We start from the raw sequence: 72,089 nt of genomic DNA, 5'->3' as shown, positions 1-72,089 counted from the left end.
AGCCACACAATACTTGAATGTTGGCAGATATGGGAAGCAAATATGTGTGAAGGACGCAACTCATCCATCAATAATAATAATGCACACAATACCAAGTGTAGCGGTGATGTGCTGGATAAACCTCACTATACAGATCATAAACCTCTCCATCTGTACATATACTGCTGGTGCTTGTAGTGTTCTGCACAATAGACGCAACCATGTTACCTCAGGCAGTGGGGAAGATCTTGGACATGTAACTTTGTTGTCCTCCCCTGGAAGTGCAAGCGCAGTGGGCTGGTCCAACGTACGCCACTCCAGCGCAGGAGTATGAATAAATAAGCTGGGCTGTGGGCATGGTTCAATTGTGAACTGTGAAGACCAATAAGTCTACCAGAGCGGCGGGCCTCACCCTGCCACATGGCTGCCTCCATGACTGCGGGTCTCCTCGACACAGGCCCCTTGCGGCCCCAGCGACACAGCACTGCAGACTTATATCTGTACAGACTACTGCCTTCGATCTACACTGCGGACAGCAGGCTTCACAATTCAGATGGAGTAGCGATTGCAGATGACGCAGTCCAGTACGGAAGATACATTGCTCCCAGTGCAGCCCTCTCGGACCACGCATCATCGCTGGGTGCGCACACGCTGAGTGCTTCAGGTGCCACTAACTCAGTGTACCACAAGTCATCGCCACGTGGCCTTATTGAGGCAGAATTCAATAGACAAAAGACATTGCTCCGAGTGTGGCCCCCCTGGACCATGCATCATCGCAGGGTATATGCACGCTGAGCACCAAAGTTACTACTAACTCAGTGCACCATAAGTCATCGCCACGTGGCCTTATTGAGGCAGAATTCAATAGACAAAATACATTGGTGCGAGTGCGGCTGTCCCGGACCACGCATCATCACTGGGTACGTACACACTGAGCACCAAAGGTACTGCTAACTCAGTGCACCATAAGTCATCGCTACGTGGCCTTATTGAGGCGGAATTCAATAGACAAAAGACATTGGTCTGAGTGCGGCCCTACCGGACCACGCATCATCGCAGGGTATGTACACACTGAGTGCCTAAGGTACTACTAAATCAGTGCACCATAAGCCATCACCATGTGGCCTTATTAAGGCAGAATTCAGTAGGTAAAAGACATTTCTCCCAGTGCATCCCGCTCGGACGACGCATCATCGCAGGGTGCGCACATGCTGGTTGCTTCAGGTGCCACTAACTCAGTGCACCAATTATCATCGCTGGCTGCACACACGCTGAATTTCCAATAACTGTGCAGCTCTTCTGAATGCCACGTGGCTGTGGGCCCTTGCTGACCGCTGCCTCTGGCCTACACTGCGGTCAGCACGGCTCACAATTAAAATTGAGTGTTCATTCATTAATTACAGAGTCCAGTAGGCAACTAACTACAACTTCTTCGAAACCTAAATAATATCCTTTTAGTACCCTTGCTTCAAGAACTTTTTTGATATCAATTATAGCTTTAGTACAATCATGAAAATCATCTTGCAAGTCCAAAGGAACACTGAATGGCAGTCTACACTGCGGCCAGCAGAGCTCACAGTTCAAATTCAGTCTTGATTCATAAATTTCAGAGTCCAGTAGGCAACTAACTATGACATCCCCGAAACCTACACATTTCAACAATGTATTCCATACATATTTCACCTTTTGTTACCTACACTGCGGTCAGCAGAGCTCATAATTTACATTGAGACATGATTTATTAATTGCAGACAGAATTGTACTCTAAGTCCTCGGATTTTGTCAAGAGGAAGTGACAAATAGCATTTCTTGATGTCTGTGGTGACTACTGCCTTCCATCTACATTGCGGATACCAGGGCTAACAATTTACATTGAGGATACCAGGGATCACAATTTACATCGAGTAGCAATTGCAGATGATGCAGTCCAGTAGGTAAGAGACATTGCTCCCAGTGCGGCCCGCCCAGACCACGCATCATCGCTGGCTCCACAGATGCTAAATGCTTCTGATGCCCCTATCTCAGTGCAGCACAACTCATGCACCCTTTCTGATACAATATTTTGTGTATAATTTCACATCTGCTGTCCTACCTCAGTGTATCACAAGTCATGAACCATTTGCAATAGAATCCTTTCTGTATGATTTTATATCTGGTACCCGTATCTTAATGCAGCACAAATCATGGACCCTTTATGATTGAATCTCTGTGTCTGATCCAATGATTACTGTTGTACTTGTTGCCAGCACCAACCATTCCCAGAGGGTTGGCTTACAATCACCTAACACGTATCCACCACAGACGTCACTGGACATGTGACCCTGGTAATAAAAAGGAGTTGAGCGCACGTGCCCGTACCCAGTTCCACTATCTATCGGTGTCTGTGTGTTCATTATGTATGCAACATGCTGCCCCTAGGCCCTACCACATTACATAGTGCTCTGGACAGTGCATGCAACCATCTTACCTTTGACAGTGGGGGAAAACTTTAGTTATGTAACTTTGTCTCGGTCATTGTACAAGTACGTACGTAGAGACTGCATCATTAGAGTACTGCAAGCAGAGTGTATAGTGAATTTATAAGTGCGTGAGGATCGTCGCTGTGATTGTATAAGTACATATGTTGGCGCAGCCTGACTCTGACAACGAGCTTGTCTCTAATTGGCTGCCCTCCATGCGCCAAAAACTGAAACTTCAACTTTCCATGGCCCTGTATTGCTACAGCTGCAACACTCCACTAAATGTGCAATAAACATTCATATCCACACAGATGTCTCATGTCCACCACCTTTCTTGTGTGGAACTATGGATGAATATAGGGTCAGTAATTCCCCGTACCTTCCATGTTGGCCATATTGTTGGACTTGGCTCACAGAGTGAATGAATATGAATGTATGAATGAATGAATGAATTTTTATTTATATTGCACAGTTACTTAAAACCATTTGCAATATGACTTACATACAATTTAAAAGAGAGTTAGAACAACCATTGTTTAAAAAACATTCATAAAAAATGAGTTTACATACAGCATTATCAAAACATGATAAAAGGATGGGTTATATGCATTAGTAAAACGGCGAGAGATTGCCAGTGCAACATTTTTGATACGAGTTCTATGGTTTGGTAGTTAAAATAACGTCTTCACCAGCTGGTTACAGGAGACTAATTATTTAATAAACCAGATTGTCTTTCGTATTGCCTGGCCTCTCTTCTATGATAAGCCTAAGTGGGAGCTCGGCCATGTATCTCCCAAACCTGGCCAAGTCTGGTGGTAGAGTGCTGGAAAAGATTACCAAGGCGGCTTCTTTTACAGTCCGGACCCCGTTACGCAGCCATATTTGTTTTAGAAGGATCTGACGGGGCTGAAGCACACCGGCACAACAACAAATCAAGTGCAGCAAAGATTCATGTTTGAAGTTGCAGATTCTACATCTGATTTTGTGTTCAAGGGACTTCCACCCAGGGTTTAATTCGTTAATTGGGAGGGGCACTAATCTGGCCCATACAATGTTTTTGAGTGCTTTCCTTCCCAGAGCTTGATTAAGATAGGGCTGGATTTTGTGCCCTGCATATGATGTTAACAGCCCTGGAGGACCTCTTCCTGTAACATATTCTGCTAGGTCATTTATATGAGACAGTTGGTAACATTGTTTATTAATTGAGTTTTTAATGGCCAAAAAGTTTATCGACCCTTCGTCCCAATTTTAAATTGGCAAACTCAACATTTCCACTGCTTTCTCCATGTAGCATTGCCACGGGTTGATTGACCCTCTATAGATTTATAGCTTGGCTTCAGCATGCTTTCTAAGCTTCCGGCTGGGGCTGTCAATACTTGATAGTAATATTTTGCGTGAATTCCCAAGCATTCTTTACTTTGTTGATTCAGTCCGAATTCCAAACGAATTAGGCTGTGCGAGTGTATTTGGGCAGTTTGAAAATGCGTTTATAGGCCAGGCATTCTGCTTTGTCCAACATTGGTTCCATTTTGCCCGGAAATGCCTGCTGTGCATAACCTGCAGTTGCCCTAATTTTGGCTTGTATTACTTTACTGATAGGGGCTGTTGTTGGACTATGCATCAACTCATTTAGTTTGCATTAGGCATAAGTTGTTGACTGTGCTCTGGCCTTCATTTTGTGCAGATGTAGTGTTGCTTTACCTGTTTCACTTAGCCAGCACCCGAGTTAGTTGTAGGATTTCGCAGTAGCGATGATTTCTTTGCCCACATGCCATTTCAGTAAAGCTTTTTTGGAAAAATTACCGAAAATGACTACTTTCGTTTTTTGAGCATTTATGATAAGCTCTTTTCTTTCGTTATAATTATTGAGGGCGTCTAGGCCCCTTTGTAGCCCAATTTTTGTGTGGTCCATTACCACTAAGTCGTCTGCGTATTGTAATATTTGCAGTTTGTTAGTTCCAATTTTCGGAGTTACCAGACTGGCATTATGTAGCTTCTTCCCCAGGTCAGCGGTGCATAGGTTAAACAATGTGCTGGCAAGCACACATCCCTGTTTTAGTCCGCGATTTGTCAAGCACATCTTTGTTGTGGTGTTGTCTGCTAACTTCACTTTGATCCAGGTATTACTGTATAATGAAATAATGGCATTAAGGAGACCTACTGCGATATGCCAGTTACGCAATTTGTCGCAAAGCTTATGTCGGGGCACCCCAAAGGCAGCTGAATAGCCAACGAAGCATGCAAAGACTGGTTTATTATTTTTGCTGTTTGCTTGCTGGCCTAGATACAACATGGCCATGATGTTATCAGTTGTGGAGCAGCCTTTACGAAATCCGGTCTGATGGGGGGGAGGATTTCGTTCTCTTTAATCCATCTATTTAATTCATTCAGTAAGGTGCTGGAGTAGGCTTTTCCTTCAATGTCCAAGAGGGCGATTAATCTATAATTGTTTGGGTCTGTGTTGTCTCCTCTCTTGAAAATTGGGTGTAAAAATGACCCTCGCCATGAGTCAGGCACCTTTGCTTTCAGTCGACATTCGATGAAAAGTTTTGATACATTTTTTCCCCAATATACTGGATCTTCTCTAAAGATAGCTCTTGGAAGACTATTGGGCACGGGTGCCCCGTCTTTTCTTATCTTTTTTATTACTTGTTTGACTGCGGTACAATCTTGTTCTTTGCCCAAGAATTCCACTGGGGCCTCCTCGTCTATATTTGCACTGGACAAGGGACAAATCTCAGAGCTTTCAAGGTCTATGGAGCCTGCTTTTTCAATATAGATTGTCGCGATGCTCTCAGCCATGCATCTGCATGTACAGAGTTACACCTGTCTACTTTACCTTTCTCCAGGCTGGCTATGAATTGCCAAAGCTGACGTTGATTATGTGGTTTTGAGACCTCGTGTATTGTTACCCAGTCTTTCTCTATTTTATTTTGTTTAAGTGACCATAGGAGATGTCTGTGCTTTTTAGATAGGTCTTTACACATCTCCCTTGTTTCTTGGGTTCCTGCAATTCTTTGTGCTCTTTTTGCCCTCTTTAGTTTACGTATTATTGTGGTTAGTTTTATGTTGTTATGTCTAAGTTGTGAAGTGTACATAGTCATTCCATGTGGACTGACTTTATGGTTGTTGACAAGTATAGTTTTTAGAGCACCAATCCACCTCGTCCAATTATCCACACTGGGTTGGATTCCAGGATGCTTACCTTTACACTCTTGTTTTTCTTTCCATGCGTTAAATAGCCTGGCCTGATGCTTGTTCCATTTTAGCCTTCCAAGTAGTGTGTGTTCTTCAATCCCTGTTGAGTGGGATACTACAGCTGCTTGTTCCCTCTGTGTAATGCTGGAATTTAGTTCCACCTGCAGCAGTTTGTGATCACTAGTTTCGTGTGATTTTCCTTCAAAGTTAACTATTTTCAGTATGAGAAGGCTGCATAGAAAGATGTAATTAATTGTGGAACAGTTCTTAAATGTGGCAATACCAGAGTGTTTGGAATCCAAACTTTTCCAGGTTTCATTGGCGGACTTTAAGTCATAATTTTGCAGAAAGGAATTGAAAACTCTTTCAGAGCTGGTTAGACACGACCTTTCATTCTTATGTGTTCCCAGGTGGTGCAGATTAAAGTCTCCTACAATCACTTTAGCAGATTACGGTTTAGTATGTATAATTTCCTTTATTAAAGTTATTTGTAGCTTCCAATTTTTCCTGACCGTTTGCATTTAGGTACATGTTTATAACTAGGATTGAGGCACTATCATCTCTGTCCCTTTCTCCCTCTATTACAAGCGCCTGTAACACGTCTGACTCGATTTTTACCCTTTTTACTGTTATCTGTTTTAGATGTTATACGTAAATTGAGGTTCCCCCTGAAGGTCTACCAAACCAATCATGTTTGGTTGCTAGTTTATGAAAACCGGCATAGCCTTCAAGGTGTACATAATCTGTGGCCCAAGTCTCTTGTAGGCATACGATGTCTCCTTCCTGCAATATTTTTGTTGCTGTTTCGTGTTTAAGTGCTTTACGTATTCCTGCCACATTGCAAGAGATGATTTTGAGATTGGAAAGTGATTTATGATTAATTTAGGGTGTACTGGAAGTTTCTGATATTATCAGTTTTGCGGTGGGTGGCCCTTGTTGATTCCCTAAAGTGTCTAATATGACCACTTGGTCATCAGGAATAAAGAGTGCCTCTTTGTAACTCTTGGCTTATCCTACTGAATTGATCGTTCCTTTGAGTTTTCAGTTGCCCATCGTCTTTTACTGTCCTACATATGGTCATGTCCTTCTGTCTCCTAACTGATATGGTTAATTTCTTATAGTTTTTGTCTAACTTTATTTTTGATGTGCCTCGCAATATCCCTTGTGAGTGCTCTTTCATGATCGTTGTACGATTTGTTGTTTGCCGGCTCCAGTAGAATTGATGGATACTTTTCTTGTTCTGGTGCACTTACACCAATACTCCAATTTTTAAAAATATCTTTTTCTCTGAGCACAGCTTCAGACGTATGATGGTTTGACCAGGTCACTATGGTATCTTCTTTAGTGATGTCTTCCTCTTTTAATTCAAATTGAACACTAACTATATCCTCACTTTTTATATGAGACAATGAGGGTATGTGTTGAAGGAGCCTTAGTAAGTTCCCCCAGTTCAGTGTATCGTGTCTCCCCTTCGATTTGTACTGCGGTTGAAGAGTTGTTTTACACATAGTTCTGGTGTGGGCAGAGGTTAGTGATGTGCCTGACACAGGTTCAGGGTGTGGTGTTCCTTCACACTGTCTATACTGATACATTGTCAGTATTAGTGAGCACAGTTTGTTGATTTTTTAATCCCACTCCCGTTCCTTAAGCAACCCATATTCAATCTTATCCCTAACAGTTTCAGTTATTGTTTGTACAATTATCTTTGTTGCTCCCCCGTTTTCAGTGGGCATTAATTCCTGAAACACTAGTGGGTTTGGTGTAACCTTTTCTGTATGATCGCATTCACCCAAAGATTTATTTTGTTTTTGGGTCTTCGTGAATATCGGGTATAGTTTATTTGATGGTTGCCTTTCCTGATTTGGAGGGGAGTTGATTGTAACCTCTGTGGAGAAATGCGTGGACTGACCCCAGCTCCTTCTAATTTGTGAAGACTTTTGGCGCTTTAATTGTTTTTTTTGTTTTTTCTTCATATGTCGTGACAGATTTGAGTCGGTGTTACTGGTTGGATTTTCCTGTTTCTTTTCCTTGTCTGGGATTCCTCTAGTTTCTATTGTTTGAGTGGTGATTGTTGGATCCATGTTTATGTTTGTGATTAGATTTGTACAGTCCTTTTTTGTAATCTTTTCTTGGGTGATTTCCTCAGTTGTCGCAATTATTCTATTACCTACTATTTGAACTGATTGTGATTTTAGATCTTCAATAAGGGTAGTGAGTACTTCTGGGATTGATGCCAATTTGTCAATTGTTGGCCCACAGGCGCAAACTGTGTTTAAGGAGGTTGCATATACTTGGGCTCGTGTTATCAACTTGTTCAAGTTAGCCAGTTTTTGATCAATCCCGGATATTGTTGTTGCCATGATGTTAAGCAAGTCCACTTGGACATCCATCTTGTTTGATTGATACAAGAAAGGAAATGGGCAGTGAGGTATAGTCTGCGCAAACAAATGGTGATTTAAGACAGTAAACGAGAACCACAAATATCACAAAAATTGCATCAAAGGGAACAAAACAGCCACCACCCAATGCTGTTACCTACAATTGATAACAATTGCAACTGTACAGAAAAACAATTAGTTCCCTGAGCAAACTGAATATATCAGGACCTTCAATTTGAAATCATGGGAATAATTCGAAGATCACAGATTAATGTGTTAATAGATAAGTGCTTTGTCCAATCTGCATCTTCTTATTGAGGTCTCTTGAAGTCACGGCTTTGGCATTGATTCTCAGGAGACTTGTTTAAATAATAAACACCTTAATGTTCAGTAAAAATTCGAGTCCATATTTGACTTTTATAGACCAAAGTGTTTATTTCCGATTCATCGGGTCATAAAGGAACAGCTTTCATACGATAAAACAGAAGCCAACACGTGTTTCGTCTAAGGATGATATTCCATAAGACTTCATCAGGGCCTAGTTTCAAAATATTAGTGGCGTCAACCAGACATAACCATAAAGGTGGCCGTAATTGTATCAGCCGGATGGAAGATGGCAGTATGTGCCCGTACTCGGTGCCTTGAATTCGGAGGCGACAGAAGTTTTTTGATTTATACTATCTAGTTGGGTTGGCTGATACAATTACGGCCACCTTTATGGTTATGTCTGGTTGACGCCACTAATATTTTGAAACTAGGCCCTGATGAAGTCTTATGGAATATCATCCTTAGACGAAACACGTGTTGGCTTCTGTTTTATCGTATGAAAGCTGTTCCTTTATGACCCGATGAATCGGAAATAAACACTTTGGTCTATAAAAGTCAAATATGGACTCGAATTTTTACTGAACATTAAGGTGTTTATTATTTAAACAAGTCTCCTGAGAATCAATGCCAAAGCCGTGACTTCAAGAGACCTCAATAAGAAGATGCAGATTGGACAAAGCACTTATCTATTAACACATTAATCTGTGATCTTCGAATTATTCCCATGATTTCAAATTGAAGGTCCTGATATATTCAGTTTGCTCAGGGAACTAATTGTTTTTTTGTTTGATTGATAGTTCAATGCCTCTAGTGTGAGTTGAGTTGTTTTAAAGAAAATATCCCGTATTGTTCCTGCATCTGTCATTGCTTCTGGATGTGTAATGTTAGTAATTTGGCCGTGGTTGACCTTTGCCGGAGTGTTATTGGGAAAAGCTTCACATTCGGCTATTGGGTGAGTTTGTGTTTGTCTTTACTGTTTGGAAATGTGTTTTCGATGTTTGAACCAGCCTACTGTGGGCTTCTGCTCCCTCTCCAACTTGATTTTTCCATGCTGGTCCCTCGTTTGTTATGGGGTTTTGTATGCTGGGCGACGATACTGTCTAAGTCGATGTTTATGTTTTACTATCAATTACACTTATTTCCACATGTTGATCCACGTGTTGAGTGAGGTTTAAGGAGGGCTTGCTGATTTTTACCTGTACCTCAATTGGTTGTTGGGCCCCAGTGATCTGAAATTGCTCTCGAGATTTTTGTAGCATTTGTTTAATAGGAGTTTCAGTGGAATGTTTGTCCCGTTGTAATGAGAGGTCTCCGTTCATCAGGAGTTCCTGGTCCATAATAGACCCCCATGATTGGTCCATTTGTTCTTTATGTTCTTGGACCTGCTGGGGCCCAGTTAAAGTTGTGGGCTCTATATTAATTTGATCATTCTTTGAGTTTATAATTCCTGAGTGAGTAGATGGTGGGATTGGCGATGGTAACTGGTGATCCCATCCTTCCCGCTCATTGTAATGGGATAACATTTCGTCTGCCGTGTCTTTTAAAAAGTTAAACTTGTTTGGTATGCTGATCAATTTTGCAAACATTCGATATACTGGCGAAATTAAAGGCTGCGCCGCACCCTCTGATTTTACTTTGTTATTTTTTGCGGTTGATCCTTGGGACTTCTGTTTCCGTTTTGTTAATGGAAGTGTGGCTCTCTCGTCCTGACCTCATTATATATATAGAGTGCGCTTTTTTGCTCTTGATTGTGCCTTGCAGTCGGTGCTCTACTTTATACCGCAGGACAGACCTGGTATTAACCTGCCACGGTGATTGAAGTAAACGTACTTCCGCCTGTCCCTGGATTTATTTAAGAATTTGTCCTTGATTTTGTTTTTTAGGATTTTTTCTTTTTTTGGTCTTTTTTCCTTGCTCTTTGCGGTGTCTCCAAAGTGTTTGTGTCCGGAAGGCGTGTGTGGCCAGACTAGTTGACTAGTTGTACAGGCCTTCTTTTTTGCCGGGTCTCTGTATGCAATATGCCGTATGCCACTGGGCAGTACACACCCCACACTCCTTGGGCAATGGGCAATGGGCAATAGGCTGCAATAGGCTGCATGCCTATACCCCTCTGTGATCAGGGCTGCTGTCACTGCCACCAGTAATACTGCATGCTATAAGCTGTGGACTATGTGCTATACAGTGTGGGCTATATCTTATGGATTTAACCACCAATTGTTGTCACTGTAGTAACCACTCCAGCACCAACTCCAGGGGGGAGGTAACAAACAGATGCCAAGATTCACCACTCACCGATCAAATGCTGGTATCTGGACCTCTGTGTTTTGCCAGGGCCCTCCAAGAGCTCACTGCTCTCACTCTGATCTATGCTTGATCTCTGGCCCCCACCTTCCTGTGTGCAATATGGGGGTGCAGTGTGGAGGTGCAAGTCCTTAGCAGGCCTCAGTCAGGAAGTGTGATCAGGGGGTGGTCAGGGGGCCAAGGGGCTAGGGGGCCAAGGGGCGAAGAGAAGTCTGACCTGCCACACCCCTGCTCCAAGAGTCACGGCCAAAACCAGCCTCAGGCCATCACCACTGCTGCAATCTGCCAATCTGCCAACGCGATCTGCCACGGCCATGGCCACAGCCTATGCCCCCGCCGACCGCTAATGAAAGCGGGCGCCTGAAGCTGGGGGCCGAACCAGGGCCAAGCCGGGACAAGGCCAATGCCAGTGCCGATGGAAGGGCAGGAGGGGGAGCAGGAGCCGCGTACCGCGAGGCATCTCATTCGTCCTTGATCTTTCGTCCACAGAGTGACACTTTGGCTTTTGCAACTCGGGTGACGGTAGCACTCCAACATGGACACCCACATCCAGTGTAGAAAGATTTTTTAAGCTTTCTATAGCCCAAAGCCAACCAAAAAGTAGCCCAAAGTAGCCCAATATTGCTACTTTAGGGAAGGAGGGGCAGGGACAGCATCAAGCAGGCGGTGAATGCATTGGAATTGATGTTGCAGTAGGATGCCAAGTAAATATTTGTCTAATACAGAGCTTTAACATACTACTTTGCTAGAGCGCTGTATGTATATTTATAATCTGGCAACTAGCACAAACCAAAATTTTACCACACAACCGGCAAAATATAGCCCATTGTGCGTGATCTAGCCCAATCTGGCAACACTGATGCCCCAGTCACTCCTTCACATCTGCTATATACCCACACCACACCCATCTAGCACAGGTGTCACAGGACACGTGAGCCTACTAGTAAAAAATCCCGGTGGTCTGGACACTTGATGTTTTGTGTGCTCTACTGCACCGCAGTAGTGTAGGCCTGAGCCCAGCAACGAGGGCCTAACATCACGGCGTGGCCTCACTTCTCACTGAGTTAGTAGCACCGCAAGCACTGAGCGGGTGTACAACCTGCGATGATGATAGGTACACTAGTATGTCCTCTGCCATGGCGATATCAAGACTCAGTACCAAACGTGAGACCTATTAGCTTGCAAGAACGGAGCTGAATGATGCGGAGGGTGCCGTGACCGCAAAAAGGTGAGCAGTGAGGCCTTGGTGCGCGGAATCGAGCAGATACCTCTGGGTGGCGGGAGTGGATGGGGTACAGCAGTCCGAATGCAGAAAGACGGCAGAGTAATTTAGGCGTACCCACTCGTATATACTCTGCCACAGCGTTGGATTGGTAATGCGGGCACTGGTCCAATGCCCGAGGAGCCGGTGCCAAGTTCCAACTGTGGGCTGCTTTTTGGAGCAGTCTGGGGGCAGATTTGGGCGATGTCCCTGTTGTTTGGATGCAGCCAGCGGCCCAGTGGGTGTCTGAATGGCCTTTCTGGAGGCAGATGGGCATCATTACCTCACGTTTAGCAACAGGCAGAGGTGTCACTTTCTTTCTCTCGCAGGGCGGCCCATTAATGTATGCATACCTAGCAGGGCAGGGGGCCTGAGCCGAAGTGGCCTAACTTGTTTTTAAGTCACCAATGTAAACAAATCCGTGCATTTTTTTGTATCTCCCTCACCCCCCCTTTTTTAAATAAAATTTTGCTGAAGCAGTGTTTTGAGGAAAGGCAATATGCAAATATGGGCCACTTTTTTTTTAGCGTGCCCGGGCTGATTTTGAATCCTAATCCAACCCTGCTCTGCCATAACTAATTCTGAACTATCTGTAAAGATGTGGGAGCTTGAGAGTTCAACTAGGTCGCGGCACGTGGTTGGAGACAGAGCGGTGGCGTAAAGGTAAGCTGTGACGGTTTTGTACACAGTGTAGGCACTCAGTGTCCCCCCTCATCTCTTCCTTTCTCTCCCTCACACTCTTTCTCTCTCCCTCTTCCTCTTACTCTGTTTGTCTCTTTCTCACTCTCTCTCTTCCTCTTTCTCTGTTTCTCTGTTTCTCTCGCTCTCACTCTTCCTCTGTTTCTCTGTTCCTCTTTCTCACACTCGTTCTCTCTCTCTTCCTCGCTCTCACTGTCTCTCTCTTCGTCTTTCTCACTCTTTCTCTGTGTCTTCTTCTTACTTTCTTTTTCTCTCTCTCTTTCTCTCACTCTCACTGTTTCTCTCTTTCTCTATGACTTCTGCTCACTCTTTCTTTCTCTCTCTCTCTCTTCCTCTCTCTTTTGATGGACGCATGACGCACAATCTTATCTTGCTTTTTATCTAACAGGCTGTGAATCACAAATCGACGTTCACCCCCCCCAACACCACCAAAGCTGAACGCGTGAAAAATCTGTGATGATGCGTGGCCAACCTGAAAGCATGACAAAGTTGCTTCGGCACATGGTGGACCCTCTTACACACATGCCGGTGGCGGAAGGTAAGGAGAGAGACTTCTTTCCGCAGCAGTGGGCAGTCACCTCTGGGCAGTGGGAGTGGATAGTGTGCAGCAGTCTGGGTGCACAAGAGCGCACAGACACCTCAGAGTAGTGGGTGCACCAGCCTCATTGCGCATTAGCAAAACAGAGAATTACGCGTGTGCAGTTGTATGTACTCTGCAATTACTAATTCTATACTATCTTTCAGATCACTAAACTTGAGGGCTGCACTATCTCCTGGCACGTGGTTGGAGATACACTGGTAGAACAAAGCTGAGCTGCGAAGATTTTCTCCAGTGTCAACACTCCCTCTCCAGCTCTTCCTTTTTCTCTCTCATACTTTCTCTCTTTCTCTGTCTCTTACTCCCTCTCTCATTCTTTCTTTCTCTCACTCTTTCTCTCTCTCCCTCTCTTTTTCTCTCTCTCTTCCTCTCTCTCATTCTTTATCTCTCTCTTTCCTCTCTCTCACACTGATTCTCTTTCTATCTTCCTTGTATCTTACTCGTTCTCTCTTTTTCTCTCACTCTTTCTCCTCCTCTCTCTCTCACTCGTTCTCTGTCTGTCTTCCTCTCTCTCACTCTTTCTCTCTTCCTCTCTCACTTTCTCTCTCTCTCTCTCTCTTCCTCACTCTTTCTCTCTCTTCCTCTCTCTCCCACTGTTTTTCTTTCTTACTTGAAACAGAGAATTACGCGTGTGCAGTTGTATGTACTCTGCAATAACTAAATCTATACTGTCTTTCAGATCACTAAACTTGACAGTGCACTATGTCCTGGCACATGGTTGAAAACACACCAGTGGAACAAAGGTGAGCTGCGAATATTTTCTCCAGTGTCAGCACTCCCTCTCTTCCTTTCTCTCTCTCATACTTTCTCTTTATCTGTCTCTTCCTCTCTCTCTCATTGTTTCTTTCGCTCTTCCTCTCTCTCATTCTTTCTCTCTCTCCCTCTCTCACTTTCTCTCTGTCTCTTCCTCTCTCTCTAGCTCTCTGTTTTCCTCTCTCTCACACTCTTTCTCTCTTTATCTCTCTCTTCCTCTCTGTCACACTGTTTCTCTTGTTGTCTTCCTCTCTTGTCTCACTCTTTCTCTCTTTGTCTGGCTTCCTCTCTCTCACTCTTTCTTTCTTCCACTCTCACTCTCTCTCACTCTTCCTCTCTCTCACACCATTTCTCTTTTTCTCTCTTCCTCTTATCTCACTCTTTCTCTCTTTCTCTGTCTTCCTCTCTCTCACACTGTTTTTCTCTTCCTTGTAGCTGACTCTTTCTCTCTTCCTCTCTCTCACTCTTTCTCTCTCTTCCTCTCTCTCACTCTTTCTCTCTCTGTCTTCCTCTCTCTCACACTGTTTCTCTTTCTCTCTTCCTTGTATCTTACTCTTTCTCTCTCTTACTATATCTCTCTTTCTCTGTCTTCCTCTCTCTCTCACTCTTTCTCTCTTCCTCTCTCTCACTCTTTCTCTCTCTCTCTCTCTATTTCCTTTGCTGGACGCATGACGCACCATCTTATCTTTCTTTTTTTCTTGCAGGCTGTGAATTACAAATGGACCAGTGATGACACGCCATGGCTGTACATAGTTTTATTTGTTGTTGTATTGTTTTAATAAAATGTTTCATATGTAAATCTATACATGACTAAGATTCTTATTTCTCCAATCTTACAAGCATCGTTTGATTAATAGTTCGTAGAGGGACACTTCCGGGCCCAAGAAGGTTGTTGGGGGTATGCTGGTGATGTGGGAAGAGGGTGCGTTACCTGCTAATGTGGAGAGACACAGCATAAAAGGGGTATCTCTCACAGAAGAGCTCCGGTATGTTTTCAGAAATGCCTCAGACAGATGCCAGCTGACGGACTGAATCACAAAATGGCTTTTCAATGCTCATATAGTGTGATTTATGAACAGTTCGTACCCAGGCTCGCAGAGGGACTGCTGCGGCCCGTCCGCTTGACTCACAGAGGCAGAACTACGAGCCGTCCGCTCCCAAACGAACAGCAGCGTAGTAGCTCGCAGAGGTAGAGGCACAGCAGTGTACTAGCTCGCAAAGCAAGACAGCTGCGAGCCGACGGACTGGCTTCTAAAGGCATAGCTGCGAAGTGGTGATGTTGGCACAGGAAGCGTGAAAGGGTTATCTTCCTACTGGTGTCCTCAAGTGGAAGTCGTGCTGCCTGGCGCTCACCTGTTTCTCCTTTATTGTTAATAAATCTTAAAACTTCACTGCGTCCAAATCATCATTACACAGAGCTCCGCTATATTAAATTGACCCCGGAACCTTTCTTTTATATTTTCACTTCCTGCTTTCAAGTGTTAGCAGCCAATCAGAGGCAAGCTGGTGCTCGGGAGTTAGGCACCGACCAGATATATATATATTTTTTTTCCTTTAATATCTCAAAAACTACTGAACGGATTTACACCATTTCTACAAAACAGCGCTTTCTGGACCAAGACCTTTCTCCCTGCCAAATTTGCCGTAATTCCGTTCAGCACTTTGACCTGTAGCCTTGTCTAAAGTTTCCTATGGAAAATGCATTGAGAAAACACGCTTTTACCCCCCCCCCCTTTTTTCTCAGCCCCCCCTCCCCCTTGACCAATCACCCCAAAACTTTCAAGATAGGAGCTGATCAAAAAAGAGAAACTTTTAGGAGGATTTTGTAAAGAATCATCAAACAATGCCAAAGTTATAAGCAATGGAGGGTTCCATGAGGGGGGCTGCGCAACCCCCCTCCCAACATGAGTGAAGTCCTGAGACAGCAGGGACCCCAGCGAGGCCCCACAGCCCCAGCGATCCCCGCTATTATTTTTTAAGAAATGCCCCCGGGACCTAGCCCACCCCAGGGTCTCATTAAAATAAAACACGATTTTTTGTTTTAAAAAAAAAAAAATGATTTTGGCCCTGGGGGTCCTTCTGGGACTCCCTGAGCAGACCTAGGGGGTCAGGGTGTTTCTACCCTGCCCCCTTCGCTTGTTTTCTACCTTTGTTTCTCTGTTTTCTAGCGACTCGCTTCTACTGAGCCACAAGATGGCTGCCAACACTTCCTGGTTTGGAGTGTCGGCAGCGAATCACAGTGAAGCTCGTGCATGGGACTTAGGCTCCGCCCAGATATCAAAACTTTTATTTTTCTAATTTCTCAGCAACTACTGAACGGATTAGACCATTTGAAAAAAAGGTCGCTTTCTGACCCACGCACTACCTTTGTGCCAAATTTGAGGTAATTCAGTTCGGGCTGTAGCTCGTCGCAAAATTTCCTATGGAAATTAACATGGGGAAAACGCGTTTTGGGACCCCCGTTTTTCTCAGCCCCTCCTTGATGAATCACCCCCAAACTTTGAGGATAGGAGCTGACCTGGATAGACTTTCTTTTTGAAGAATTTCGCAAAGATTCATCAAACGATGCCAAAGTTATTAGCAAATCAAAAAATGCTTTTCCTATGGAAACTAGGTTTTAACTATAACTACCTACTGGCGACCGCCAGTAAATAATAAATATATATATACACACACACACACACACACACTGTGTATATATATATATATATTTATATATATATATATATATATATTCACTGAAAAAATCCTAGGTTTCAGGGACGTTATAGTTACAAATTAGCATTTAAAAAACCTTTGAAATTCACTGAAAAAAACATAGGTTTCAGGGACGTTATTGTTAGTTAGACATTTCACTCATACAAAACCATAGAAATTCCGCCGTTATAGTTAGTTGAGCTAACTATAACTCAAGCGATTAATTATCACACGGATGCGTGATTGCAATCTCAATCCATCATCATGATGCCATAGTCATTGATTTAACAATTATGCAGTTCCAATGCACTATGATATTTCACTTTGCAAGCCTGCCAAATTGCAATTAACTCTCCTATTGCACCTTCAATATGTTTCCTCTTGCTGATTAAAAACTACAGCCTGGCCACATGATCGCTCTCCTTTCTCATGCACAAGTTAAAATTGAAGCATTTATCAAAAGATTGTTGGAACAAATGTATAGCTTGCTGGCCCTTCAGACTTCCCATGTGTACAAGTTTGCTTGGCCAGATGACCCATATTATGTCTTCTCTTCAAAGAAAGCACATAATTCTCAACAAGAGCATCAGACATTTTGTAAGCCACTAGAGAGTTTTTACAATGCTTGTGATTGCCTAAAGACTTCAAGCATTAGTTACAGCTGATCATCCGATAAGAAATAGAGTTGCAGGACACCGTCTTATAAAACTTTGAAGATCAGAATTTAAGAAAATATTTGAAAGGAATATACTTTTACATTTAGCTAAATTCACATATAGATTGGATGCATTAACGTATACTCTAGTGACTAGTTTTAATTTAATTCTAAAGGGACCACAATGATCCCAGGGCATTTAATTTCTAACTCAGCTTCAACTTTGGCAAACTCTGTTGAGACTAAAGTCATTAAGCCTCCTAATGTCCTACCCTCATTCATTCTGGTAGCATGTTTCTCACACCTAGTAAGCCCCTCAATACATGCTAAAGCGTATCTGTTTCCAGAGTTCCTGAAATAACAAGACGACCTTACCCTTAACAAAATCTAAAATCATATTTTTAGCGCATCACAATACAACATGAACATTCCAAGCTACAATTATGCTTTTTCCAGTTACCCCAGTGCTAGATATGATCACTCAACACCACTGCCTTAGGATGCAACCAGTATGTCTTACTGGTGAGCCTCAGGCTCGCATCTGAAAGTCAGTGCTTTCTCTGGTTACCCATTATTTCTTGCAGAAGTTGACCTGCAAACTTCATGCAAGTCCTCAGGGTTCATCACAATTAGGTCTGGAAACAATTTAACATTTCCGCTATTGACATAGATAAGAACCAACCTTTTCTTATCCATCCGTTCCATTTGATGTCTAGATAAACCCACAGTTCTAGCATGCAAAAATCCAGTTGGAGCTCGTAAGAATCCCACGTTATCCTTCTCAGATACAGTTATGCTTATCTTAAGCATTTGATATTTTGCTTCAATATCTTAACCAGAGTGGAAATAAAGAAACCCTGAGAAATGTCCCCAACATTTGATGAATGGATAAATCCAACTACAGTATTCCTTTGAAGAAAGAATACAACCTAACACGGAAAGCAATTATTCATGACTGAGAGGTTCCAGGTCTTTTTTTCTTTCCGTATTTGGTTGTATTCAGAAAAGTGCTCAAATTCTTATTGCATATTTTCTTGTGATCAAACATTTTCTTCATGTCTTAAGGGGCTCCTTTTATCGGGTATGGGATATTAAGATGGCTATCATAAGTGTGCAGAGGGCCACACTCTTTATAGCTAATACTGGAGATTGTATTATTTTCGTCTGACACTGACTTTTTAACATTTGGCCTTGTTCAGTCCCCTTATTCCTATGTAAATAGTTCTCAACTGCATTTTCATTGACCCTGTAGGTGGAAATGAATTCTTTAATCTGGGGATCTTCTTTACTCTTTTCGATGAGTGATACCTTGCTTTAGGGCTCCAGGACAGAATGGCATCTGCCCCTGTCAGATGGCTTTACCAGACGCGTAGGGCAGCGAAAGATGTACAACTATTGGCCTTCATCCAACAAGGTGGCATTGACCAATGGGAAGTAGTAACTAGTGTGGTTAATTACTAACAGAACATACACAACAATTAATTGGCTTTCGTTCTTCACATTGGAATCCATAGACTGTAATTATTAATGACTGATAAGGCTTCCAAAATGCCCTTAAGTGTAATGTACAACAGGAGAGTATAGGTTGGACATGCAGGCAAGGTGGGTGCTAGAGTAATGAGCCAAGCTTGATCCCATTTTAGGATGTACAGGAAGTGAAGTTATTTCCCCATAACTTTGGCGGTGTGTCACTCATCTGACATAAGAACAAAAGACCAATCGAGACATTGATAATGGGAATTGTATAAATAAAAATAAAATTCCATACATGAGCACATTACAGATTTTTCCCACCTGAAATTGTGTCCATTTCATTACAAGTCAAAGGAGAAAATAAATCCCAATAATTTATTTTTTTAAACCTCCCTCTTTCTGCTCACCAAATCTTGGCTTACCCAATATCATTTAATTAATTAGTATACAGTCCCAAGCAACGTGAACCATTTCCTCAAAGCACATACTACAATATTCGTAAAAAAGCTACAAAAATATATAATGAAATTTATTTCAGTAAAATAGTCACGTTTGTAAAAATAGAAGAATAATGCAGTACATGAATTTTACAAAGCACATTCCTCAATACTGAAAATCAACTGAAGGGTATTTTTTTCACTTAAGTAGCTTTCAAATGAAGATTTAACCAACCTGTTGTGTTGGCGTATCGGGTGTGGCAAATGACCTTCGTCTTCTGATTCTATCGATGTGGCTAAGTGTATTATTGAGAAGAGTAAAAGAAAAAGGTAAATAAGCAAAACTTTTCAGAGGAAAGAAGACATTTTCATTATTACTTATACATGTGATCACTTAATTTTGAAAAAGACAGATGAACCACAAGGTGAACGAGTTATAGAAGGAAGCACAATTCATTTTAGGAAAAGGGGAATTGCAAGAACTTGTGTATAGGTTTAATTATTGCTTTGCACAGCAAAAACAAATTAACAGAATGAACAAGTTACTTACCTTCGGTAACGATATATCTGTAAGAGACATTAGTTAGTGATAGATTCCTTGCCTTAGAAATATCCCCAGACGTCCGACTGGATCCAGAAAGTTTTAGTCAGCAGTACCCCTGCACGTCGGTAGGCTTCATCGTGCGGCTCCGCGTATGTCGCTGGCGTCGTAGTTGCTGAGATGACGTCGCTGGAGCTACGTACACGCGCCCACACGTGCTGACGTCAGTTTTGTACCTGACTTTCCGCGCCAGGAACGCAGTGCCATGCAAGGTACTGACCACTGGTGCATTGAAACTAGGGTCCTGAAAGGGATGACCCTAACCCTAGAAATCAGTTTGCAGAATGGGGAGGATGAGTGGGGTGGTAAGGAATCTATCACTAACTAATGTCTCTTACAGATATATGGTTACCGAAGGTACGTAACTTGTTCATCTGAAAGAGACACGTTAGTGATAGATTTCTTACCTTAGAATAGATACTCCAGCAATACCAACCCCGTGGTGGGTCTGCGAACCAAGATCACACCAGAAAGTCACGGAGAACAGAACGGCCAAAGAAGCCGTCTCTCCGGACCTGACTGTCAAGGCAATAATGCTTAGTAAAAGTGTGCAGCGAGGCCCATGTGGCTGCCTGACAAATGTCTTGCAGGCGAACACCACGTCTCAAAGCAGTAGTAGCTGCTGTCGCCCTAGTAGAAAGGGCACGCAACCCCACCAGAAGTTCATTTTTAGCCAGAGAATTACAGGCTGTGATACGCAAGACGACCAAGCGGGAGATAGTCCTCTTGCGTACCGCCCGGCCTTTTTTGGCATCTATGTAGCCAACAAAGAGCTGGTCATCCACCCAGAACTGTTGTGTGCGATTCAGGTAAAAGGAGAGCGCACGTTTTGGATCTAGATAGTGGAGCCTCTCTTCCGCTCTGGAAGGGTGCGGAGGCAGAAAGAAAATGGGCAAAGTCATAGTTTGCACTATGTAGAAGGGAGTAACGACCTTTGGCAAGAAGGACGGATGAGTGCGGAGCACAACCATATCCGGATGAACCAACAGAAAAGGAGGTTTAGAGGAAAGAGCCTGGAGCTCACTCACTCGCCTAGCGAAGGTGATGGCAAACAGGAAAGCAGTCTTCAAAGTTAGTAAACTAAGAGGACAGTTGTGAAGCGGCTCAAAAGGAGCACACATCAAATAAGTAAGAACCAGATTCAAGTCCCACTGTGGCATCACAAACAGAATAGGAGGGAAAAGGTGAGTAATGCCTTTGAGAGATCTTTTTACTACAGAGGACTTGAAAAGAGAGGGCTGATCAGGAAGCCTGAGAAAGGCCGAAATTGCAGAAAGATTGCCCTTAATAGTGCCCAGAGCAGAGCCCTGCCGGACCAAAGAAAGGAGGAACAAAAGGACTTCTGAAAGAGGGGTAGAAAGGGGGTCCACAGCCTTTGCTGTGTACCATGTCACAAATTTGTTCCACCTGCAGGCGTATACCGATTTAGTGGAGGGACGCCTGGCTGCCAGAATGATATCACAGACTTCAGGAGGCAAGTCAAATGGAATCAACTGTCGGCGCTCAATCTCCACGCATGGAGGTGGAGGCTGGACAGGTTCGGGTGGAGGACCGTACCCTGCTGCTGCGTCAGACGATCCTCCCTAAGAGGCAGTCGGATCGGGGGATCCACGCTCATACAGAGTAGCTCGGGATACCAAACCTTTCGAGCCCAGCCCGAGGCCACAAGAATGACTTGGGCCAGTTTGTGCCTGATCTTCTTTAGCACTCTGGGTAGAAGTGGTATAGGTGGAAAGGCGTACAATAGACCACAACTCCACTCGTGATGAAAAGCGTCGCAGAGCGAGTGCCACCTTGGAAATTCCAGCGCGCAGAACTGCTGACATTGCGCGTTCTCTTCGGTGGCGAATAGATCTAACCAAGGCTCTCCCCACTGTTGAAAGAGACCTTGTGCCACCTCCGAGTGAAGACGCCATTCGTGATCCATCATGCACCTGCAGCTGAGTTCATCCGCCCTGGCGTTCAAAGAACCTGCCAAGTGTTGAACCACCAAGGAAATGCCTTGATTTTCCAGCCATGTCCAGAGACGCAGAGCCTCCTGACATAGGGTCCACGACCCCATTCCGCCTTGCTTGTTGCAGTACCACATGGCGGTTGTGTTGTCTGTGAACACCTGCACCACTCTCCCCTTGACAGAGGGAAGGAATGCCTTCAGTGCAAGTAGGATCGCCCAGAGCTCCAGAAGGTTGATATGGAGCATGGACTCCACTGGAGACCAGAGGCCTCTGGTCTCCGCCTCTCCCATGTGGCTGCCCCATCCCAGGAGGGACGCATCTGTCACCACCGTGTGCTCTGGTTGGGGAAGGGAGAGTGATCTATTGCTGACCCAATGCTGGTTCGTCAGCCACCACTGCAACTGCTGTGCAGTGCCCTCTGAGATCGTGCTCGCACAGGTCCTCTTGATGCTGCGCCTACTGGAACTTCAGGTCCCACTGCAGAGCCTGCATATGCCACCTGGCATGATTGGTCAGCAGTATGCAGGAGGCCATGAGGCCCAGCAGCCTCAAGGACAAGGGCCAAAAGATAGCCCGAATGTCCCGGACTCGCTGTTTGTGAGGATAAACACGAAACTGTGCCAGGTCCAGAACCGCTCCGATAAAGAGGAGCTTCTGAGAGGGAATCAGGTGCGACTTCGGCACATTGATGGAGAACCCCAGCAAGTGCAGGAGGTCGGCAGTCGTCTGGAGGTGGGAGACGACTGCCTGGGGTGAGCCCGCCTTCAACAGACAGTTGTCGAGATAGGGGAAGATTGAAACCCCTGATCTACGCAGATGAACTGCGACCACTGCCATCACTTTCGTCAATACCAAAGGGGCGCTGGTAAGGCCAAAAGGGAGCATCGTGAACTGAAAGTGCTCATGGCCTACTGTGAACCGTAGGTAACGCTGGTGGGCCGGCAGGACGGGAATATGAAAATAAGCGTCCTGCAAGTCCAATGCTACCCTCCAGTCTTGTGGGTCTAGGGTAGACAAGACCTGAGCAAGTGTGAGCATCTTGAACTTCTCCTTCTGGAGGAAGCGATTGACATTCCGAAGGTCTAAGATAGAATGCAGGCCCTTGTCCTTCTTTGGAACCAAGAAGTAGTGGGTTTAACAGCCACAACCTACTTCTGGCGTCGCAACGCGCTTGATGGCCCCCTTGGCCAAGAAGAGAACAACTTCCTGCTGGAGAAGTGCCAAGTGATCCCCCGACATGTGGTGGTACTGAGGTGGCATGGCTGGAGGGGTAGTCTCGGTAGAAACACTAGAGTAGGAAGGTTTGGAGGCAGAGGTTGCAGGGGAGGTGGAGGACTGACCCGCCGCTGGCCCCGTAAAACACCTTGGCAGGTCCCGCGGCTGCGCTGATACTGTTGCTGTGCAGGCCTATGGCTTTGGTACAAACGTGTTTGGGCACCCCTTCCTTGGTCACGAAAGGAGCGAAAAGCAGAAGCCGAAGGAGTGCACATGGCTGAAAGGCCCAAGGACTTGGCCGTAGCCCGCGAGTCCTTAAAATGCTCCAACGCACTGTCTGCCTTGTCACCAAAAAGGCGAGTGCCATCAAACGACATGTCCATCAGAGTGTTCTGGACATCCCCAGAAAAGCCAGTTGTCCTCAGCCAGGTGTGACAGTGGAGTGCCACTGTCGTGGAAATTGCTCTGCCCAGCGAGTCTGCGGTGTCAAATACACAACGGATCGTGAACTTGGCTGCTTCTCTCCCTTCTGCAATAGCTTGAGAGAGCACCATCCGGGCCTCCTCCGGACCCTGAGGCGGAACCTGTGCCACCATATCCCACACGGAATGAGAATAATGGCCCAAGAGGCATGCGGTGTTCATAGACTGCAACCCTGAACTGGCGGAAGAGAATATCTTCTTCCCAAAGTTCTGCAGTTTCTTGGATTCCCTGTCTGGAGGTGCGGGAGGAAATGTGCTGGGGGACACAGAGGCTTGGACCAACAAGCTCTCAGGGGTAGGGTGTTGGGAGAGGAACATGGAGTCGCCCGGGGCTGGGCGATGGCGTCGGGCCATGTTCCTATCCACAGGAGCCCTGTAGTGAATGAGCCACTTTTGTGGTCTGACACCCTATGATGACCCTCAACCACCACCATTTTGTACTGACTTAAGTGTGTTAGGTTGCCCTAGCCTTAATGTAGGATGGGTTTGCATATGCCTGCTTTTCTTCTGTCTTTTAGTGGAATAGTCTTTCCAAGAATAGAAGGTATGGGATGTTGAGGTGCAGTGTTGTGGGTGGTGGTGCACACATGTGCTCAATGTTGGATACTGAGGGATTAAGTGTATAATGTTATTTGGGTTAGGTGAATTATGACTTTGACCTATTGGCTTTGACGTGGTCTAATGTCATTCTGTTTTCTGACTTTACCTTGCTTTATGGTAGTGCTGACTTTTGCCTTTGACATGTTCTCATGTCATCTTGCTTTGCTTTGGGCCTTTCTGTGTGCATGGCTTAACTAACTCTATTTTCATACTGAAGCCATTTTCTGTGCCTGCACGAAGAAGAGGGCATGTTCTGCTCTTTTTCCTGTTTTTCGCATTTTTCTGACTAGAGAGAACTGGTTCTTATCAGAGGAATGTACATGGTTTGACTCGTAGCCATAGCAAAGGCCTGATCAACCGTTGCTGTGACCTTGGAGCAGGCTGGTACGGGCTCTCATGAGAACGAGGGGGCGGGGCTTGCTAGAAGCTTCGCTGTGTTTGAATGTGTAATAAAAAGGGGAGCCTACACTGGCCTGGTAGAAGTTCATCCGTGGAGTAGACGTGTTGTCACGGAAAAGTGGTGTCACCCCTGAGCTTTCGCCCGGTTCAAGCAATGGACTCCCCTTGAGCAAAGTGGGGTGAAATGATGGAGCATTAGGTGAGGTTTCTCTGCTACTAACTGTCTCTTGATTCTTTTCTGAATTCTTTCCTTTCCTTCTTATTTTCTGATTCTTATATCCATACATATATATTTCTACATATATGTTTGCCTTGATTGGGTTTCAATCATACTATTGATATGTTAGAGTCTGCTATGTTAGGTGCATTTGGCTTACCGTGTGATGCTATTTACTAATAAATACATCCCAGATATACCAATTCATCTTTTCCTTGTAGCAGGAGGTGTGGACTCTTCTTGGCCAAGTAGTCTGTTGTAGAAGGATGGGTGAATTCCCTTCTGGCAGGTAATTGTGTTATAGGAAGTTGTTCTACTCCTGGCAAGTGATGTGCAAAGTCTGTGTATATATTTTTTTCTTGCCTTGCCTTTGGGGGAGTGTTGAAAGTTTGCCCACCTTAGGAAGTGCTGTGTATAAGTTATATTCCATAAGTTTGGAACTGATATTCTCTCCCTGGGAAAGTGACGGTACATACCTTGGTCCAGGGGAGATCTAAAATTTGTCGTTACATTTTTGGCGTAGTCAGTTGCAGGATGTGAACGTTGATTTAAAAGGGGAAGAAATATGTTTTTTAGAAATTGAAAGCAGACTCTAAGATATCAATTGATTTATTTGCATGGGGGTAGCCCATATGATGTGCTGGCTCGTGAAGTGAGCTAATTGTGCTGAGTTAGAATTGGTGTGTGTGTGTTTAGGTGTGTTTTGTAAAAAGTGCTTATAAATAGCTTGCTACGTTAGGCAGAAAGGGCTGGATCCCTTTCAAGTGTTTGTTAAGGAATGCATATAAAATGTTTTCAGTTGCAAAGTGAATGTAAGATGTCAGAGCATACCCCTGAAACATGGGACTCCTTTGAGACAGCGGTGTTATTTTAAATGTGTTGGTTAATATGCATCAAACAAGTGCTACAAGAACGTAGTGAGTTGAAAACAGAGCTAGTTGATGCCCAGTTTGCAAATATATCCTTGAAGACAGAATTAAATGTGTACCAGGCTCTGAAGCTGTTTACTTTGACCAGCCAGAATGATTCAGATGTGATAAATGTAACAGAGAATGCAGTCAGTCTACAAGCTACACAGACGATTTTAATTCATTCTTCTGAGGAGGTTTTTCAGCCAGAAAGGAATGTGCAGGAAAGTAAACAGACTAACGTTTTAGGCTTAACGATCACCAGTTGGGGACATAAATTAGACATGACAGTGAATGATACATTTTGCTTCAAAATGTACTTTGTGAGTTAATTCAAGAGCAATGTGCCCTTTTGAATTACAGAGCAGTGCAGGGAAAGAAAAGGTCACTTTTAAATTCAGATGTTGGACAAATGCAGATGATTCTGTGCGTTTGCACACTAAAAGATACTGGACAGAACAGAATTGGAGAAAATGTGGTTTGCCTATGGGAGGAAGCAATGGTTATTAAGTGGCATGTACAGACAGAAAAACAGTTTGCACAGGATTTAATAGAAGGTCCTGAGGTGGAGTTTGAAACACAAGATTCCCCAGTGAAGGTGCCCCATGTTACAAAGGAAATTCATTTAAAACAGTACAGAATGCCAGATGGGCGTGAAGGGATCAGTGAGATCATGCAGGGCTTGACAGATGCAGAGGTGGTGACCCTGATTGTGTAGCTGGTGAGCAAATGTGATAATTCTTGGCTCATGACAGTTGATTGTTATTAACTGAACAAATATATACCTTCTTTGACTGATGCTGTCTCAGATATTGTTACAGAAGTAGCATGGGACTTGGTATGTGACTTCTGATATTGCCAATGCTTTTTTCTTTGTGATATGTCAAGAGCAGTTTAGTTTTCTTTCATGAGGTGATAGACTAATGACAGTTAAGAATTTGCTTGAATTAGTTAGACAGAATGGGGGAGCATTTTCAGATTAAAGAATGTGAAGTCTTGCTGGAGGTCAGGAGAGATTAAAGCTGTTTTTCCTCTCAGACATGTAAAGAGTTGTTCTGGGAGTGGGTGCACATAGAAATCTGGCACACGGGAAGAAATAAAATACACTGTTGGTGCTTCATTTGAAAGCGTCTTTAAGTTAGATGTTTGGGAGGCTTGCAGTGAGATCATCCAGCAACGCTGAGAAGAGCTCAGGCTTTCTGTGAAGTCTGAGGAGGAATTCCTATGGGACGGGTCATCCCAGCTCCTCTCCCCAGTAGACAGAGACAGCTTCTTGGAGATAGATGTTTGGGAGGCTTGCAAAGGCGCAGGTTTCCTTCTCCCCCCCCATGAGGAGAGTCGCAGAGCAGATAGGAGCAGACGAAAGTTGGCAGGAGTGCAGAGCACTTCGACCTTGAAGGAGATAAGGTGGGTGCTAGAGGCAGCAGAGAAGTCTCTGCTTGTTATGTTTGGCGAGGGGCCATTTGGTGTCCGCAGAGATTTGTGAAGGGGGGCAGCACCTGTGAGGGGTGCAGTGAGAGAAGTGAGAGAAGGAGACTGCCCCAGCCCTTCTTGCTGTGTAAAGAAAGAGAGAGATTTTACCAAGAATTCAGAGGCTAAAGCGTTGGTAGAATTCTTTGATAATTCCCCAGAGCTAGAGGAGAGCTATGTAGACAGAAATAAAAATATTGTACTTTTAGAAATGCAAGACGGAAAAAGTGTGCTTTTGAAAAATGTTTTTTGCAAGAAGAGTGATGCTTGTTTCTTTTTTAGATTCGCCCAGTTCCCCCGTGTGTGTGGGACTCCCTTCTCCCGTGTGAGTGGGGCCCTCCCTCTCCCCCCCACCCCTTCCCTCCCCCCAAAGCCTGGAGTGATCGCCAGACCAGACGGTGACGGCTGAGGCCTATGGCTGACCAGACTGGATGGGGTCCTCCCTTGTCAAGGAGATACAGATGCAGATAGATGCCGGCCTACACAGATGTACTGCTCCTTTCCAAGCAAAGAGGGATCAGCAGAGTGTGGAACTGTTTCCTTCACGTGAGGCCGACTTTACATGCATGAAGGCTGTGTGTCTTTCACACAGGGAACTCCTTATGTAAAAGTGAAGAAGAGGGAACTACAGGATGTGCTTTCCCAGAACTGTTTTATCAACGTGAAGTTCAGATGTGATGGGAGACGGCTGTGTGTTTTGTCACACAGAAGGACTGTTTTTGTTTTTAGGGATGGAGACCAATAGAGACGCTTTGCTGCAATTAGAGTAGATATTTTCTGAGTTAGAGACTGCAGAATAAAAACCTGTTGCTGTTGCTACAATATATGAGTTTGGCAGTAGAGTTTCCAGTTTAACCATTAGAGGCATTAGGATCATTCAAAAGCTTGATTTATTTATTTTGTGTATTCATTTAAACATGTATCCAGATATCTATGAGCTATTTCTAGATGCACCTGAGTTATTGCTTTTACATGTATTTAGGGAATGCAGTCTTTATTTGCTCTAATGTGAACATCATATACTTTTGATGAGTTTTTCAGTTTTGCAATGGAGCATTTCGATCATAGTTGCTTTTTAGTCATGATTTGTTTTGAATTATGTATTTTTGTGTAGCCACTTCAACACATGAGTTGCTGTTTCAACATGTGCTTTTTAGTAGTTGTGCCTTTCAATTTAGAAATGTGGTTTTAAATGGTTTTGCTTTCAATTGAGATATGCAGTGCTTTAATGATAGTTTTGTTTTTCAGTTATGATATGCAGTTGCTATTTGCTTTGCAATGATTCAATTTTTGCAGTTAAGAGATGCAGTGCTTCATTCATGGTTGTGCCTTTAGTTAAGAGATTTTGTTTTTGACATATGTGAATGGTGATGATCGAGGGTCATGGGGTGCAATGTAGTGAATGAGACACTTTTGTGGTCTGACACCCTATGATGACCCTCAACCACCACCATTTTGTACTGACTTAATTGTGTTATGTTGCCCTAGCCTTAATGTAGGATGGGTTTGCATATGCCTGCTTTTCTTCTGTCTTTTAGTGGAATAGTCTTTCCAAGAATAGAAGGTATGGGATGTTGAGGTGCAGTGTTGTGGGTGGTGGTGCACACATGTGCTCAATGTTGGATACCGAGGGATTAAGTGTATAATGTTATTTGGGGTAGGTGAATTATGACTTTGACCTATTGGCTTTGACGTGGTCTAATGTCATTCTGTTTTCTGACTTTTCCTTGCTTTATGGTAGTGTTGACTTTTGCCTTTGACATGTTCTCATGTCATCTTGCTTTGCTCTGGGCCTTTCTGTGTGCATGGCTTAACTAACTCCATTTTCATACTAAAGCCATTTTCTGTGTCTGCACGAAGAAGAGGGCATGTTCTGCTCTTTTTCCTGTTTTTCGCATTTTTCTGACTAGAGAGTACTGGTTCTTATCAGAGGAATGTACATGGTTTGACTCGTAGCCGTAGCAAAGGCCTGATCAACCGTTGCTGTGACCTTGGAGCAGGCTGGTACGGGCTCTCATGAGAACGAGGGGGCGCGGATTGCTAGAAGCTTCGCTGTGTTTGAATGTGTATTAAAAAGGGGAGCCTACACTGGCCTGGTGGAAGTTCATCCGTGGAGCAGACGTGTTGTCACGGAAAAGTGGTGTCACCTCTGAGCTTTCGCCCGGTTCAAGCAATGGACTCCCCTTGAGCAAAGTGGGGTGAAATGATGGAGCATTAGGTGAGGTGGCTCTGCTACTAACTGTCTCTTGATTCTTTTCTGAATTCTTTCCTTTCCTTCTTATTTTCTGATTCTTATATCCATACATATATATTTCTACATATATGTTTGCCTTGATTGTGTTTCAATCATACAATTGATATGTTAGAGTCTGCTATGTTTGGTGCATTTGGCTTACCGTCTGGTGCTATTTATAATAAATACATCCCAGATATACCAATTCGTCTTTTCCTTGTAGCAGGAGGTGGGGACTCTTCTTGGCCAAGTATTCTGTTGTAGAAGGATGGGTGAATTCCCTTCTAGCAGGTAATTGTGTTATAGGAAGTTGTTCTACTCCTGGCAAGTGATGTGCAAAGTCTGTGTATATATTGTTTTCTTGCCTTGCCTTTGGGGGAGTGTTGAAAGTTTGCCCACCTTAGGAAGTGCTGCGTATATGTTATATTCCATACGTTTGGAACTGATATTCTCTCCCTGGGAAAGTGACGGTACATACCTTGGTCCAGGGGAGATCTAAAATTTGTTGTTACAAGCCCCTGTGTTGGGCCTGGACCAGGTGCCCAAAAGAACCTCTGAAATTGCATCATTGAAGGGCAGTAGTGGCATTGCAGAGGAAGACGCCGGCTGAAGCACTTCTGTCAGGAGGTTAGTCCTGACGGCCACTGTAGGAAGCTCGAGGTGGAGAGCCTTGGCTGCCCTACGCAACACCTCTGAATAAGTACCACCCTCCTCCGTAGCCATGGTAGAAGGAGACAGTGCGCCAGGTTCAGGAGAAAAATCGAGTCCACCTGCGTCCTCCAAATCCTCTTCCCAGTCCGGCTCCAACTTGCATTGTGCTGTGAGAGGGTCTTCAGATCCCTCACAGTCCTCCCCGTCCTCCGTACCCTGCGGAATGGAGGTGGGTGGAGAAAGAGATAGAAATTCCCCATCGGTGTCGGAATCGGCGTCGGTCGACACCCTTCCGGCACCGTGTCCATGTTGGGGTGGAAGCGGCACCAGCGGCACCGTAGGCGTCAATGTCGGTGGAGGTCACATGAGGCCAACCGGCATCGGCTGTGATCCAGGCATGGATCCATGGGGATCTCGCGTCGGGCCCACGGGGCCCAAAGTTGTGCCTGCGGGGCCCGACAGGCCAAATAGGCGGGCCATAGCAGACAGGAAGTCCTGCAGCTGGGCTGGAGTCACTGACGGACCCAGGAAAGGTGGGTAGGCCGTTGGCAACTGCCTAGGCACCACCAGAGCCGTGGGGTGGCACCACCCACACCCTCAGCCATGTCACGCGACAGGCTAGGGAAAGGCGAAGAGAAACGCCGCTTCTTCGACTTCTTGTGCTTCGTGTTACCTGATCCTGAGTGCGAAGACTTCATCGAATGATGGTGGCGGCTCCACAACCGGTCCCACGACCTCCCATGGGACAGGGACCTTGAACGGCATAGAGAAGACTCCCGGGCCTCAAGCATCTTTTGGGACCGCACCCCCCATAGTTTTCGGAGCCATGGCCCAGCAGTCGGGGCATAACGAGGGGTCGTGGTCGCGATGCAGTCAGTAGAGACACTTGGTGCGGGTCCGTCACCAACATCATGCGGGAAGAAGCTTCGCAAGACTACAAAACCGGGCATCCCTATACACCAGGAGTCAGAGAACAGAGACAAAAGTCCCAAAAAGCTCAGTCAAAAATTGAATGGGGGTACCGCTCTTCCTGGATCTGCGCTTGCTGGCGCGGAAAAAGAAAGAACTGACGTCAGCACCCGTGGGCGTGTCTAAGTTGCTCCAGCAACGTCATCTTGGGGACTACGATGCCAGCGACGTATGAGGAGCCGCACAACGACGCCTACCGACGCGCAGGGGTACTGCTGACGAAAACTTTCCGGATCCAGTCTGACGCCTGGGGGAAATTCTAAGTTAAGGAATCTATCACTAACGTTTCTCTTTCAGATTACACATTTAAACAAATCCATGCAAGGCAACCATGCATTCACATACTTGTGGATGTGTCTATGCATGGCAGCCATCTTTAAATGTTTTTTCTTAAACATTTCAGAAAAACATTCCAGAATGGCTGCTGTGCATGTCCATGCTCTCGTAGCCATCAAAGAATAGTTTTTTCCTAGAGCAAAAAATAAATAAATTCCAAGACAACTTCAATGGGAGGGTAACCACAGGCATACACACCCAAGGGCAGGAATCTTGGATGGTTTAAAGATGGTGTGTGACAAACAGAATGCAAGAGGAGCTGGCAAGTAGGGGATGTATGACAGAACAACGCATTCAGTTGTAACGCAGGCCAAAACAATGCAGCTGTTACAACGCAAATGCCATGCATATTTTTCCAATGGTTATTCCATTACCACACATTCTTTTACAACAAATTTAATTGTTAAGCATAAATGTTAAAGGAATGTGCGTGGTAAAGGTTTCCCTGATCCCAGCCCTAAAACTGGCCACCAGAGCAACTTCCCTTGGCCCCCAGTTCCCCAAAACTATCCGGCCCCAGAATGGAACCCTAAATCTAGAACCCGGTGCAACTCCCCCCTGACCCCAGTACTTTAAAAAAATACCCGACCCCTGCCCTGAGCCTTAAAATATGACCCCAGCCTCAAATACTAAAACTGCCCACTGGTGCTACCCCCACCCCCTGCCTTTAAGATAACACCCCCCGGGCCAGAGCCCTAAACCTGGCCCTGCCGCAGAACCATCCCTGAACCCCCCGTGCCCCACACCTAGCTGTACAATAGCCCTTACCTCATGGCCGGTCAGGCAGTTCCAGAAGACTGACGTGCAGCGAAGATCATGTTTTGTCTAAAGAGGAAGTGGAAGGGTCTCTTCACTCTGCTAATGACGTCAAAAGCCTTTACCATGCCGATGCATTTACTACTGTTACCACGCATATGCCCCTATATCCAATACCATGCATATGCCCTTACCAGTCATACTTTTACAACGTTAATTTGTTGTAAAGCCATGCGTGGCAAAGGCATAAGCATTGTAAAATCACATGTGGTAAAGGCTATGCATGGTAATGGCCCAATCGTTGTAACAACCGCATGGTAAAGGCTATGACTAGTAACAGCTCTGTTGTAATGGCTGTTTCTCATGAGTAGGTTCTGTAGTGTCCTGCCAGGTGCTTCACTGTAGCCAGCCACACCTTGACGGCTGGTCACCAACTCACCCCTCAATGATCCAACACAGGAGTCAAGAGTGATGTGTAATATAAAGGGCTAGGGGCATGTGCCCTGGCCAGTTTAGTAGTCTGTACAGCAATCTCTATGTAGTCTTTTACTTGCATGAGGGTCTAAGGTCCCAAAACTCCACAATGTCAATGAGGAAATCTGACCCCACGCATGTAAGGGCAGGAGTTCCAAAGTTCCTCCTAGGAGGGAAGTATAGACTGAGTCTGAGGCCCCCACCAAACTTTGGGCCAGCAGGGCAACAGCAGAGGTGTCATGTTGTGGCATTTCAGGACAGGGTGTGGAAAAGGCCTCCCAGCGAGTGAGGATGACGGCATCCATTATTAATGACCCTGCAGCCACCCGCCTGCCGTTAGTTAGCCCACTGATTGGCCTTGCTTTCCCTCGCCCACCTCAAGGCAACTTCTCACACTCAGATGGAGCGTAAGGAAGAGGTAGGAAAGTCTCCATATCCCACTGCCGTGTCTCCAATAAGAAAGTTGCAAAAAGAACAATTGATGGACAGAATACAGAGATCTGGGCCTAAATCCATCGTTTTTTTGCTCACCATGCCATTCCAGTTTGGACCCAGCCACATGCAAATCAGTCTTGACCCTGCTCCCAATGGGAACAGTCCAGCCCTTACTGCCAGGCCTGGTCCTCCCTGGACTGGAAACACACATCCTAGGACCGGTTTCGGGCTTTCTGCCCTCATCAACCAGGATAGCTTGACTTGAGGTGGCATGGAGAGCACGGGAAAGTGGCAAACTAGGATCAGTGCCTGCTTACTCACTCGGAGTGAGGTGTGCCTTGTGTGTTGAACAGTGTGAAGCAATGCAGGAGAGAGATGAGTGCAGCAGATGGCACAAGATGCCCTCAACGATAAAAGGCACGCTGCGCCGACACAGAGTGAACCCCCTCACCCGGCACCTGCATGAGCGAAGACAGTACTTGCAAGAACAGCCCTTGTATTCCTTTGCATCACCGTGACAAGAGCAGTGCAGCGGGCCAGCGAAAGGCGCGCCTGCTGATGAATGCGGTGCACCACCCGCAGGTGAAAGGAAGGCAGCACATCCTGGAGCATAAGAAAGCCTGCTGCAGCTGCATGAAGTGACTGCAGTGCCTCCTGGTGGTCACAAGCGGCACCACACCCTGGGCCAGTCAAAGTGTTAAATGGGGCCCGGGAGAAGAAAGCTGCAATGCCAGAAGTTACGTTTGCCCGGAGTGGCCCACTGCAATGTCATTATAAAAATAAAATGGAAAAAGTGAAAACAAGGTGGCTGAGACACATTGTGGTATTTTCTACAGTGCTTCAAAAAACAAAAAATGAATAAAACAAAACGCAGATGAAAGAAAGAGGAAAGAACTGAAAGGAACAGGACACAATCAGAATAGAGAAGCCAGCACCCTCAAAGCACTGCCCATTACCTGCAAGAGAGAGAGAGGCCAGGATGGTGCAAGGCGTATAGAGCATCCTCTGGTGGCTATCTGTCCCCACACAGAGAGGGGACAAGAATGTTTGCTTCCCGCAGGCAATCCTACTGCACCTTCACTGCCTGCCCCCAAGCACCAGAAGAGGGAATGACTGGTGCAACCACACACGAGGAGGGGAGAGCGCAAGTGGATGCCCACTAAAGTAGACAGGCTCAAAGTGGCCGTCCGAGACTGCAGTCACAGAAAACGACAGAAGAGGGTGCTGGGGCCGCAGGCAACACAGCACTTCAGCTGGCACAGAAAGTGGACAACTCTCGCTAAGGAAAACAAGCCATTAAGTAAAGCAGAGACTGAGAGCACAAACCTAAAAGGGTCTATAGACTTGCATGTCTGCATGAAAGAGGCTGCACCAGCACCAGATGGCTACCTTTGGCCTGTCAATGAGACTGTCACATAGAGTGACCAACCCTGTCAAGCACGCACGACCCTAGGCAAGATAAGTGCAGCGGAACCGCAGCCTCAAGGCACAAGCACTCCTCCCTCAAATGTAGAGTAGGCTGAAGGAAGGTTACCTGTTAACCATGGAACAGAGCATCAAGAAGATCCCTGAGGAGGAGGTCTTCAAAGTGTGGGTGGATGCTACACCCATTGAAGAGAGGTCCACAATGGAAGATGATGCACCATTCTGTGAACAGGACAGGACTGCGAGAGGTCCATGAGGGGAGAAGACGCACAGTCCTATATACTGGACAGGTTTAAAATTGTAGAGGAGAGAGCAAGTGCGGTAAATGAAATGAAAGGACAATTCTTAGCCCCAATTGGTGACTCTTCAGATAGTAACGCTCGGTATATTGAGAATTCAAAGTCAGGACTGGTAAATGTGTTGTTTTTTCAGAATATTTTATTTTGCTCCAAGTTTTACTGGTAAGCCAGCATGAGGAACAAAGTGGAAACAGCCAACACATGTTTCGCCCCTCTGGGGCACACTGAAGAACCCGACAACCACAGAGGCTCCGAACAAGATGATCAAGGGTGACAAGAGCGATGCACAGGAGAAGATGATCAAGGGTGACAAGACCAGGGATGCATACCATGACACAAGAGTGCACCTACTGACACAAGCAAGCTGTAGGGGTACTGAAAGTAAGTTGCATGTATGCATGAGCCACGTATCTGCTCCTAGCTTCCAATGTGACATTCACCCACAGTCACTGGCTTCTTGATAAAGATGGCATAGCTGCTAAGAACCGCACATGCTGTAGGAGAAAAACAGCACTAGCAACACATCAAGCCTTGGAGATGCAAAGTCCCTCCAGTCACCCTAGGACTGCAAGCCCTTCATCATGACATGCACATCACCCTAACCACCGAAGAAGCATCTCTCCACCAGAGTGGAGCCTTACACCTGCAAACCACCAAGAGATCAAGGAGGCACTCCTGGCAATGTGAGGGACCAATTGTCCAGAAACTATCTGCTAGCGCCACATGTGGCTGGGTCCTGTTGGCAAGCACATCTAACCATGGATCATTTACCCTTGTGGTTGCACGCAGGACTCAGCTGTAGCTCTGCTGGCAGTCTATCAGTGCCTCCCCCACGTAATATACTTGCAGTCTAGCATGGTCCAAGCAGGCCTGTGGCAATCTAGAGAAAAGGGCCTCAAGGTAATGCAGCACAAGAGATGGGCTTGCAGCTGCTCCACCAACAGGTACCTGGAGGCACGGGGCATCAGAGGAAGATGTCCCAACATCCTCAATGCATCCTCATACATGGCCATCTTTCACTGATTCAAGACACACCAAGAAAAAGTTCTGCAGCGGACTCCACTGATGCTCCTGATGCACCCCAGTTTGAATTTTTGACACCAACCCCACCACCACAAAAATGTGCAGGACCGACCCAAAAATGCATGGATAGACTTTAACCCAACCGACAGGGTGTCAAAGGGTCCCGACCAGTAGTTTTAAAAGCACTGCAGCGTTTCTTGCAAATCCAACAGTTTTAAGGCAACAATAAAAGTACCAAGATAACCCTGCTGTTTAGTGTATCTGCTTGAGAGAGATTGGAGTTTTGTCTAGTGGCTGTTCTGACTCATCTAAGGTAGTGCAGGGGGTTAAGATGCCTGCTGCAAAGAGCGTGAACTGTGCTAATCACAGAACAGTGTTGTATGTGCATAGTTCATTGGGTTTCTGCTTTTGTCACAGAGATCCTTTTGTCACTGTGCAATTCATAGGTTACCATCTTAATCCAGGATAGAAATGTATGCTTTTTCCCAGTCTTTCCCTATCCTAAATGTGCTAAAAAGGGTTAGTTTGGGTATAAATAAATTCATATTTGTAAATTCAACCCTAACCACTGTCTTACATTCTGCATCCTGAGTTTGTGGTTCCTCAGACCAAATACCTGCCAATATGGCTGACATGTGAATCCTACACATCGTAGTCCCCTTTGTCTTTTGTAATATTTTCAATATTGTGATTTACACACGTATGATTCATTGTCTCTGTGTGTGATGTAAAATGTTCTGATACCCTACACTGGTATGAGAGAGTCTATAAAACAAATCAAATACATGTGAGCGAGGGGCAATGGAGAAACAAGGGACACTGCTGGAGGGTGATAGTGAGGGAATCACTGAAGAGCCCCAAGAAAGATTTCTGTATTCTGGGGCACTGTAAGTTCATCATTTACTATGCTTTAAAAACTAATACAATTGAATATATAATGAAAAATGTGTTGTTGAAGACAACATTGACCCCCCCCCCCAAAAAAAACTCCTGTAATGCTCAGACTTGTTCGCAGTGCACTTTATGGGGTCTGTTCTGGTAAAATTTGCCAGAGCTGCATTCGGTTCGGAGTCCGGCCCTAGAGTCTGTGCAGTCCTAAGGGCCCAGAACTCCACAGGTGCTATGGGAACAACAATGTAAAGAGCGGAAAAGGGAATGGCAGAGAAAACAAAAGACAGCAGACATAGTGGGAGGAAGGTGCTGGGGAAAGGCAACTATTTAAATAAAACAAGGTGGGGCTAAAAAGGGCAGAGGGAGCGGGGATATAAAGAAGAGAGAGAATGTGGAGGGGGTAGAGAAAACAGTCCCTCATGTACTGCAATAAAAGGTTCTGATGTCAGCAGTGGAAGGATAAACTCATCCGATTCAAACACTGTGAACTCAAAATGTTTTTGTGGCAACCCTGCCTAGTACCACACGACAAGGGTTAAACTAATGCATTTTGGTGCTGATGGCCACATCACTGCACTAAAATGCAATAGCCACTCATTATAGCTCCTTGATCCCATATCAAGTGCTAACGAAGCTGCATAACAAAAGCAGCTAGCACTTAATATTTGATTGTCTGGCAGTGCCTGCACTACTGCAACAGGGTGCCCAGACTAAATTAATTGCCACATTGACACTGTGATTGAGACATAGAGGAGCCGCAAGAACTGTGCTGTTTTTCTTTTTTAATAGCAGAAGACAAAAGAATGGGCGTACATCGACAGCCCCCAGGTTCAGGGCGATGGCTCTGTAGCCCATGTGGTATATCTGGCAGCACCTTGCCTTTTGTTGTTTTAATGCACTCCATCCCTTAAGCCCACTAGTGCTCTGCCTCTTTGCTGTGGGGGATTTTGTTTTCCCCGGATGAGTCCAATCTTGATTACAGTTTACCAATATAAATACTGTAACTGTCTTTAGGTCGAGCCTAGACAGCGCTGGCACTGTCAGGATGATTTGTCCTGTGTACTTTATGGGGTTTGACTCCTTCCATCACATTTCATTGGTCTAATTGGTTGTCTTGTAAAATTACTTGCTTGCCGCTGTACAATTTCTTTGGTCCCTCCTCTTTTGCAAGTTGTTCAATTCCCGGAGTATCACCACACTTGTCCACTTCCGCTTTTTTCTACTTTACTTTCTGCTCAGTAACTTATTTTTTAATTCAGAGCAGCTCTTAGCACAGCACCCGATTCACAGCCACTGCACTTATTCTGCTCTTAGCGGGTGCTGTTTGCTGTTTGACTCGCTGTGGCCCCTGGTACTGCCGCCAACTCCCTCACCTAGGGCTGCAGCTGCCTTTCTCCGACCTGTCGGTCTCTTTTCTCTCCTGCAGCCCATGTGGCGCTGCTGATACCCTCCATAGTGTGACCGACCGTCCATAAATTTCACGGACTGCCTGCAATTTGGGCCTCTTCTCCGTTGTCCGTGTGGGTTTTTCCCACGGATGCCTTTTGTCCGTAATTTCAGGCATTGGAGCAAGCTGCCCCCTGCAAGCAGCCTGAGAGTTCTGCAACTCTCACTGCAGGGGCCAGATCTTGCTCCTGCTGTGATCAGTGGCCTGCAACAGCCCCTCCCCGACCTGGCACAGGCTGCTATCGGCCCATTCTCATTCTGTATGTCGGCCTAATTATCACATACAGAATGATAATGGGTCTCTCTGTGCCGTGACAGCATTTACTGGGACTCCTCCTGCCAGAGCGCAGGGCATGGCAAACTGCTTTTGTTTACGGGCTCCTGTCACCTCACCAGGGGCCAAGCTCTGGGGAGGTGGAGGTTTCATTTTGGGGGGAGTTACCCAGGTGCATCCACTGTTAGCCTCAAACTGTCACACAAGCAGTGATAATGGTACAAATGCAATTGTCCTTTGTTATTTATTTTCCTCCAATAGTGCAAAGTTTCTGCTTTTGTGCTGTTAATATTTTCATGTTTACCCTGGCCCTCAGACCCCCTTAGCTTTTACACATCATATCTCCTTGGGAGGATAGATCAGATTGGGTGTTTTTTTCAGTGGGGGAGAGGGGGCATGTAAGATCTGAGAAGCCATCAGCTTTAATCTTTTTCTTCATTTTTTTTTTAAATCTGTCAACACAGGTGTTTACGTTTTACTCATGCACACAACAGATGCAGTGCAAGGTTCTCTCAATCTAATATAAACTTATTTTTACCTTTGCTTGTGTTGGTTGTCTATTTACTTATGAATTATTGCGCAACCTCCTCTGATGTGTCTGCAAAACGTACCCTTTGTACCAAATTTTTGTCCTGAATTCTGACCTGTCCTGAATTTTGACCTTTTGTCTTGAACTTTTACACTCACAGTTCTGAATTTGCACCCGTGCCAGTTGGTCACCCTATCCGACTGTCGCTGGTAGATGAGTAATCTGGATCAACAGAAATACCACTGTAAATTACAGTGTATAAACTTCTACATCTGTATTTGACACCCTTAAAATTTTTGACTTTGCAAAGCTAGAGTCTTGATGGACTGGTTTTTGACAGGTCTCATGGCCTCCACAAAGTCAGGGCTGTGCCTCTAGTTACAGAAAGGTCATCTCTTGTTTTACAGATTACTATGGCCACTTGTGATGATAAAATGCTTGCTTCACTGACCCACAACAGCTACACAGAGCTGATTCCTACCATTATGACGATATTGATGACTCTTTAAAAGCATTTCAAAAACTCAAGTGCCTCATCGTACATAAAATAAACAGGTTTCATTACTGAACTCAAGGGCACAATTTTCTTTTTGAATTTAAAGGTTAAAAGCCTGAGCCAGCAGTGTCCACATTTGGGCCGGTGCCTTTAATCCTGCACAGTCCACTGTGGCATGCACTGCCTGTTACATCCATCTAGCATTTAATACCGCAGTTTTGTTTCTAAGCACTATAAATTACCAGCGTTTATCCTCTAATATAATAATGCTTCACTTATTGACGCAGACGCAGGAGAAGCCGATTTGGCTTTGCTGGGATAAAAACTCATGCCGTCTGCTTTGAGCACTTACTTCACTGAGCCATCTTATAGGCTGTGAAAAAGGCCTTGTTAGGTTGAGCTTGAGCCAGCGCGCAAGCCCTGCTCTGTGAAGAGCTGGGGTAGTTCAGTACAGAGAGAAGCTTTTCCTACTCCCCCGCCCTTATTTTTCATTGGCTTGTGTGTTTGTCCTTTGTAAAGGCTGTCTTCTGATTCATTATGAGGATTGTTAGTCTCACTTTAGTACAGCCATGTCGTCATTTGTATCCTCCCATGGCTACTGGTCCCTTTACTTGATTGTTACACGGGGCATGTACTATTTCCTTTATCAAGTTTCTCCATTAGGTGGACCCATAGCCGACAAGTCTTGTGTGACGGTAAGAGCATTAAGCAGGAAAAGGGAGTTATTAACAAGCCTGCATGAGCTATTATTAGCTGCAGACTGCTGAGTCTTATGGTATTATTGTGGGCCAGAAAGGTTAGATAAGAGTTGACATTGCTATATAATGCCCTGTCTAGCCATATATTAGCCCCCCTTATTTTATCTGTATATAGGAAATAGTATCCTGATTGGGCCATTTCATTTCTGTGAGCTGTAATCTGCAGATTCTCACTAATACACAAATATGTGCTACATACTAGAAACTGTATAAGATGTTGAGGCATTATTGTAGGTCTTTTACATATAGATCATTTTCCATTAAAATGATAGCAACATACAAACATGCAGTTTTACTGTTAAAACTATATAACGCACAAACAATGTGTGCAAATGTGGTTTCAGCAAATATGTATCATTTGAACATCACTAAGTAAAGTGTCTTGATTGTTCTGAACCTATTAAAACTCCGTTTCCAGCACACTTCTGGATTACAAACAAGTGGTCCATTTGTGGTTTCCTAACTGCTGATATGTTTTTAAACATTTGCACAGTTCATTTACAGGTCTTTAAAAGCTGCTGTGTGTTACAAAAAAACTGACAGCTTACAGTTACAAAAAAACTGACAGCTTACAGCCTTAGTTTTCACATGCTCTTGTCCACCACAAGACTGTCAAGTAGTCCACTTTACTATTCTGTCTGTGACGGCAAAGTTAGAGAATTTTGTAAGCACCAATCCATATGTTAAAGGAATAATCAGAAATGTGTCAGTCGATACAGCCTGACATGTACCCTCTATTCTTGAACGCATAGCACTTGTGCCACGCCGAAAACAAAATGTAAAGGCATCTTTATTACCCATTCACGTTCTCATCACCATCATCATCTAAATAGCTTTACTTTGGCCACGAGGGCCATAAAAGCACAAAAATAAACATATAAAACCATATTAAAATAGTTAATAAAAGTTTACATTTATCTTAAAAGATAAAACCCCAAAACAGCAGTGTAAAAATAAAGTGATATTTGGCAAATTGACCACATTGCACTCAAGGTTTTAGCTACAGAAACAACCAAGATGGGTCTGGGGTCAAACCTCAAAATTTGTAAAGCAACAGAGTGGTTGCGCACACCCAAGTTTCTGCAAGTGAGCGCCAAACAAATTCTGCGTGGGAGGGCATAGCTAGGACAAGCAAAAAATACATGAGCAACTCTCTCCACTGAGAAAGAACATCTTGGACAAACGTCTGAGGTCCCACTGGACCACCCTGAAGTGAAAACTCTCAGCAGAAGAGTGCCCACACTGAACTGAAAGTATAACTTCCGGTCCAGAGGGACAGACACCAAGTCCCAGTTTGGTTTCTAACTGCGTATAGGTTTAATCAAAAATTTCACATGTTATTCTGGGATGAGCAGCCTTCCTGGAGACCCTGTCCAATGTAACTACCCAGAAGAGAGATCTCATTGCATTCTTTGGTGGAAAAGAAAAAGTAGAAGAATGGTCCCATAGCTCAGAACGCCCAAAAAGGTGAAGAGAATTCTTTACATACACTAATCATGGTATTTTGTGAAATTAGTCAGCATCCAAAACATCTTTTAATGCAAGAGCATAGTGGGCTAATTTTGGGGTAGTCCACAACCGCCTGCAGTACAACAATGGACACAGCCTAGATTTGCCTATAAGCCTTTTTATGCCCATATTTTGAAAAAGCGGGTGCAGTGGAGTACTCAAGGGTAAAAGTTCTAGGTTGCGAATAAATTTGTTCTCAATACTAGTTAGTGTCTCAGCATTAGAACCCGCCTACAATTCTGCCCCATAAAGGGCTAATGCCAAAGCCTTGGCCTCGTATATATGAGGCGCCAGTGGAATTTCTTTGGTAAAAGAGGCACTACATTCCTTATGTAAAGCGCTGGTTATCTGTCTAAGCTACAAGGCAGGTTTTTCAATGTGGTGCTTCCAACATATCCTCTGCTAAGTAAACTGCGCAAATAGGTTGAGCAATCCACCATCTCTAGGGGAGCTCCCTCTCCTCCCTTCAAAACAATACTCTTTTTTTAATGATCACTAGGGGTAAAATGAAATCAACTTAGATTTGTTTGTACTGATCTCCGATCCCGAGAGAAACAAAACTCCTCAAACTGATAGAGGACCTTCTGCAGAATGCTGGAGGTCTTGGAGATCAAGAGAGTGTCATCGGCAAATAGCAGGATAGGAATTTTAATTCAAGCCAATGAGGGAGCTCAGCCTCAACTGAAGCTAAAAAAGAAACAATGTCATTAATATAACAAAAAAAGCGTAAAAGCCAACACACAGCCCTGACAAACATCTCTTCGTACAGGGATCTCGTCTGTCAATTCATCCTGTTTCCCCCACCTGATTTAGGCATAATTTTCCTAGTGAAGGCGCATGACCCGGAACAAAAGATTCAAGGGCAACTTCATGTTATAAAAAAGCTGCCACACTAATGCACGTGGGACCAAATCAAAAGTGGATCTTCGATCCACAAATGCTACATGGCAGGATCCCCTGACAATTGTGACAGTACACCAATAAAACAATGGAAACCAAAAGATCTGGTCAAGGGTGAAAACCTTTGTTCGAAAACCTGCTTGATAATGGCTGAGAATATCCATGTCCACAATCCAATCCTGGATTTTGGCGAGCAGGCAACGGCTAAGGACTTTTTGGATGCAGTCGATTAGGCCAACAGGTCTGTAGTTGTTAGGATGAGACCTTCATTGTGTATGGGAAATATGACTGCACCATTCCAAGACTTTGGAATATCAGCCCCTGGTGCAAAAGTCTTAGAAATAATTAAGATGTAGTGAGCCCAAACCTTGATATTTGACAGAAATACATCAGCCGAACACAGTCCGGTTCAGCCGCTATGTAAAGCAGTACCCAGATCGTATTTTATTCTTGTCACGCCAGCCAGAGTATACATATCCTGTAAACTGTTAATTCACATGCTTCTTCATGAGACTCTCCAAAACACTGATGCACCTAAATACCTCCCTTCAGCATCTATTTTTCATATTAACTCTTTTATTTTACTTCAAGCCACCCAGAGGCTGTCCTAATACAATTTACTTTAGCTTCAACTACCCATCTCCAAGCCAATCTAGGCCAATTTAAATACTGCTTCTTCAAGTGCACTCCATGTTAGTGCAAATATGCACCAATCAGCATACTTATTAGCCCCAAGCTCACTCCAAGCTATATTACAGTACAGTCTGAAAGATACTATGTGCTGAGCTAGCTCAAAACATATTGTGGTATAAGTCGATCAAGACTTGGCACATATGGAACATCAAGCAGCAGTCTATGCAAAAAAGTGGTTGGAGTGACAGTAGCATTGGCATGCAATAGCAGCCACATCACACTGCCAACCATCTCACTAAGATTAAGTAAGCCTTTAGACAGAGGCCAAGCCATACCAGGAAAAATCATACAGTAGCCCGGACAGACAATCATCATATACCAGCCTTTTCAAACCATGAATCATCATTCAGCAGCATGAACACACACTGTACCACATCATAGCAGTCTCAACATACAGTGAACCTTGAGACAGCATGCTAGACACAGTAAACCTCTGGACATCACCCTGTTCACTTACCAACCACATGAGTGTAGACTGTCAACTCTCTAGACCAACTGATCATCAGGAAATACCAGGCAAAATAAAGCTGGTAGCATGAGGAGCCATGAAAAAGCAACATGAACACACAGTGGATATAATGTGAGAGCGCTCATTATCCTGCAGTTCAGGAAAGGTAGAGTCATAGCCTGTCTAAAGTTTAACCTTGTAAAAGAAATACAGTTTTGCATCTATTGTGAAATACACCAACATAGCCTAAACTCTACTCTACATAAACTGTTGAGGCAGTGGTTGGGCATGCCTTAGAGCAAATTGGTTTGCAGAGTTTTCGGGAGCCCCGCAAACAAAAGTACACTGATCCCTGGTTCCTCACCAAGCAGTCATATTTTTAAAAAAATCTGAGACTGTAACATCAAAATAAAGATGAAGTCACACATCTTTTAAGGCTTACATTGATAACTTAACTAGACCAAAGCACTGGCCTTCAGTTTAATATTCTCGGCTGTTTGTTTGCTATGGGGACATGAACATAGTAATGAAGAGCATGTAAAAATTAAACAAGCTTGGGAGTAGATTGAGGCATAGTTTGAATGGGAGTAGGGCCTTGGTAGTAGGAACCAGTAGAGAAAGAGAGAGGTGATGGTCTGGAGCTGGGTGGGGAGGCTGCACATATAAAGGGGGAAAAAGCAAGAAGGAGGCACACAAAAAAAGTGGAAAAGGGCAAGGAGAAAGCAGTGAAAATGAGAGAAAAGCAAGGAGGAGGCACAAAAAAACAATTGGGAAAAGAGCAAGAGAAAGGAGTGAAGAAGAGAGAAAAGCACTTAACTTCACCTTACCCTTCGAGAAGTTCATTGCAATGAGTGCTTCTGCATGACTCAAAGTAACCCAAGGGTGTGTAGTCTAAACCCGTTCACTTTGGCCCTGGAGCAACCCTGCAATGCTCTGTTAGTTTAAAAAAAGATTGACAGAATGTAACCAGCATGGCATGGAGACACCTAGCAGCTAATAAAAAAGTGAAATCTGTTGAGGCCTTTTGTAATCCATCTTGCTGTACGTCCACCATCTTCACCAATCGGTGTTTCTAGGCAGCACTTTACGGTAAGATTGTTTCCAGTGATCAAGTTGAGTCATGTCAAGAATTAGAGAGATAAGCCTGGTCTTGCTGGGTTAAAGAAGCTCTTTTAGCACATATTGTCACCAATCCTGACCGGCGTGCATTTTAAATCACAATAGAGTGCATAGCACTGCCTTGCATTATCTTCTGTCAGGTAGGCATTACATGGACAGTGCATGGGCATTCCGTACATCTACCCATGTATTATCTGGTGTCCCTTACATCATGGCCAATATTATTGTTATGGATGGTGGAACATTCCAGGCTAATAAAACATACAAGTGAGCTTTTGTGCACAGTCCATATTAAACTGAATTATTTGAAAGTGCTCTCAAATGTCACTATCGAGTAAATTAGACATATGAAGTAAATTGATTTGACCAAGATCACACAAGTTAGCCATACAGGAAATCTGGGATTTGAACTCAGGCTTCAAGGTCACACAAATTGCACTTAAACCACTAACTGGATACATTTATTTTTGTCAAACACCTTTAAAACCAGAAGGCAGTGTTTTTGTACAACCCTGTAGGATGAATAGTAGACTGTATTAAATAAATACAGATCACAGGCTAATCTAGTTTAATATCTAAAAAAAGGCTTCCTGGAAGAGCTTGTCTCTTCCTGGAAAAGCTGGTCTCTTTCGGAGGGGTGTCCGGGTTTAAGGTCAATGTCGCAAAGTCAGTCGCCTTCAATCTCTCTCTACCGCCACCCCTACTGGCGGACCTCCAGGCTCACCACCCCATTCAGTGGTCATAAAGGACAGTCCCGTATTTGGGACTCCAGCTAGCGCCCACGCTACAGGCCACATGAGCAGCCAACTATAGGATTCTGCACTCCCGCGTCTGTACAGACATGAGGCACTGGAAGCGCTATCCCATCTCCTGGCTGGGGCGTATAGCAGCCGCGAAAATGTCGGTTTTCCCAAAACTCCTCTACCTCTTACAAATCCTCCCCTTACAACCACCCACAGGCTGGCTACAACGGGTGCAGTCGGAACTATTATAGTTTATCTGGCAGGGCAGGAAATCGAGAATGAAGAGGTCAATTTGCTTCCTCCGTCCTGGCGAAGGCAGTCTTGGGATTCCGGACTTGGCACTATATTTCAGGGCCACCCAATTGCGGTACTTGGTAGAATGGAGCCGGGCAGAGTCAGAGAAACACTGGCTCTTCCAGGACCGTGCAGTAGCGGGCACCTCCTTAATGAAAATTCCATTCCTCCGGAAGCCGCATTGCCCCCCCAACCTCTATGCATCTCACATAACGTGCACCACTCTGAGGGCATGGGACCACACAAATAGGCAATATGAGCTCACGACATTTCCCTCCCCGGTTACTCTCCTCTTTGGCAATCCAGACTTCGGACCGGGGCTGGCGGACACCTCCTTTCCGACCTGGAGACGCAGAGGCTGTTGCGCACTGGGCACACTCTATGGGTCGGAAGGGGTTATCCCTTTTGAGCAGTTGCACGCGGACTATGACCTCCCCGAAACTGAACGACTGCACTAACTACAACTCGGTAACTGGGCCTCTCATCCCACTAACCGTTCACAGGCCCTCAGACCTCTCACACCTTTTGCGCGATGGATGATCACCCGCTCGTCGTTCAAGAAGCTGATCACAGACCTGTACAGAATGCTCTTGTTATGCCACACCCACACTTTCCATGCTGGTAGAGCTAGGTGGGAGAGGGAACTAGACCGAGATCTCACTGACTCAGAATGGGAAGGGATCTGTCACAGAGCGCGACACACCACAACCCACACAGGCCTGACCGAAACCTACACCTAGCTGGCATACTACTGGTACTATACCCCTGAACGACTGCACCAAATGGACAAGGCACATACCCCAGACTGCTGGAGGGGATGCGGGAAGGTGGGCACACTCGTCCACCTGCTTTGGGACTGCGATTGTTTGACCCCTTATTGGACCCAGGTGCTTGACGAAGTAGACAAATACCTTGACACAGAGATCCCGCGCCTACCGGCACATGTCCTGTTAGGAGTGCCCAATCCAATTACCTACCCCTTAAAATCTAGATGGGGTAGGAAGATAGCGCTCGCACTGGGTTCAGCCACTCAAAATATTCTCACTCACTGGAAATCTACTCAACTCCCGACACACACGGGGTGGCTCCACCGACTGTGGCACATCTTAGGTATGGAAAAAATCTCGCTAACCATGTCCGGAAAAGGAGCGGATTGTAGCAAATTGTGGCAACCACTCTTGTCCTTACTGCCTCAAGATTTTCGGGAGTTAACATGCCCTAGCTACCTGCGTCTTCTCCACCTAGAGGCGCCTAACGCGCTCAATTGAGAGGGTAGCCTTAGGAATGACTTTGACATTGTCCTGTCTCAGGCCGGGTGAGGGAACGGGAGGTTCTTTTCCACTTTCTCTTCTTTCCTTTCTGGCTTTTTGGGGGTTGGGGGCAGGGGGTATTGTTTCTCCCTCTTAATTTTTCTCCCAATGTTTCTTGTGTATTCACACAAGTTATCTGGTCGCTCCACGGTCCTGCGTGACACACCTATGCTCATGATTAATGCTCTGCAGATTACGACTTGCTTCTTTCTTTTCCTCAATAAAAAGATTTAAAACATAAAAAAAGGGGTTCATACTGAAGGTATGTGAAGTCAGGACGCCATGTGCTAATATCACTGACTTTCTAGACATTTTATAGCGATTCTGAAGGTGAGCGAGCTACTGAAATCTTGAGCCAGGCTTGAGCCTGAAGCATGTCTCTGACTCCTGTTGGAACCTTGATCCCATAACGAGCACAGCTTTTATGTGGCTTCTGCCTGCCTCCTTCTCTCTACTGAGGATGTGGCATTAGAGACTGGGTTGTTGACTTTTGAACCAGGGAACCAGGTTTGAATCTTTGCAACAGTTCAACATCCTGTGATTCTGGGCAAACCACTTAATCTCCCCATTCCTATAAACAAGGATCGTGGTCTTGTGTAATGCCAGTGGTGCTCATGTAAGGTGCTCCATTACCTTTGGGTCAAGTTAACGCTATATAAAAGTACAAACAACGCTTTTAACATAAGGAAAGACAAATACCTGTTTAAAGGCTGATTAGTTATATGGGAAAACCTGGGATAAATTGTTGCCTCCCTGCTTAAATTATGTGAACTAAGGCACATTTTGACTTCACCAAAACTCTTTTTTATTCAAGAATGCATGTGAAAACTGTTTCAAACATAGAGTACTGAATACCAGTTGTACAGAATCCTATTGCATTTGAATTATTAGCCTTGAATGTGACTTATTACCATCAATGCTTCCAAAACACTTCTTTTGAATTATATCATAGTTTAGATGATGTTTCTTATATGATTTACACAGCAAACATATCATGGCTAGGCTGATGCACAGGCTCTAAGATCTGAGCCAGGCTCTTGGCTAGCTCTCCTTGGTAATTTTTTGGCTCTCCCACCTCAAAGCTATTCAACTCAGCAGTTGAAGTGCATTAAAAAATGAATGGAAACTGCCTTGTGGATGGGGTCAGTAAGCGTAGAGGCGTAATCAAAGGAGCGGCTAAAAATATTCTATGTTTTGAAACCTGTATTGGTTAAGGAAATCACTACAGATGTGTGTTCAACCAGAGGTCCACAGAATTTAATCGTGTTTGATGAAGCACTGATAAGCGAATTGTGTATTTTTAGTGCTAGGAGGTCCCTGAAAGCACTGCGAATTTTTAAGTCATTATTTTAAATGTGCATTATACACAGTATAATAAAAAATTTAGGTTACCGATAAAAAGTGCTTCTGAAGTGTAGAATTTATTAATATGCAGACTATACCTAGTGCTCAGCTTGGAACACCATAACAGTACCTCGCAAAAAGAAAAAAAAATTGTCTTCCGGAACCTTCAGTGATTCCATCAATTAACACCTTTACATTTGCCAAGTAACCAATTGCACACTTTTCCATTTTGTTTGGGAAGCAGATACCCTGGGCTTATTTATTTTTATCTGTCTGTCCCTCCTTCCAGAATGCAGCATGGAAGACTCCCTTGCACGTCAGTTAGGGAATTTATATTGTTGAAATTAACTTTTGTTCTTAGCTGAGAGTCATAAATTATGGTCAAATGCTGTCTGTTAAGGCAGTCATTATGTGCAATCGACTTTAGGGTGAATTTACAGACAATTGTGAAAATTACGGATGGTTGATCAACCTATGCATAGCTTTATTTCTCTAGACACACCTACGTAGTGTCTCTTCAGCATAATAGCCACTGGTTACATTAGCCTCCTGTCCTCTCGTAAAATAACCTATTTCGATAGATGGGGAAATGGTAAGGACAAGTAGAATGTTGATTTGATCAGCAAAGTGCTGATTGGTGGGTGCCCCGGACCAGGGCGCCTACCTCTGGTCTCATTGGGTGGGATCCCCAGGGCTGAAGAAGGCTCTGGAGGAGAATCTTATAGTTAGGTCTGCTTTTTTTGATTTGGTGTAAAACTGTTCAGTCGTTTATGAGAAATGAAGGATCAAAAACGGTATATTTCACACTTTGAAGAATTTTTAGAACTCACAGATCTTAAGATAAGATCTGATTGGCTGCCACCACATCAATAACATTTTGACAGAATTCAATTTAGGACTTGAAGACTGAGTCCCTTGTCCTGAAAAAAGAGTTAAAAGAGGATATGAGGAGGCAGGGTAGGAAGAATAGGGCCATACAAATGTTTTTAATTATTTTACAGCAAATTCATAGTGGATATGCAAATTGGTTGGTCAGGGTCAGTGGGGTGGTGTATTCATAGTGGATATGCAAATCTGTATGCAAATTGGTTGGCCAGGATCAGTGGGGTGGTGTATTGTAGTTATTGGGGAGAGGAGGGCGTGCAGCCCCCCTCCACGAGCCTCTGCAAGGCCCTGGGAACTCCATCCTCCGGGGTCGTATTAAATTAGGGGAGGGAGGTGTGTGGCCTCTCTCACTAAGCCTTATGAAACCCCGGGGACCCCATCTCCTGGTGCCTTATTAAATAAATAGAATGGGTAGTGCAACCCTCCACCTGAGCCACTGCAAGAACCCTGGAAAATCATCCCCTGAAGTCCCTACACATAATTGGGGAAGGTTAGCATACAGCCCCCCTGTTCAAACTACTCTGTGGCTCCATTGCAGTACCCCATGGAACCCAACCTCCAGGACCCCATAGTTTGCCTGCCTGGGAAAGCGCGAGCAGAGGAGACTGTGTTCCCACTTGGTGAGGGCCTGCTTGCGCTCCTACGAGAAGGGGGAAACACAGAATTGATGAATCCCGCAGGAGCAAAAGAAAAGCGTCTCCCACCGGGTGGGAGAAATGCCGGCTCCTGGAGCACCCAGGATGGGTGCGGGCAGGGGAGCTAGTGGAGTTGTGGGGGCTCGGGGCTCTCACAGCAGCCCCTAATGATAAAAATGGTGTGCCCTGGGTGGGGACATAGACACCACATTAATGAAAAATAAATATAAAAATTGTTGTTGGCTCCTGCGTTGGCAGGGAGACAGTGCGTCTTTGGGGGCCCCGGGGATCCCTCCACAGCCCCAAATATAAAGAATGCTGTGGGGTACCCCAGAATAAAAAAAAAACATACATGTGAAAATAAAATTGATGGCTACTGCATGGCTCTGTGGAGTGGAGTTGCTTGCAGGGAGCCGGCAGGGTCCAGCAAGTCTCCTGAGTCATTAAATTCATGACCCCAAGAAAGCTTAACATATTTTTCAAAAGCACTCCAAGCTGGAGCTGTATGCTTGTCAGCTGCAGTGCGGGGACCTCTAGTGGTAGGTTCTGTGGCTGCACTCTGCACACTTTGTGAATTGAAAAATGTTAAAAGAAAGACTCAAAGACATGTTAATGTTGTAGGAAGCTGGGTCTGAGTATGATGATGTCAGTAGGTGGTAATTAGGGGTGGGCGGAATTTGCGAAATTCACTTTCGCAAATTATCGCGAAAATGTTAAAAATCTCCGCAAACACGCGGAAATATCGCGAAGATGCAGAAGTTTTTTTCCCACCCGTTCACGATATTTTCTGCGTGGTCGCGGCTCGCCAACTTACCCATGCGGTTGCTCGCGGGCGCGGCCATCTTGTTTTCACTTGTCTCACGGTGCATGATCGCGAGAAGAAAGACGTGATCGCGCGACGCATGACGTTACTGCAGGCGCGAACTGTCGCGAGACAGCGCAAATGGCTACCAACAATCCAACATCTCGTGGAGAACGCGAACGGATTGGGAAAACTTGTCGGCGAACACGGGGATTCAGGTAAGGCGATCGCGCGCATGCGAGAATGTATTATTTTGCAGCGCGAGCAAGAAACAAATTATCACTAAGCTGCGGAATGTGGAAATTTTGACATTTTCGCGCTTTCCGCGGAACGCGAAAATGCCAAATTATCGCAATTTCCGCGAACGGAACGGAATTTTGGCCCAGGCCTAGTGGTAATACCGTACACATAGTCCGGGGGTTTCCCAAAAGTGTACAGGGCTCAATGCAAAACCCAAAGTGTCCTATTTGTGGTAGCATGGTTGGGTAGCCTTAGGCCTAACACAGAGGAGTGTAAGACATTTATTGCACAACAGTGACCAATAATCGACACAAAATTCAAGAAGGAGATGCAGACCAATTTAAGAAAATTAAACTTTGTTTTTTCTTTTATTTTTAAGGCCAAAGTCTCCACATTGCGGTAAGTACAGTTCTCATTAAAAAAAAATTCAGGGATCAGAAGTTTGCAAATTTCAGAGCAGTTCAATATTATCCTCTGAGGAAAACAATTGTCCAGTGTAACAGGTACGTGTACCACTTACAGTTCCAGTCCAGTCTTCGGGGTTCTCAGGCCAATCCTGCATGTAGTGTCAGTCCTGGGGGACTGGGGGCACCCGAAAGGTATTGGATTCAGTATCTACACCCATGCGGTTGATACTGGCGGTGATATTTACCCTTCGTTGAGAGTAATGAGGCTGGTTGGTTATAAGCAGACCACAAACAAAGTCACTGTCGCGCTTGTTCCGCCGTCATTGGACCACCACGAAGAGGTCAGAAGATCATGCAGGAGGCGCCAGAGGAGGCTGACAGGGCCACTTGCTGGTGGATATGGGCTCTCAGACACGGATCTAGGAACAGCTTGGGTCGGTTGGCTAAGAGGATCTCTCGAGGTATTAGAGGCAGTTCGGCTAGGATGTTTTCTTCTGGCAGTACAGAGGCACATCAACACTAGTGTCTGTCCTTTACCACTCAGTTGGGGAGTTCATTAGTGGCAGTGAGCCACACTGACACAAGTGTCGGTCCTCACTGTGGTGGTTCTCATACCGGCGGACGCTAGGGTTTAGAACCTCTCGTTCAAAAGGAGGTTCTTGGCACCTTGGTGAAGGTTGAGAGGTCTCTGGGCTTTCTTGGAAGCCTTGCAGGTTTCAGTAGGAATGGCAGGCCCAGTAGTTGAACTGGTTGTAGGTGGCAGGGTTCCTGCAGAGTACTGTCTGCAGCGGTTCAGTTCCTTATCTGGCAGCAGTCGTCTTCCGTCTTCTTCTTTGGTCCGTCAAATCTGAGTGCCAGGTCTGGGGGAGCCACCTAAATACTAACTTTAGGAGGCATTTTAGAGGAGCAGCATGTAGGGCCAGTGGGCACCTTACCTGGGCTGACTACACCCTTTAGTATGCTACCCTCCTGTGGGAGGGGCCATAGACCTAGCCCTGATTGGAGGGGTCCAACCCATATTCAAGATGACGGGGACTGAAAGTGGTGCTTCAACTCACTTCCCTCACCTTAAGGATGGGGTTGGCAGAGGAGGTCAGACATCCTATCCTTTTTAATTTTCAAAGTGGGGGTGTAAACCAGGGGCTGCCATCAGCAACTTGCAGCAGAGGCTGGTGGGCCACATTACAAAGGCAACAGACCTTTGAAGCTTCCCTCCCCAAGCACTGGCCCATCCTGGGGAAGGATGCATGACACCTCTGCCCAGGATTTGCATTGTTTCCAGTCCAGGAGAACAGGGGCTCTCTACCTAGGGGTCCAGAAACATGTCTTGTGGTGGCTGGCTGCCCACAGATGGTTAGAGACCACACCAGGGTTGGTAGGGTTTCAGAGGGCACCTCTGGGTTGCCCTCAGGGTAATAGGTAAAATAAATCCCACACTGGCATCAGTGTAGATTTATTGAAAAGAGTAGTTTGGTACCAAACCCTCCTATATTCAGTGAAGCCATCAGGGTGCTGTGGAAACTGAGTTGCTGATTTCTCAGCCCATGTACTCTCTATGGCTTCACTGGCACTTACAATATTAGGAAAGGTGCCCAATTGTGTAGGGGCATATCTGCTCATGCATACATGCTCTCACCTGTAGGATAGAGCACTCCACCTTAGGGCTATGAGGCCTGCTGAAAGGGTGGCTTACCTATGCTGTCAGATTGTGCTAGCTGGCAGGGGACCCCAGTGCAAGGGCAGTGGCATGGTCCAAGCGAGGGGGTCCCAAAGGACCCTCTTCAGCTCCTAGGCCCTAGGTACACAGAATACAATTTATTGGAGACTTACAGGGGACAGAAGTACCAATTCGGGTTTGTTTAAGGGAGGGAGCACTGGTACAGGGACCCTGTGCACTACATTTGAAACCTCATCAAAACCAGGCAAAAGGCTTTATTCAAAGAATTTAATGATATTCACTTTTTAAACATTACAATGTGTTACTTTATGAAATATGCATTTGATTAAGCTACAGGGTTTTTGACAAAGCCCATATGTATGCCTTACTTAAAATGACACCCTTTATATTACTGCACATAGTCAGCTTTGCTATAGTCCTGCCAGTGGGGGGTTATTAATGTAGCTGAATTAATCCAGTCAAAGGAGTGCCTGATTGAGAGTACACTTTGCTTGTGTGTAACCTCCTTAGAGTGCATTGATACAGCTCGCCTGGCCCTGAAGTGGCACCATCATGACATGGAAGCGGGACCACAGGGTGCCTATTTGGGCATCAATTTCTGGAGCAACAGGGGTAAAAGCAATTGCGAATAAATTTCTTGTGGATCACACTAGCAGCAAAACTATTTTTGGTTGTGCGCAATCACAGCGATCCACATGAAGAATACATGAACTACCAATCCCATAATTGTTGGCACTAGCTGTTTGCTAACCTGAGTGTGATGGCTGTTTAAAATGGGGATGGTTTTGAGGCAATGTTTCCGTCCTTGCGCAGTTTACATTTGACAAAGGACGTGAAGTCCGAAATGCATCTGCGCTTTACTGCTGTTCATGTGCGATCTATCGAAGATGTCCTCTGCTAATAAATGCCTGATTGAGAGTGCACTTTGAATATATATATATCCATTCTTGCGTCCAGACGGTGGGAGGAGAAAGGAGAGTTATTGGATATATATATATATATATACACTCACATATATATCTACACACACATATATATATACATACACACACACACACACATATATATATATATATCCATCCTTCTGTGTTTTGCTCCTTCCGTCTTTCCACGCCTCAGCAGAGGATCACACACACCGGCAAGGCGTGCCAGCCAAATGCCAATTACAGTATATATATATATAGCCTACTGGCGCTTGCCAGTAGGTGCTTATAGTTAAGACCATGGTTCAGTGCTGTTTAAAGAATCTTCAATACATTGTTTTTAAAAGTCCCCCGTGTTTCTTCTTGTACATGAAAAGATTTGAAAGAGGCTAAATAAATGTCAGATAATGGCAGAATAAAGGTGAGAAATGAGCAGAAAGAGGCAAAATAAAGGTCAGAAACAAGCAGAAAGAGGTAGAATAAAGGTCAGAAGTGGGCAGAGAAAGACAGAATAAAGGTGAGAAAAAAGGAGAAAGAGTCAAAATAGAGGTCTGAAATCAGCTGGAAGATGCAAAAAAAGTGAGAAACGAGCAGAATGAGGCAAAATATAGGTAAGGTAAGGTCAGAAACGAGCAGGAGGAAGCAAAATATATGTCAGAAACAATCAGAAAGAGGCAAAATAAATGTAAGAAACGAGCAGTAAGAGGCAGAATAAAGGTCAGAAACAACCAGAAAGAGGCAAAGTAAAGGTGAGAAACAAGCAGAAAGGCGAAATAAAGGTCAGAAACCAGCAGGAAGAGGCAAAATAAAAGGGAGAAATGAGCAAAAAGAGGCAAAATAAAGGTTAGCCATGGGCAGAAAGAGGGAAAATAAAGGGGAGAAATGAGCAGCAAGAGGCAGAATACATGTCAGAAATGAGCAGGAAGAAGCAGAATAAATGTTAAAAACATTCGTAAAGAGGCAAAATAAATGTCAGAAATGAGCAGAAAGAGGCAGAATTAAGGTCAGAAACAAACAGAAAGAGGCAAAATAGTGGTCAGAAATCAGCAGGAAGAGGCAAAGTAAAGGGGAGAAATGAGCAAAAAGAGTCAAAATAGAGGTCAGACATGGGCAGAAAGAGGTAAAATAAAGGGGAGAAATGAGCAGCAAGAGACAGAACACAGGTCAGAAACTAGCAGGAAGAAGCAGAATAATTGTCAGAAACAACAAGAAAGAGGCAAAAAAAATGTAAGAAATCAGCAGAAAGAGGCAGAATAATGGAAAGAAAGAGGCAGAATAATGGCCCGAACGAGCAGAAAGAGGCAACATAGAGGGCATAAGCGAGCAGAGAAGAGGCAGAAAAAACAAGGAGAGAATGAGCAAGGGAGGCACAAAACCGAAGGCAGCAGAGAGTAGCGTGCTGCAGGCAAGCAGGACAGGAGAACTGTCACAGGGGGAGATGGCACGTGGACCTGCTCCTCTATGCCCCTGTTAGAACTGGGGGTCTCTAGTTGGCAATGGTATACAACTTTGTCCAAATAGGGACCCTTACTTCTAGTCAGGGACAGGGGATTACACCTGCTCACCCCCTTGGTAGATTGGCACGAGCAGACAGGCTTATCTCAAAGGCAGTGTGTTAAGCATTTGTGAACACATACAGCAATACAGTGAAAACACTACAGATGGACAAGACACAGGTTTTATAAAAACAAGTATTCTTTATATAGACTTAACACAAGACCACAAACGACAAAAATCCACAATACTGTACTCAAAATAGACTTAAAGAGGGTAGAAGTAACTTAGTTCAAGTTGATGATAAATACGACTTGTTTCTCACAAAAGTACCTGGATGCGTAACGCAAAACAAACAAAAGGTTTGCAGGGAAGGTGATGTATCAGTTCCTTGCTTCAGGGGAGGCAATGCGTCGCTCCTCAATGCTTGGGCAGAGTAGGGGATGCGTCTTGTTCCTTACCGGAGAGGAATTGATGGGTTGATTCTCATACTGCGTTCCGGTTATGATGCGGCAAGATGGCTCCTTGATGCGATGCGACAATTCGGTGCAATGCGATAAGATGGCGCCCTTGATGCGATGAGACGACGTGAAGATGAAGCGTGCACGCCCGACGGCCATGTGGCGAACTCTGTAACTTTGGAGCCGGGACAAGCCATGCGGCATGTTTCTCCGGTGATGCAACGGCGACCCTTAGAGTGGCGACACGCTTCTCCGGTGATGAAGTCTTGTAGCCCTGAGACTTCAGCAGGAGGCAAGCACAAGTTCAAGCCCTTGGAGAAATATTCTGCAAGATGATGAAAGTTCCTTCTCCTTTCCTTGGCAATAAAGAAACCACTGCAGGCCAACCCAGCAAAACAGCACACTGACAGAGGGGCAGTCCAAACTCCTGCAGCTTCCATGTTTCTTCTCCTTGGCAAAGGTTCGTCTTGTTTTCCCAGAAGAGATTTAAGGCCTTGGGGTCTGGGTCCCCATATTTATACCACTATTCTCTTTGTTCTCTAAAGGCACAGGGTCCTGTATCTAGTCCAAACCAGTTCTGGGTGCATTCTGCCAGTGCACACCTTCTTCCTCTGTAAGTGTGGGCCAGGGTCATCAGACGCACCACCGGAGGTGGAGCCAGCATTGTGGAAGGCAGGCACAGCCCTATTCAGGCCCAGGTGCTACTTCTCCCACCACTCCCAATGCAGATAGGCCTATTTAGCCTTGTGCTGACTCACCCTGTCTCCTGGAGCCCCCTAGCCCCTGTCACTCACAAAACCGGACATAGACTACACAAGCTAGCAGAGGCAGGCTAGATGGTTAGGCAAGAAAATACCTACTTTCTAAAAGTGGTATTTTCCAACACTGAATGTTAAAACCAACTTCACTAAAAGATGTATTTTATAATTCTGAGTTCAGGCATACTAAACTCAAATTCTTACAATGTTCCCTAGGTTAGTTAGGATTTATAAGATGCTATAATCAAACTGTCCATTCTGGCCTATGGGGACAGGTAGCCTTGCAATAGTGAAAAACGAAATAGGCTGTAATTCACTATCAGGCCATGCCACACACATCAGGGCATGACCTACCTTTTACATACAATGCAACCTGCCCTAGGGAATACCTTAGGGGTGTCTGATATGTAGAAAAGGTAAGGTTTAGGAACTGGCAAGAGGGTGCACTTGCCAAGTCGACATGGCAGTCACAGACTGCACACAGGCTCTGCAATGGCAGGCTTGAGACACACTTTACAAGCTGCTTCTGTGGGTGGCACAACCAGTGCTGCAAGCCCACCAGCAGCATTTGATTTACAGGCCCTGGGCACCCATGGTGCACTGTACTAGGGTCTGACAAGTATATCAAATAAGCCAATCATGGAGTCACTAACCAATACATTAATTTACCATAAGGAGCACTTGCACTGTGGCACTGAATAGCAGTGGCACAGTGCCAAAAGCATCTAAACCAGCAAAACATATCAAAAACAGAGGAGGGAATCAGTGAAAAATGGAAGGGAGACTCACGCCAATGGTACCAGATCTAACAGCCGCCCTACTTTTTTATTATATCCCCACTGACAGACCCACTCATACTTTCACATCCCACTCACAGACCCACTCACATACTCATGCCCCCACTCACATATCCACTCAGTGACTCATGCACCCACCAACAGACACAGTCATGCACCCACTAACAAATCCATTCAAACATTCATTCACCTACTCTCAAACCCACACAGAGACTCACACACACACTCAGAGACCCAATTAGAGACTCACACACTTATGCACACACTCATGCACCCACTCACAGACCCACTCAGAGACCAATCCAGACTCTCATGCACACAACTTACAGATCCACTTAGACATTCATGTACCCACTCACAGACCCACTCACACTCATCCACCCACTCACAGACCCACTCAGACAGTCATGTTCCCTTTCACAGACCCACTCAGAGACTCATGTTCACATGGACATACCCACTCAGAGACTCATCACCAACTCACATAATTACTCAGAGACTCACGCACCCACTCCCACATCCACTTAGACACATATGGACCCACTCACAGAGCCACTCTGATACTCACACAATCCCTCACTTGGATACTCACATACCCACTTACTCACCCACTCAGAGACTCACACACCCACTCACCTGCCTATACAGTCACTCACACACCCACTCTCAAAGTTAGAGGTTGAGCTTAGGGAATGCAATTAAAAAAGGCAAAATTCACTGAAAAAAACAAAGGTTACATGGACGTTACAGTTACAAAATAGAAGTAAAAAAACTGTAGAAATTCACTGAAAAAACTAAAGGTTGCAGGGACATTATAGTTAGGAATTAGAATTTAAAAAAAAACATTAGAAATTCACTGAAAAACCCAAGGTTATAAGGATGGTATAGTTATGCTAAGATTTCACTCATTAAAAAAAAAAAGAAATTCAGAATTTATATTTACCTGCACTGCTATGACCTCACATATTGTATCACTCATGACATGGTCAGTGACATCACTGATGAAATCATTGATGACATCTCAAAATTACATTACTGATGACATCATCCAGTAATTGTAAGTGTGCTATAAAGGTTTGTGAGAGTTAAAGAAATATACTAAGCTACTGCATAAGTTAAATTACTATTCTTTTTGCACTAATAATGAGTGAAACTGTTTCTAATATATGTCATCTGAGTGGCACTGTGACTGTTTGTATCAGTGTGGGAGTGTGTGTGGCTTTTTGGGTGTGTGAGTGGCTGTATGGGTTAATAAGCATGTGTATTAGTAGAAGTATGGATGAGTGAGTGACTGTGAGTGGCTGTACGGGTGGTTGAGTGTGAATGTGAGGTGGTGCACCGGTGACCATGGTGGCTGTGACTGAAAACAATAAAGGTTACAGGGACATTATAGTTAGGAAATATATTTTTTTAAATGTAGAAATTCAATGAAAAACCCAAAGGTTAGAGTGACATTACAGTTAGATTCAAATTTTACCCTCACAAAACCATACAAAATCAATAGTTATAGTTACACTTATCTCAAGAAACTATAACTTGTGTTCTTATGTAATTTTCTTATCACTAATTTTATTGCAAATGTTTCAGTTATTAAATTATGAATGATGTTATAAAAGATGTCACTAATGATGTAATATGTGGAATACGTTGCAGGGCATGGTGAGTGTGAAAGTTATAGTTACTTTAGGACAACAGTTATAATTCTGTTGGATCAGTAGAGGATCCACATACCTAGATATACAAATTTGCTTTACACCAAATCACAAAATGGTCTCTATCTGAACTAAGAGCAAGCTCTCTACTTAATTTGGTGTAATTCTATCCAGTAGTTCGGCCTGCACGAGAAATCATCTTGTAACTTTCAAGATGGCAGCTGAACTCAGGTGTGTACTAGTTTTGAAAGATTCATCAAATGACGCCAAAGTTATTGGCTAAACAAAAAATGCTTTCCCTATGGAAACTAGGTCCTAACTATGACTACCTACTGGCGACTGCCAGTAGGTAATACTTAAATAAATAAAAGTGTATCAAGGACACCTAGGGCCTGATTTAGGGTTTGCCAGATGGAGTACAGTCTGTATGGGTGACAGAGGACATTACCTCCTCTACCCTGACATACTACCATTCACCAAGTTCTAGGCCAGTAGTTATCCCTGTACATTGAAAGGAACTGCAGTCAGCGCAGTTCCTTTCAAGTGACAAAATGTTTGGTGGCTGGCGCTCATCAGTTCGGACGTCAATTCACCAACTTTTGCAAAGTTTTTGTTTTTAAGAAATAAGCTACCAAACTGGGAGTTTGTTTCTGAAAAAGAAAAATTAATGACTGTTGTGTTCTGTCTTATGTGCATGGAGACTCTAGTGGTCCTCAGCAGACTCCATCTAGGTATTAAATAATCTGATGGGTGTGGCCGGATGTGGTTAATAAAGTTTGTGACCCAATGCATTCAATTACCAGTTGAATGAAAAAGAACAGACACGCAAACCAGAGCTCTGTGTGTTGCGTGGTCAGTTATGTTCTCCCAGGCTGGGGAGGATGCTACAACTGGCATTGAGATGGTGGATGCATGCTCCCCAATGACACAAGACTACTCTCCCTGAGAGTTTGCTATGGTCCAGCAAACTGCTTGTGTGTGACACATGCTCCTCAAGAGGGGATCTACAGGTGGTGTATGTGGAGTCAAAGTGCAACTCCAGCTTTTGAGAGGCCCTCAAAGAAGGACACGGTCCCACAGAGGAGCACAGTCAGTGAGCCTGCTGAAAATCTATTGGTAAGGCCCAAAGAAGAGATACTACACCACAGCATAACACAGAGCCAGCACTGACACAAAGCAGAAATGCTAAAGACAATGACAACCAGGTACAAGGAAGTGGCAAAGGCAGCAACAGCCAGTTACAATGCATAAAGCTAGGAGTGGTGAAGAACACATGCATGAAGCAAAATCATTACTCACTGTGAAGAAAGAAGGTGGCCCACCATGTGATGTCTCCAAAGAAAAATAAATTGTATCCGCTGTGGATTCTCCTTTCCATTTGAAGGTAAATGTCCTGCTATTGTACAAATTTACAAAGGCTGCGAGAAGGAAAACCATAATATAACGGTTTGCAAAGCAAAAGAGAACCTAAGTGCATCACAAAGAGATGAAAATATGGATGCCAGAAAGTTCCAGAAGTATTCTACCCACTCTCACAAGGCCAAACAGCAACATCAACTAAGGCAAATGGGAAACAACAAAGTCAATATTCATCAAAATGAATCATCCAATGGATCATTGATGCCATTATCAAGTGACGATGAGTAAAATAGATGTGCAATGGTGATGTCAATCACAGATCGGTGTGTGAATGTAGGATTGGCCACATGTAAGAAAAGACTGACAAGAATCATCACATGAAGTAACAAATTTCCTTTGGACATTGTCCTAACATCACACTGAAGGTAAATGGTTGATCTGCATTTTTCATTATAGACAGTGGTGCACCAATAAACATCATGCCGGCAGAAAAGTACAAAAAACTATCTCCGATATCATTTCTCACACTGTCAAGAACCAAGGTGTACACATTTTCAGCTTCTGAAGGATCCTTTGTGGAGATCAAGAGGCACAAGAAAACAACAGTGCAAGTGCTGATTCATGTACTTCCAGGTACTTTCTCGAGTGCATGCTTATTAAGTTTCGACACTGCCGCTGACATGGGACTGATTTCTATTAACTACAACTTGAACACCCAATAGTGAGTCAATTTGCCACATTGTTTTATAGACTTGGGAAACTTAAGGCAATGAAGGTACAGCTTCACATTTATTCATATTTTCGCCCCGTTGCACACGACACCAGCGAACTGCTTTTGACTTACAGACTGAACATGTGTATGGAATGCTTTTCATCCTTGCTACAGATGTTAATGTTAATGTTAATTGCAATTTATAAAGCGCTTAATACCGACAGGACTCTAAGCACTTTGAGAGGGAAGCTACAGTGCCCTCAGGTGAGTATGGCCCCTAACTGAATGGAATAAAGTCCAGGCTTCAATGAAGAGGAGGGTCTTCAAATTCTTCCTAAATGGTAGGAGGGCCTTCTCAGATCAGAGACGGAATGGGAGCCTATTCCATAATTGTGAAATGCAGACGGAGAAAGCCCACCCTCCTTTTTTCGTGAGGTTGAACCGCGGGCATGATAGTTGGCTCCCCGCGGAGAATCTTATAGAGCGGCTTGGGGCATACTTCACAAGGTTCTCTTTGATGTAACTTGGGGCTTGTCCATGTTGAGAATTATGGGCGATACAAAGTCCCTTGAATTCGGTCCTTTGCTTGATAGGAAGCCAATGATGTTTTTGCAGTAGGGGGGCAGCTCTTGTATATCTAGGAAGTTTAAAAATCAACCTGGCTGCGTCATTCATTACCACCTGAAGTTTGCTTAGCAGATTATCCGGTAACCCAATATAAAGCGCAGCGCCATAGTCTAGCCGAGACAAGATCATTGCTGTCACCACCGTTCGCATGGTGGAGAAAGAGAGGATGGGTGAAAGTTTCCTCAATTGCCTTAGTAGGCCCACACATGTCCCAAAAACTGTGGAAACTTGGTTAGACAAGGAAGAATTAGCGTCAATTTTTATACCAAGGCTTTTTACCACTGGTGCTGGAGACGGAGTGTCTCCCAGCTCCTGTGGCCAAAATTGATAGGACCATGGGTTATTATCCGTAATAATGGTCAGCACTTCAGTTTTATCCAGGTTGACCTGTAGTGAGTTGAGAGTCATCCAACTTACTATGAATCTCAGAATATCTTGCACATGTGTATGGGTTTGGGGAGTATTTTCGATTTGTAAGATGATTTGGGTGTCGTCAGCGTACTTAAACACTTCACAATCCATCTTGGCCAGGTCCATCACCAGAGGGCGCAAATAAATGTTAAACAACAGTGATGATAGAGCGGACCCTTGGGGAACTCCACAGGTTATGGGCCCTCTGTCAGACACACAATCACCCATCTGAATTATTTGGGTGTGGTCTGTCAGAAAGGAGGCAATCCACTGATGGATCGTCCCATCAATGCCTATGTCCCGGATTCTGGTCAGAAGTTGATCATGATTGACCGTGTCGAACGCGGCCGACAGGTCTAAAAGTACCAGGGCACACAGCTTTTTTTGGTCTGCCGTGAGCCTGATTTCATCCAGTACGGACAGCATCACTAGCTCTGTGCTATGGCGGGCTTGGAAGCCAGCCTGCCTGTCCCCAAGTAAATGATGGTCTTCCATAAACCCTGATATGGTTTTAAGATCAAGTTGTTCCAGGATTTTGGCTATAATGGGGAGTTGGGAGATGGGTCTAAAATGTTTCATAATGGTGGTATGGGCTCCCACTTTTTTGAGTAATGGAATTACTCTAGCTTCCTTAAATTTTCTGGGGACTAACCCTGTTTCCAGAGAAAGATTAAGCAGGGAAAGGACTTCTACCTCAATCACTGGCAGGGCTTGTTTGAAAATCTATGGGGGGCAGGGATCCGCAGGTGAGCCCGACTTAATCTTCGATGCAGTGTGGAGCAAAGAGTCTTGATCCATTTTAGGAAAGGTGGTGATAGATTCCAATATACTCTTGTGTGATTTTGCCCTTACCAGGACCTGTGGATTGGTAGGAGTTTTATGAATGTCAATTTGATATCCTTGACTTTATCTGAATAAAACTTCAGCAACTTATTACATAGTTCCCAACTGGTAGGGACTTCTTGGATAATCAAGCGTGGCTCTCCATTTTCAGAAATCCGAAAGCCAGGATGCACCCTCACATTGAGAGGTGGGGGATGCATTTGCAAGAGTATAATTGCACTATTGTTCACAAATACGCAGACTACTTTCAGGAGTACCGCTACAGTATCATAACACAACGTCCAAAGCAGCTTAGGTCTATATAATTTTCTTAGCAAAAGTCAAGTGCACCTGCAGCTCTTTCTATTTAACAGATTCTAGCAGCTGCTAATACTGACAAAGAAATGCTTAAGCTCAAGACATCTTTACAACACAATCATGGAGGAAGCATACTTGACCTCTTACAGATGATGTTGAATACCAGAAATTCAAAAACGTTAGTGAAGAACTTTCTATTACACATGATGGTTTCATAGTAAGAAGGGCTAGAATAATTATCCCTGAAAGCCTAAGGCAACGAGTTATTGAACTGCCATATGAAGGATATTTTGGCATTGCTGCCACCAAAAGTGCCCTCAGGGATTGAGTGGGGTTCAGTGTCTTAACAAGCAAGTGCAATGGGAGCTTAAAGCTTGTCATCTTTGAAACTACCTGTCTCACAAAATGACTCAGCAACCAATGAACATGTCTGATCTACCTACTTGGGAGAGGATTGCTGTTTATTTTTTGGGAACTTCAAACAATGGACATCATCACATTGTAATTGTCGATGAGCACTCACATTTTCCTCTGGTGGAAGACTTATCATCAGCCACACATGACCGAATCATCAAAAGGCTAGATGATATTTTCACAACATGGGGTTTGCCCTATGTTCTCAAATCAGGCAATGGTCCAACCATCAATAGCAGAGAGTCCAAAGACTTTCTTAATCATTTGAACATCAAACATCAGAAAAGTACACCTCTCTGGCCACAGGCAAATGGTTTTGTGGAACAATTTGTGAGTAATTTGAAAAGTGTGGCTCAACATGCTGCACTGGAGGGCATCAATCTCAAATCTGCTTTGCACCCAGCCCTTTGTGCCTACCATTCCACTTCTCATTCCATGACAGGAGAAAATCTTACCATCTTGTTGTTCAGGTGAGTTCATGGAACGAAGAACCTCAATGGACCACCAGTCATTCAATAGACCCTGGCGAGATTCATGTCACTGACACCTCTTGCAAACACAAAATGAAGGCCTATCCTGACAAGCACCGACACGCTTGAGACACTGTTTCGAGAAAGATTCTTGTTAGCCAAAAGCAGACACGCAAGACTTACACTATGATGTGGAAGCGCTAAGAGTTGTGACAAGTAAAGGCCATATGGTAATTGCTCAATGACCTGGAAAATCCATAACTAGAGACTCATCACACTTTAAGCCTTCGCCCAATACTCGTCAGCTCCAGACCTCGCGATTGAAGCAAGTTCACCTGAGTGCCCAAGTCAAGACTCTTCGCCAAAGTTGCCAGATGAAGGCGCTCCTACTCTATCTTGTACAACTAGATCTGGTGCGAGTACCTTGATGACTCATTGAGGAGTTGTAATATGTATATGTGTATATATTTGTTTGTACTTTTAGCTAACAAAGGGGAAGATGTTGTGTCCTGTGTTATGTGCTTGGAGACTCTAGCAGTCCTCGGCAGACTCCTTACAAGTATTGCGCAATCTAATGGGTGTGGTCAGTAAAGTTTGCAACGCAGTGCATTCAGTTAACGGTTGCATGCTGAAGAAAAAAAGATGTGCAAATCAGAGCTCCGTGTGTGGTATGGTCTGTTTTGTGCTCCCGGGCTGGGGAGGATGCTACAATGACCACAAACCCTTGAAGATTTCTCCCAGGGTATGATGGTCATAATTTTTCTTTTCTCTCCTTTAATGGACAGTAAAAAACAACATGACACTACCCACTAAGCTGATAGGGGCTCAGTTAACGAAACCCTCAGGGTCTGCCTAACTCTAAACAAGGCGAGTGAACTGAGGGTTTGGTGCCAAACTCTAAGTTAGGCCCCCAGTAACAAACAGTAGTATTGGAGCCTTTTTTGTTTTAAACAATGTTTACCTTTGTCATGATCAAAAACTGTTTTCATTTGGTGTAATGAAGTAAATGCAGACCAATCTTTATATTTGTAAAAAGCACATATGTGACACCTTAATGGCATATTATCGACCTTTGAGCATCATGCTATTAAACAACTAGGAAAAAAGCAAACAGATTAATTGAGCACTTATGTGTTGAAATTCAGAAAGCAAACAATTGATAATTAATTGATTACATACTCTGCATTGCCTGGGTAATGCCAATCCGCAGGAAGTGGTGTCTGAATCAAAAAGAAGAAAATAAAAAGAATGTGTATTTATTACTAATAACATGAATAATGAAAAACAGTAAGGATGCAGCTTGAAATATAACATAAAGCAATTAAAATACACAATAACTCTTCGGGTTACTCAAATGTTATCACCTGGACGAATTGTATTTGCAGTACTTCAATATGACTTGCTATTTTTTACTTAATACATGTTGAATTGTCAAGATAATTCAAATAGACTTTTCTTTTTATTGCCCATGTGATATCTTGGCTGAATTAAATGCAGTGTCTTTATTAATGGAATTATTACAATTATTACGATACAAGTACATCAATAAAAATGAATATAATACTTAATTTAAACTACTGTGCTGTCAACCTTCTTTCACAGAAAGAAAAGAATGTTTTTTAATCACAGTAGGTTATTTTAAAAATATTTTTGTTGAGTAGTTTTTCTAAATTTACCCCACTGCATTGATCCCCCCCACACCCTTACCCCACTCATAGTTTCATCACAAGAAAAACAAGGGGAAAAAAGGTGGTCACCAACAACACAAGAAGAATTCCCATTAACGTAAACTCTAAAAACAAACAGGAAAAACACCTATCAGTTCAATTCATACCTGGTTTAGAATGCAAAGAGTAAACGAATTTGGAGATTGGAATCCACACACTCATCTGGTTCAAATTTAAATCAAAGTTACCCATTAAGTACCTGTACAATTTAAACATTCAGCTGTTCAACCCAGTTAGAGAAATGATTCCAAATTCTTATTCCCTTTTTCCTGGCCCGGTAGCCCTTTCGAGTATGGATGGTTTTGTCCAAGATATAAATATATATCACTAACAGCCGGACCAGCCACTGTTAAAAAGAGGGTGAGGTTGAATCCAGCCAGGCTGAAGCAATACACAATCTATAAATAGCTATTACAATACTTACAGGGCCCCTCCATCCTCAAAATTAACATTATTCCCAATAAAATTAGTGGGGGTTATGTCAATATTCAAAAGCAAATTGTTTCTTCAAAAACTAATAATTTCATCAATGAATGGCACAAGAGCATTACAGGCTGCAAGCATATATACCATGTCTGCCCTATAAAGGACACAGCTATGACAATGCACTCCTTTCCCATCGCCCCACTTGGCAATTCGGTATGGGTTATAACACAAAACAGGTCTTATAAAATTGAGCTTGAAGGTTGGCAGGCATTAAAACCATTTGTGCACATGAAAAGGCTTGTTCAAACGCTGCATAAGTAATATCTAATTTCAACTGCCATTTAGAGGAGCACTTTTCCATATTATCTTTCATAAGATCGTTAAGCAAGTTATAAATACTGCCAATATGTGGGGGGTAGACTTCATCTGTTTGTCAACAAGCTCAATCTTACCAAATCCCCCTGCCCCCCCTTCCTTTGTAAAAAGTTTCTAATTTGAAGGAATTTGAAAAACTCTCAATGGGTGAGATTAAACTTTGATCTAAGTTCATCAAACGAAATAATGCCAAACATTGAATAAAAACACCCTTTTTGATTAATTCCAGCCTTAAACCAATTATTCATTTAATAATCATCAACGATCTCAGGTAAGTTCTTGTTACCCTGGAGGGGAGTATAAAAATTCAGTCTGCTGAGCCCTAATAGACGACGTACGGAAGTCCACACTTTAGAAGCTGAAAGAAGCGTCTTAAAACAAACCCTTTTGTAATAGCCAAAGTCCAACTGGCGCCATTGACATCCCCAGGTTTTAGGACCAATCAGTAATTCATATGGGGAGAGGATCCTAGCCTCTTACTGCTAGGGGCTTTCTGCAAAATTGTCATATAATGTACTAATGAAGCCGCCCACCAATATAGTTTAAGGTTAGGGAGGGCCATCCCCTGCGTTCTTTGGGTAGAGACAGGAATTTATATGATCTTCTTGGCCTCGAGTAAGCCCAGATAAATTGTAAGAAAATATTTTTTAATTTCTTGAGCTATTGGTTAGAGAAGAGAAGGGGTTAGCTCTAATATAATACAAGATTTTAAGGAATAAGACTATCTTAATTAGATTACATCTGCCAATCAGTGTCAAATGTAGATTATTTAATTTTGCCAGTGCCTTTTTAGTTAATTATCCTAGCGGCAGCAAATGTTCATTAACCACCTTAACAAGCTCGGATTTTCTAATAACCCCTAGATATACTGCTTTCTTGACTACTCTATCATCAACTCGTTATGCAAACTCATTAATGATAATCTGTATCTTGTTTTTATTCAAAGAATACCTTAAAAGCACACCATAATTCAGAGTTTCTTCTTCTATTACCCCTCTAGCCTGTTCGTGATGTGGGGTGACTAAAGCTATATCATTGGCGTACGCCACTACCTTAATACCTTGTTCGTGCAATACCATGGGGGAAATATTAGCGGTTAATTCCAAATGTTTTAACAATGGATAAATGTATATTACAAAAAGTAACGGAAAACACAGACAACCTTGCCGTGTCACTCTTGTAATTTTAAATGACTCAGTCATTTCCCCATTTATTAAAAAACACTGGCAGGCAGATCCCTATATAGAGCTTTAACTGCCCCGATGCATTCAGGGCCTATCCCCTTCCTTTTCATTGTAGTCGGGAGAAACTACCAGGAGACCCTATCAAATGATTTTTCAGTATCAAGCAAGATTGCTGCCATAGGGTCTCGAGACACCTGTCTGGCATTACACATGTTAATGATCCTTCTAATGTGATCTATTGTTCCCCTGCCAGGATTGAAGTCATGTTGCCCCTCTAATACCATTCTCTGGATTACCTGTGATAAGCAGAAAGCTAATATTTTAGAATACATTTTTGAGTCACCATTAATTAATCTAATGGGACAGTAGGAGCCAAGCTCCTAGACAGGTTTATTTTTATTGGGAAAGACGATAATCTTTGCTAAAGCTCGGGCCTTAGGTGAAACATCTCCAGTAAAGATTTGTTTTAAGAGAATTGCCATAACTTCCTTTAAGTTATCCCCAAAAATCTTTGAGAATTCGGTAGGGATTAGGTTGGGGCCGGCAGCTTTCCCTTTGGCAAATTTGACATTGCCACTCATCCCAGATCAAGGAGCAATCAAGCTGTTCCTGTTCACCGTGAGTCAGTAAATCCATAATAGTGGAGTCTAAATATTGACTAATTAACTCCTCTCGCAGATCCCCCGAGTATTCTGAATCTTCTGAGTATAAAGCCTGATCTCTAACTGTCATAATCTCATTGCGGGTAAGCTTCTGCCTATTTCTCACTGCTAATAAGTGTCCCCCTTTTTCACTACATTCGGATATCTTTTCCCGATAAGCAACTGATTTATCTATTGACCTTTTCAAAAGAATTTCCCCAATTGCAGCTTTGGCAAAAACCACTTCAGTCTAAGCCTCCTTGGCTCCTTTCTACTGCTGTAACGCTATAACCAAATTTTGTTCCGCTTGAGCCAATTTTAACCGACTATCCTGCAAGCTTTCTTTTTCATCCTTCCCCATTCTTGCGGAGAACTGAATAGTTTCCCCTTGGATGCTAACTTTCGGTGTGTTCCAGACCATACCAAAAGGGGCCGTTCCCCAATTCCTCTCCGAAAACTAAGGGATCCACTCATTCATATGTCTCACATAAGCCACATCATACAATAATTCCCCCTTGAAGGTCCATGAAGGGGTCTTTTTAATCAGCCCCAAACCTGGCAATTCCAGAATTAGTGAATTATGATTGGATAAAAAGTTTGGGAAATATTCAATTCTGCTCTCTTGGATTAGCAAAAATGTAGCAAAAGGATAATCCAGTCTGACATTCTTTTAGTAGGGGGCGGAGTAATATGTAAACCGATGCACCAATGGTCTCAATTTGGACCATACATCACAGAGTTCATGTGTGTAGCATAAGTTAAGTAGTGACTGAAAGACGTTTGGCCTTCTTCCTGCATATGTTTGTTCCGGACCCTAGTTATTTGGAGAAATAATATTCAAATCACTGCATAAAATATTAGGTAGTGGCCAATGTGCCAACTCATCGGTCAGCCAAAAAAACACCATTGGGCCATCTCTACTGCAGCCTCACATTGAGCTTACCGTAAGTATGGCAGACCCTGAGGCCCTGTACCTGACAATAACCCATCGCTCTAGTGAATCCGCCCGACTTGAACAAATTGCAGTGACACATCATGGTTTAATACTGCAACCCCTTGTGTGCGCGTCCCTTGGGTCGTTGCCCCCACTACTCTATATCTTAGACTCTTTAAAAGGCCTTTCTGTGCCTCCTCTTGTTGGGTTTCTTTCAGGCACGCTCTGTCTGCCTTCAACAGTTGGAGCCCTTGAAAGACCATTTGTCTGTTTTTTGACATCATTTAGACCACAAACATGCAATGTAGCTAGCCGCAACTTTTCAATTCTTGTAGTGCCTTTATCCCTCAACTAGATCTGATTCTGCAAAACATACGCACACAAACAAAAAAAACTCCCAGAAAACAGATGCAGCCCTTTATACCTATTCAACCCTTTGTGTGTGATCCACCCTCTCCCCTGCCCCTCCCCACTCCCACCCTACCACAAAACAGGCAATCAGGCATAGCCTGAGTGATAAACATTTGATCTGCTGACCCACCATCCCCCTCTGCCACAGTAAACAACAGATTTGTCAGACTAATACATTTCATCGGTAATCAAACAACCAAAGGTAAATAGCGAAACAATCACTATTCTCCAGTTCATTTGGGAAGGTTACTCCCCCCATCCATAAGACTAAATGTTTTTTTAATCTTGGCAGGTCATGATGACATTATCACATTCAGAAAATCATATTAATTACTTACCTTAAATTGTAATTTAATTGGTCTGTATAGGGGGACATACACAAATACACATGCTTTGCAAACTTAAGATGAGCTGGCAAGCCCTTAATTACAGTGTCTAGAAATGTCATATATGACACTATAAAGTGAGGATGTTCTCCACACACTAAGGCTCATATTTACTAGTGCTTTGCACCTGGATCACGTTACGTCTGTGACATGATCTCTCGTAGAGTGTTAGGGTAGGATTTACTTCCAAATGCACACCAGAATTTGCATTGAAAAGTAAATAACACAAACTTGCATATACCATAATCTGTGCTACTTTGCATCAAGGTTTCTTTCCATGGACAAGACATGGGCATTCCCATGCAACCATCAATGGGTTGTGATGCAAATCTCTACCTACTAAATTTGAAAGACAGGAATTTGCACCAAAACCTTTGCCTACTTGTGGCAGGAGTAACAAGGCAAAATACTTGCATTTCTCCATATTTTTCCAGCCTTTAGTGTGTGCTACATTGCACAGCACAGATGCAAACTCGCAAAAGTATCAGGATATAGTTTATATACTGGAAGGGTCCCCTTGCAATACAAATCCTATGCTTTAAAGGACGCACATGCGCCTGCACTATAGCACAAGAGTGTGTGCATTCGTGCATGGCAGGCAAACATGACCCAGCTCAATGGAAAGAAAATGTGGCTGCTTCGCTGCCTTACATTGAATATTAGCAAGAGAACAAGCTGATGAGAGGCAACACAAAAGAGCAACAACGGTTCAAGATGCAGAAAGAAGAGTTCGTTTTCAGGAGTTGTTGGTTTCCGATGCAACTCTTTTATTTGAAACAATTGTGGATACAGCCAACGCGTTTCACCCTTCAAAAGGGCTTCTTCAGGGCAAGGTTAAAAAGAATCATATGCCGATACCAGCGTAAAGCATCAGAAAGAAGCGCCAAAAGTGACCGTCGTGTATGGGCGTCACTAGTGATGAATGGTATCTCCAATATTCCCAGGCCTTATGTGAAAAAGGTATGTCTTAACCCCTTGCGTGCTTCGGACAGTCCCCGGCTGTCCAATGTCACGGTGGGTGTGTACGGAGGATGGCCAGGGGCCGTCCAAACCCCACCCACTCATTAATTCGCCCACACCGTGGGGGAATTTGCGCAGCGCGCAAGGGGTTAAGGCCTCAGTGTAACACCAACTTCCGTTGTCTCCAGATTTGTAGGTAAGTAAACCTATAAGGCGAGGTAAGGCTTTAGTGTAAAACCAACTTCCGTTGTCTCCAGATTCGTAAGCAAGTAAACAGAGAGAATCAGCGAGTAGGTCCTCACAACGATCCCGTGTACGGCATTCAATAAGTAATTATTAACTTATTGAATGCCGTACACTGGATCATTTGAGGTGGGCAATGCTAGTTTGGATAACTATTTGTGAGTAGCCTAGCTAGTGCAGTTGCCCCTAACTCTGCTGCCTTTACTTATGTTGAATATTAGCAAACCTGGTCCTAGGTCACTCATCGGCACAGGTGACAATGCTAAGAGAATGCTAGCGATGCCTGAAGTATTTGGTTTTCATTCTTCATCTATGCTTTACATGGAAAAGAATTTGTGCCAAAAGGCCTCTAATCATTCTGCCTCTCAGGTTCTGGATCACATGAACCTCATAAATTAACCTACAAGAAAGGATCAACGCCAGTGCACTCAATAGCAAAAAACATTTTGCCGTGGTCAAAGAATTTGCCAAACCCAGCACAGAGAGAGCAGACACCAATTCCTCTGAAGACCTCTGCAAC

The sequence above is a fragment of the Triturus cristatus genome, chromosome 2_2 (genome assembly GCF_964204655.1).
Source record: "Triturus cristatus chromosome 2_2, aTriCri1.1, whole genome shotgun sequence".
Taxonomy (NCBI): domain Eukaryota; kingdom Metazoa; phylum Chordata; class Amphibia; order Caudata; family Salamandridae; genus Triturus; species Triturus cristatus.
This window is presented reverse-complemented; position numbering follows the sequence as displayed.